Here is a 72,089-nt window from a genome sequence, read left to right on the forward strand (position 1 = left end):
GCGCTCCTACATTGAGGCATTTCATATTTTCTCCCGGCAATACTTTCTATGTAGCTATGCGGTAACTATCCCATGCAAGACCTATTGATTATTATGTGGCATTTTACCAACAAGTGATAATTAATACAGCATCTTTTTTACTGTTTTGAACCACACTCAGAATACGGCGCTAAGACTCGAGGATTCTCATTACATAAGGAATACAGATGGTGGTAAACGAATGCCCCACCATCCCGCCGCTCCACTTGGTAGTATGGCAGCAGTACTGATGGTCTGCTTTAGCACCTCACTAGTCACTGGTGGTAAATACAGAACATGTCATTATTTTCTTTTCCAGGCACCAGAAGGAATTTCAAGGTGTCAGACCGCACAGGTCTGGTTGGTTGAAAAACTCTAGTGCACCACTGAGCACAGCTCCATGTCATTGGTGCAAAGTGGGAGCAAACATGGCATGGACGGTGATGCCAGGCACTGGTTAAGGGTACTGTAATGATCGGAATCTGAGGAAAGCAGCTTTATTTCACCATTCCAAGATCCTTGCTCGTGAGTGAACGCACACCGTTCATAAAGCATTTTACTTTCTGTGAGTGGAGTCGAGCATTTAGGAACACACACATTTCATCAATGACTGCATTTCTTGAAATTGAGAGTTTTGGGAGATGTGGATTACATTGTTGATGGCGTGTAAAAGAATTGGTAAGGGTCATGTTCCGGGAGCCGCGATTCAGTACAAATTGTGGTTAAAGTGGCGGTAAACTTTGTCTACCATTTCTGACTGTGGTATTCTCTTCCATTTGTCAGGCTTAGGAGGGGAGCAGGACCGGCTTTATTTGCCTGCCTGCTTTTCCTGCTCAGTGAGACAAATGTACTGTCAACATGAATTTCATGCTACCAGTAATCCAATAGGTTCCTATGGAATCCACCAGAAATGATCACTTTTGTTTTTGTCATTGCTATCGCTGGCCGATTCCATAGGATTCCATTGTAAATGCCTCCCACGGTTGTCCATTGAGGGGGGCAGCAGCACCTTTCCACAAACGTAGTGGAAAAGTGAAGAGTAAAGGCAATTTCAGCTTTACTGTATTCTTACATTTTCAACAATGTGGTGAAAAAGTTAGAAATGACATGAACTTTTGCACTTAAGTGCATACAGAAGTGCTATCCTGCGTGCAATATCACAATTACATTAAGATGACCCAGTGGATTTCACCGGCCTGGCAATCACGAGAGACAAGATAGATGTGGGCTTACCTGCGAGAGAGAGAAGGGGAATTGGGGCTGGAAGATTCGAGGCCTGGATTGACTTATGTGTGACAATGTGGCCACTACTAGTGCTCACAAAGGGAGTAGTCCAACCCCGAAGGGCACACAACCTAACACGAGAGCACAAGCAGAACTGCGTGCCAGCTTTACTGGGACTCATTAGTGAGGTGGCCGTTGGCTCCCTGGTTACAGCTCCCAAAAGACCCAGTTCTGGACATACCGCCTCCAAATTGGTGAGACTCAAAATGAACCCTAAAAATTGATAGCTAGAGAGCATTCAGACAACTGCTTTGTTTCAATTTAAATATTTTTGAGAAGCAACACAAGTTCATCATAATGTAGCATAGCATTAAAAACAGGGGATACCTCAAACATTACAAGACCATTACATTCATGGCACGTTATGTTATTATAAGTGCATCAAAATGAAAACTGAAATACCAAAAGCAAATCATTACACTAAAGCAGTGGTGTGGCTAACTCTGGAAAAGATCTGGGGCTACGCTAATTTCGGGACTCGAGGCTAGCTAGCCTTTGGGCTGTAGCCCCTGAGTTTCTATCCAGGGCTACAACCAAAAGACCCAGTGCTATAGCCCCCCCAGTGACGCCTCTGCAACAAAGCACAACTAATTAGTTCATGAGGGTCCTACTGGACTGGGCGCACTTGGGTCTTCCTCCCCGCACTTCCGTCTGTACACTTGCATGACCTGAATTTACTTGGCTAGTAAGTTCTGTCTAGTCCCCCTTTTGTCTCCCCTCCCTAGTTTGGTTGTAGCTGAAACACTTCATGCACTTGCACTAGGATAAATGCTAGGACTAGTACGCTAGTTACCTTACTGTTTGATCATTTGGAAACCTCAAGGCTTAAGAATGAGTACTGTATCTCCTTGCGACCTTCCAACTTGAAGCACTTTGAAGCACTTCACTTGTGTATAAGCGCTGTACAAATAAACAATTACAATTACAATCACAGTGTACTATAAAAAAGCATGCATTCATGGCTCAGTAATGGGACAGGATGATCTGATACGAGCTCGAGGAACTTGACAGAATCCACTTTGAATTTGCTTCATCACTTTTTATGAGTGAATGTTTATGAGCTTGACTTGCGGATCTGCGGTCCAAAAATGATACAGAACCATGGCCGGCGGCTATATGTGGCTGCCTTAGATGTCCAAAGGGCATGATGTAGAATGCATTCAATATACCCCACATTAAGTCTTTCTATACTCAGAATCTGCATCCATTGCGATCAATCTCTGCAAAAAAGTGCCCAGGAAATTATGAAGAGTGACAAAGCAGAAGAATGAACAGCTTGATCGATAGAGAAGAGAAAACGCCAAGTGGAACATAGGACGCCTCGTCTAACGGGACCAGAGGATATATAGAAAGAGCACAGATCATACACACTCAGGTAGTAGTGCACCATTAGGTAATGTCTATAGTGATCCCCACAGGGGTGATGTCACAATCCTACCAACCATGGCCTTGACAGAAGATGGACCACCAAAAACCCATATGGTTACAGCATTAGGCCGGAACCAGCCTCAGAGTCCCCACAATGCTGATATATGAACTAAGTCCAGGCAATAAACTCGGGTAATAGCCATATAATTCCATTGTAATTCCATGGACTGCTGAGATTTGGTGGTGGGCGCAAGTCTGAAGAACACAAACTCATTAAAGCCACAGAAATGAGAGGAAAAGGAAATGGAGCACTCAGAATATTTAGTTACTTCTACCTCGCTGGTGAGGTTGGTAACTGATTTGCATCAAACCTCCAAGGGAGTCCCGACAGATTGTATTGTGTACATCACAGATGCAGTCCCACCTTCGTAGGTATGATAATACAGAATGGCCTCAAAGGGTCTACGGAGAGACCCCCATAAAAATACATTTGTCTGAGAATTTGGCAGCCGCACCCCAATGAACCTACAGACTACATGCCATATTGTCTGAAGGTAATGGACACTGCAGTCCCCTGTACACTGTCCAAAGTTGGAAAAACAACTCAATTCTTACTGAGAATTTTAAATACTTAATGCTCTCAAAGTGATAACGTAAATAGCAATAACTGTTTTGGAAAATGAAGTTGTAGACAACAAATTCAAACAAATACATGTGAATAACAAATAAAGGAATCTATAAACTGAGCTCAGTGTGTTTCGGGAATCAACCCCTTCATCAGGAACATTTTCAAACAAAAGGTTTCATATGTTCACAGTTCAATCTATAATGATGAAGATCGTTGAAAAAAAAAGGAATACGCTTCTAAATGTTACAATTGTACAAAGATTTTCCCATAGAACCTCAACCTGTTTGTTTATCTAAATCAAGGAAATTGGCTGTAGCCAAAAAGCTTTTCTCAAAGAATGGTAAGCTAAACTGGTCCAACCCTAGTCATCAACCTATGATACAGCATTGACATGTAAATTCAAAGGAGTGCAGGATAATGCTTTTCCAGAAAGTTGCCTTATAGGTACAAAATGATACCTTACACTATATAATGCAAGTGCAAGAATGTATCCATAAGAAAAGTAAGAGTAGCAAAACCTGCAAGTAAGCATATAATAGCAATAGAAAAACAAGGATTCCATGCAGACGGTCCTTTAATTGCCATTAAGAATTGAGTTGGTTTTCCAACTTTGGGCAGTGTGCAGGGGACGGGAGTGGCCAATAGCTTTGGACACTTTGGGCCTCATTACGAGGTGGGCGGTAAGGGATTACCGGCACCGTTAAGGACACCGTTGCCAGTAATCCCTTACCACCCTATTCCAAGGTCCCTTAGCAGTTCCCTTCCTCAACGCCTGGTTTTACCAGGCGTTATGGAAGGGACCCGTTAAGGGACTTCAGAGCTAATAACGGGCCCGCTAATTGCGGGCCCATTATTAGCTCCATCCACATTCCCATTGAGCCCTATGTGGGCTCAAATGGGAATGGGCAATGGTTCCCGGAATGGGGACTTACCGGGTCCTCCAAGGTCGGAATGACCTGGTAAATTCCTATTCCGGGAACACGGACCCAGAATGCGGTAAGGGGGTAGCCATGGCACTAATAGCGCCACGGCTACCTCCTACCTCGTAATGAGGCCCTTTGTGTTCTTTGCTTACATGTGATAACGTACACCTGGGTAATTCTGACACTGCCAGCATCCATCCACTGAACATGAACCAAACATTGGTGCCATGCCTGAGGAATAAAAGGCCAAAAGGCCCTATAGTAAAGGAAGTTCAAGGTGTTGCGTGGCGGACGTGGAGATGAATGTGGATGTGTATGCCTTGTAATAGATAACACCAGCCAGAGTTATCCAGGATGATTTCCAGATCATGTTCCATGCACATTGTTCTGGGTTAGACTTTGGCTTTCCAATAGATATACAGAAGTCAGATGCCCGGTTACATAAATGGCTTACCCTTGTGCCAATCTCCTGTAGACAGACTGCAAACCTCATCATACCAGGGCAGGGGTAACTGTTAAGGGTTAAAAGGTTAATATAAAGAAGGTATGCACGATGCAGTAATTTTATAATGTCGCACTAGATACGGAACTATATAATGTGGCCATTATACACCACCTGTTTAAGGTAATTTATACTCATATCATACTGGCCTGTCTGCTACCCGATTGGCCCTATGGAACCAGACCATCTCTGACCAAGGAGGGACTGTAGAGCCCCTCATTATCTGCACCTTCATCTAGTTAAATCATAAGAGGATGGGGAATGCTTTGACTTATTCAAAGCTGTCCAGTTTGAGGAAATCTACAAAGGAAAAGGGGGAGAGAATCCCTTTTTCACCTGCAGACATATAGGCACCACCCCGTCCCCGAGCCTTCCTAAACCAATGTTGCACTCGATTCAAAGAGAAATTCTTTTGAAGCGGGGGCACCTCCAACATTCCTCACCATTTTTAATTTCCTAAAACCTATCTTCCTTTTTCAATGTATTTAATAAAAAGAAGGAGACTCTTCAACCAAGCACATTAAACAGATTTTGCGTGCGGCAGAGGGACAATATTCATTTCACACATTTACAGCTAACACCTTGTAAATATGATAAATCATTTTAGACCCTTCCTATCCCTAGAATGACAGTCTTTACACGTCTTGAGAGAGAGAGAGAGAGAGAGAGAAAGAAAGAGAGAGAGAGAGAGAGAGAGAGAGAGAGAGAGAGAGAGACCCCCTTAAGGAGGGGTGTGTCCCTACACGATTTGAACAAGTATGGGTCCCTCCACTCTTGAAGAAACAAGGTCTTAACCAGTCCAATCGCTCCAATTACAGACCCGTTGCAAATACTCCTTTTCTCCTTAAAATGTTGGACAGAATTGCCTATGAACAAGCGCAAGAACATCTAGAGAATAATACCATCCTTAATACATATCAATTTGGCTTTAGGCCAGGCCATAGTACGGAGTCTGCTCTTTTGGAATTAAAATCCAATATGTTGAGTAGGATTAATGATGGGCAGAACATGTTGCTTATGGCGTTAGATTTATCGGCAGTGTTCGATTTGGTGGATCACACGTTGCTGCTACAGAAACTTTGGGAGGTTGCTAATTTTAGTGATCAAGCTTTGGCATGTATTGAATCTTTTTTAGGAAATTGAACAATCAGGGTCTTCAGTAACATAGGAGAAGCTACACCAGTCCCTCTGAAATATGGGGTCACACAGGGGGCCTGTTTATCGCCCATTCTTTATAACATCTTTTCAACCCCACTTTTTACCATTTTGGAAGAAAATCAGATCTGTTTCTCAAATTATGCCGATGGCGCCCAGTGTCTTATCCCCCTCAGAGGGGACTACTCGGAGGATGGGAAAGTGATGAATATGATCTACAACTTGATTCATGTCTGAATGTGCTGGAATGGATTGGCATTGAACTGCAAAACAACAGAACTCACGGTCTCAGGTTATGTCCATAGACTCAAAAGTCTAAGCAAGGACTACCAGAAATTTCTTATTGGAGATTGTCTAATTAAAGCCAAAGATAAAATAAAAAAACTTGTGGGTTTATTTTTGACCAATACCTGTCTATGAAGGCTCAAGTCAGTAGTTTGGTATCATCTTCAGCCTATTATATTAAGTTACTGCACCATATGCGCCCATACCTGTCCCAAAAGAGTTGTGAAACATTGTCGAGAATCAGAATTGGTGCTAAAATCGATTATTGTGAAAGTCTCCCGGCAGGCATCGGGAAGAAAGAACTTTCGAGCCTTCAGATGATACAGAAGGCACAGTCAGGGCCATTCTGGATCTTAATAAGTTTGATCATGTCTCTGATGCCAGGAGAAGTCTATACTGGCTTCCCATTAAGGCAACAATTGAATTTTGCCTTCTTTCAATCACGTCTAAATACTTAGCAGGACAATTGGCTTCTTATGTGGCAGATAGGTTGAGGAGAAAAAAAAATCACCAGGAGCCTGACGTCTAACAACCTCAAGTTATTGGAAATTCCCACCACCAACACAGAGTTTGTCAAGAGCTGTGCATTCTGGGCTGCAGCTCCCAAAAGTTAGAATGCATTGTCCTTGGACCTGAGAAGTTGTGAGTCTCTTGAAATATTTAAGAACAAGCTCAAAACCCACTCATTTGAATGAGAGGTCTCATATCTTGCTCTGCCATTGTAGGGAGAGTAGAGTAGTGTTTGTTTGTCTTTGCCATCTGTGTTTTGAGACCTTTGGAATTGGGCCGTTTGGTTGCACCATGTACAAATGTATTAAAGTAAAGTAAAGAGACATAGAGAGAGAGAAAACGAGAGAGAGAGAAAGGCTGTGAATGGGGCAATGTGAGAAGGTGAATGAGACTTATTTTCAAAAGGCCAATGGTGGCACTTGTACGAAATTGTAGTATGAATTTCAACCATGCAAGAAATTTAGCGGCACCTCAGACTCCTATAGAAGGTGTATGAAATTGTATAAATGTGGCTGGTGTTGCAGCCTAGGTGTGTGGTTTTGGTGTGATTTGGGGATGATGTGAGACACTGATGAGAGCCATACAAACCAAAGAGTAGAGTGAGCGTTGCATTGCATGGTAGTGTAGTGCTGTGTAGGGGCTAATAATTTAACTGACTACTAATTACTAACCAATAACCATTAGCCATTAGTACCCGGGACAGGTTATTTTCAAGGAAACACACACACCGATTGGTGCATTTGCGAGCCTTACCTCACGGTAAGCCCACTCACGTCCCTCGCGCCGGTCTTCGTTATTCGTTTTGTTTTCTTTCAGGCCACCATGGAAAGGGAGAAGGGACCACACATAGTCCCTTATCCCTGTTGCATGGTGGCCATTTTTGTGTTAACTTTTTTTTCCCAATGTACTTGAATGCCCACCATGGAAGGGGATAAGGGACTACGTGAAGTCCCTTCTCCCATTTCATGGCCGCCATTTTCTTTGTTTACTAGGGCCGCAGGCGAAAGTGAAAACGGACTATGTTTTTCTGTCCGCCGTGGCCATTTTTTATACTTTTTGGTTTCCAGCTGCAAAATGGAACGCATCTTGCAGCCGAAAAAAAAAAAAACATTAGTACCCCGGTCTTATGTTTCCGGGTACTAATGGCAATATGCCCCTAAACTGCGGGCCATTACCGCATAGGTAATGCCCCCAGGGTCTTTGTTAAGACTCCCGCTATGCTCGGCCCTGTAACTATGTGCCCCAGGGGCATTACCTTATATGGTAATGGCCTGCATTCTCGGGGCACATTGCCTAATTAATTTTAACAAACAAACATATTAGTAATTAGAATGGGGTTGCTCACACATCCACAGAGCAGGCCGTGGGTGAAAAGGCACTATTTACACAGTGATGTGGGTTTAGAAAGAAAAGAGGAAAATTCAAAAACTGAGGCTGGACTGCAGTCTACGTGGGAGACAGCAGAATGCATTTTGTAAAAACTCAGCTCCAGGAAACAGAGGATGAAACTGTTGTATGTTCATCCGGGCCTGGAGAATCAACGCTGTACAAAGGTGATTATCAAGAAGCAGAAGAGGCTTCTGGACATTTACTAGGCATTGGTTAAAGGGGAGGTATTTGATCGATGGGTGACATCACAGCAGGAGGTACGATGAGGGGAGGTGAAATCACATATTTTCTTTATGAAGGTATAAGCAAAGTGGGACAGAAGGAAAAGACTTTAAGATGAGGAGGAGGAGAAGACAGGGGGGAGGCTTCCGACTTGAGAAAGAAGAAGAACATTGGAGGCATTCAGGCATTGCTGGTGACAGGCTGCGTGTGTGCTGGGATCTGCAGTGTCAGTGCTGAGCTGGGCTGCTGCAGAGAGAGAGTGAGCAGAAGGATGGTGTTGGGTGGGCTTCGCTCAACTACAGTAGCTGGCGGTGGCATAGAGCCGGTGTGCTTCGTAAAAGGGGTTTCACTGTCAGCAATGCAGACAGGACTCCCCTAGGCTCTTGGTATGCATAAGTAACACAATTAGAAAAATATCTAAAGAGAAAGGCCTCATGCTCTTTTCATGAAATAGAACATAGAGATTTTTTTCTGTGCATGGTTAATCACGTTCAGGCTTGCAAAATTATCCAATATATAAAGTTGCACAGTTAATTTCATATTTGCCTGCCAAGTTTTAGTTGTGGGAGGTTTGGTGTTTAAAAAAAGGGGCTTCAGAGTGTCTCTGCATTACTGAGCTGTCTAGATAGAATGTGAAATGCTCAATTTTCTCCTCGGCACAAAAGAGATATCCACATGTGTGTTTTACTAATGTCCATGTTCTTGTATATGAGTGTTTCATGCTGTACTAAAACTTTCTAACTGCATTTTGATAAACTGTACTCGGATTCTGTCCGATTTCTGACAAATTCCGATAAAAGCCAGAGTTCTATTGTAAAAACCGTGTGTAGCCTATCATTGTGTGCTCTGTTTATTTTGTGATGCATAAAGTGTAAATCCTGGTCAATCTGATACCGTCAGTGGGAAAATTAGTGTTCCTGGCACTGCGCTAGGTTTAGGAAGTGTAGCCAAGAGGACCCAAATAAAAGGACATTTCAGCAAGCTCATTCCCCATGTTTTAGATGCATGCTTTTGCAAGTGGGGGAAGTGATCTAGAAATATAACAAACCCTACAGACTGCAGTGAGGACAGCAGGTTGATTTGCCTTGCCAGGCGTACTCGCCCCGACTAACTGACTCCCCTCTAAAATGTCCTCCACCTTACACTACACACACAAATCTCCCAAAGATGACTTCACACATCAACACTAATCAAGCTCTGTCTGAACTAAGATCTTCTCTCTAGCTGTATCAGGCACACCCCACATCAGTGGCTAACAGACCTAAATCCATCTGTTCTGTCAGATCTTGAGCTTCCCCTTCAGATAACATACCCCAGGTGTTTCTGTCAAACCCATAGAAAGCAGATCAACACTCAGGACCAGGTACTTCCAACCTGCACTCATTAACACGACAGGGTTCACATCTGCCTCTCCTGATATTTTTATGTTTTATTTATTTATTTATGTATTTATATATATATAGCACCGACAGCCCGTGGGCATCAGGGCGCATAACAAATTATACATATAACATACAGAACAAATATAAAGCATCAAACGAACAACACAAGTACTTTACAATCATAACAATGACAGAGAATACGAAGTATAACACAATATAGCAACGCCTAGAATATGAGGCTAAGGTGTAATAAGAATGCTACAAAAATATGCTCATTCGTTCAAAGGAGGAAAAAGAAAGATCTCTAAAAGTGAGGGTGAAAAAGCATGAACTTCAAAGATTCAAATGTTTATCAAGTACAGAAAGACTACTACAAGGCCCATATCCCAGGGTAATATAATCTGATGGATAATTTAAGGAGGCAAACAATAGTCAGCAGAGGCGGGCAAAACCTATACATAGAAAAGATCAGTTCAAAACAATGTTCAACCTAGATGATGGGGATACATGTCTCAGATTGGCTATTCTATGCAGGAACAAAGGAAAACTACTGGAGCCACAACCTATGACAACAGAATAGGCCTCATTACGACCCTGGCGGAACAGGTTAACGGGTGCCGCAAAAGGATGCGGACCCGTTAAACCTGTTCCGCCACATTACGAGGTCCCCTCGCGGGACACGGTAAGCACGCCTGGTAAAACCAGGCGTGCTTACCGGATACCGCAAGGGGAAGAGGGAGCAAACAACGGGCCAACTCGTAATCGCCCGTTGTTTGCTCCCTCTCCCATTCCCATTCAGTCCTATGGGGGCTGAAATGGGGAAGGTCCGGGTCCTTGGAGAGAGGAATTACCGGGCCTTCCCAACTCGGAATGGCCCGGTAATTCCTCATTCTGTGAACCCGGACGTGATTTTGGTGGCAGCCATGACGCCAATAGCGGCATGGCTACCGCCGAGGTCGTGATGAGGGCCAATCTGTGTTGTCTGAGCTGCACCAGTTCTCAATCCCAGTTCTCGGGGGTACAATCAAGTCCTGTGATCTGATGCAGTTAGGCGCCACCTTAACGTTAAACCAAGCTTGGATTTTATATTTAGGGGCCTCCCGAGGCTATAACTGGCCAGGTTTCTCCACATTAGTGATACTAATATTGCTGGGGCCCAGAGCAAAGCTCCTGAGATTGGGATCGGAGATAGTCGGCATAGCCGATTTCTTGAGGCGTAGATCCTTGTATAGTGTAGGGGCTGGTAAGGAAACAGACTTAAGGGGGAGTGTAATACCCTCGGTAGGACTTTCGACTTCAGCATTATGGACAGAAACAACTGCTTTCACCTGCAAGGCCATATCCAGCTGGACAAAGTCAGTAAGCTCTGTTTGGCATTCCTGGTCAAACCTGTGACGGCAAGGTGAGGTTTGGGAGAATGTATCCATTTTAGTGGGTTCAGGTTTCAATAACTTTTGCGTTGTGGAGGGGGTAGTACAGGAAGAGTGTGACCGATAGACGTCACCCAGGACCGTAAATCCTCAAAATTCTGGAAAGCTGCTAAATTCTGCAACAACTTGTCCTTATAGGGCAACCAATTGCCATGTGCCTTAAGGGTACCCAGCTCCCCATTAAGGTGGTCTGAAATCTTGGTTCCCGAATGCTGATGTCCCACTAATGACCCTCCTTTTCGTACAGACCCTCGCACAGCAAGGCAGAAAGTGCTCTATGAGACCACATTACATTACCTTACATTACCCTAAGTCAATCCTTACCACCCCTGCCCTTGTTTCTATTACATTGTTTTTAAACCATCTGTGCCATTGCAGAAGGGGACCAACCATATGCTGAAATGTCAGGCGCACCTACTACGGCCGAGGCACGATTTATGTACGACACCGGCACCCCATAATATAAGATAATTCAATTCAACTCAATTATCGGCAATCAAAGAAATGCGCAGCTTTGATCTGTCAGCGCTATGCCTGACTTCGCTGAATGCGCAGAAGCGATCAAGCAGTGGCCACACACTATGGCAAACACACAGTGGGCATGCGCTGACACAAGCCAATGACCCGCGCTTGCCCATACAGCCAAACCAGGACTTGCAATACAGTTCGATAAACTGAGCAGCATACATGCACCGACCCAATTAACCAGCAAAAAGGATGTAATATAAATGCCTCTGGCAGCTTCGTTGACTATTGAGGCCAGATGTAACTGTTGAATAGTAAGAGGGCGCTGCTACATCTGGACCCACCACAATACCGATAACACAACTGCAGAATCACTAAAAGTATGCAGTATGCACTTCGCAGTAAAGGGACCTTAATTCTTATGGCTGCTTAATACCATGGCCAAACAGGATCCCCGCCACTCGCCAACACCGTCTATTAGCTAATATGCCACGGATCCAGCTAAATTGAAATCCACATGCTATATGCAGCCATGGATAACGGATAGAACTCTATCCCTGACCGTAGTCAGGGATAATGCACACCCAAGGGCATGGGCACGGCCACATGGCCATGGTCTGACAATTATGGGAACACCCCCACCCTATCCCACTAATGACACGCACAGGCGTAACTACACACTCTCAATGCTGGTAGTCACCACATCCCTCTGGATAGCGAAGGGGCGCACACACAGCACATTAGACTATGCACACCCCTTGAGGCCATCTCCAATGATCTATTTTGACCTTTTCCTTCCCCTAGCCTTTCTGGCCTCGTAGTCAGACCACAGAGGGCCATCACAAGAGAATACTTACTATAACCTACACAGGACAGAACTGGCCAGGACTTATATGGCCACAAATTGAATCACTAGGTAAGACTGGATCAATTCAACAGTAGAGACCATGTACCTCAGCGCCAAAAACCAGCACACAATACTAACGGACTTCCCTCCCTCCTTTCTCCCATGATTACATGGCTAACTATGTGATTGCAAATGTATACACATGTATGGAGCCATGATTGTGATCCACTGTAATCATTGACATAGATGTGTCACAATTTCAATCACTCATGGTTGTTTTCTATATACACAATGGTAACACATATGTCACTATCTTTCACAAATATTACTTGTTGTCATGCATACCTATAACCGACAGCCTTGATAAAGACCCCAGATGCCGAAACACGTGTGGGCTGACCACACATGGACAACATATCTACTTCATGATTACAAAAAAAACACCAGTGGTTTGCACCCTAACAAGTGTGTGGATATGTATCCTTATCTAAAAAAAGCACACAGATCTGGGACAATACCCTACACTCTTCACAAGAGGAGGCGAGGGCACTGCCTCCAACTGCCCGGGACAGTGCGGCTCAAATAAGTAAATTCATTATATTACAGAGAGAAGCTCTGGGAGTGCTCCACTCTCGTGCCCACCTCTTCTTCCTCATCCCAAGATGGGCCTGACTGATGATGTCCAAAGAGACACGCCTGGTATTGTGTTCCCTTGTAAAAGTTTGGATAGGACTGCCCCTTCTGCAGTGTGATCACGCTATGTGCGTATGTATTGCCCTCAATCTGTAATGGCACAGATGTGCCAAAATAATGGAATAGAATTCTACTAAGAGGACTTTGCTGTAGTTATAATGATAATCATGTGTTATTTATATAGCGCGTACGCCTAAGCGCAGCACATAGAACATATTTACATACATCATCGTCATCTCAACCGAAGTTGGTACACATGGAAGGATGAAAGGCTGTGTTGGCCTTGGCAGGATTCAATCCTGCGACCTGCAGATCACAGATAGATCTCATCGGCGAGTGCTAAACCCGCTGAGATATCTTGACCATTCCATCCATCACTGTGTGGTTTCTTCAGAAAGGCATTGTTGGACCACCTTCACCACATCTAAAACTAGTCCCTTGAACGTGTGGTTTGATTAACTAGTTGTCCCGATATCTGTGCAGTGCTGAAGTTATCCATCTCTCTTAAACTGCACGTACAAAGATGCAGAGCCTCATTAAGAGTTTGGTGGTAATTGGGCAGTAAATCTGCCCAGATACCACCAAACTGAATTACCATTACTGCCACTTGGTCTGGTGGAATTACCACCAGACTACAAGGGACGGTATAAAACCCCATGTTGTTCGAGTCCATAGGACGCTATGAGGATTTGTTTAGCAGAATTACTGCAGCGGTAATTCCGCCGCTGTAATTTTGCCGATTTTGCTGATTTTTTCAGCGGAAAGTTGGAGGACTTACCTACTGCACTTTGCTGGAGGTAAATCCTCAACTCCAGGACCATACCTGTAATTCTATCACCCCCAATTTTTTCCTGCTCCGCCACACTTGTACTAAGGCACTCTGTGACGTTCAAACTACCACACGAATGCTCTCTTGTCAAGTGGCTATAAGGAAAGCAAACCTCCAAGTACTTGAAACCATATGAAACTGGATGGTGCGGCTCTTCTTATAAAGGTAGCCAAAATGCACCTGCCTTTTCAATCCAACTATCAAGAGGAGATACTGGCCGAGGATACACGCATGGGCAATGTGCCTTAGATCTCACAGGAAGTAAACACTAATCAAGTTCTCAGACCATGTGCTTTGTGCTTTATTTGCTTGCATATTCTGAGTGTATTGATCATGCTTAAATGCAATCAAAGCATCTGTGCATTGTGACTACAGTTAGTCCAAGTATATTATTTCTACATACACTTATTTCCATCATATTGTTTGTAGTTTCGTGTTTTGCAAGTTCCGAGCATATTGTTTGCTTGTGCTATGTTAGGTTATCTTTTGTTAAGGCTTTAAGTGGGGTAAGAAATCGAGGGGGGCACTCGTTTGGGGATGTGGCTTGTGGGATGGGCGTGGCCTAAACAGTACCCAAACCATAGTAAGGTACTCAAACAAATATATAAATGCATGCAAGCATTTATATAATTGTATGCGTACCTTACTTATGCGTGTGTACTATGCAAACCATCTTTTATGAAAATATAAATATTTAACATATTTCTATGTTTATAAAACATGCCTTGAAAAGTACGTGCTTACATTTATATATTTGTGTGCCTTGTTATAGTTTGTGTACTTCAAGATGGCTTCAAAACTACACAAACCATAGTACGGTACGCACACAAATATATAACATGTAGAGATTTGTGTGCATACCTTGTGTTTTGCGTACTTTTCAAGCCATCTTTTTTAAACATTTTTTTGTTTATAAAAGATGGATTGAAAAGTGCACAATTCAAGCCATATTTTATAAAGCTTTGCCAACGGACAAATTTATGTTTCAAGCCATCTTTTATAAACATCGAAATGTGTCAAGGAATCCCCAGGTTCGCCAAGGTTTAAAGATGCCTCAGCGACCTGGGGAGGGGGTGGGGAAGCAAAGGGATGGTAACTTCCTCCGGTGACCCCATGTGAGGGGTCACCAGTGAAGTTCCATTGATTGTCAGAAGTGCCAGCCAGACACAGCGTCACTGTGGCTGGCTGGCACTTCTGTCAGCTTGCTTGACTGAGTGGCAGGCGCATCTTCCGTTGCGGGGGCGGCAGCGGCGGGATAATGTGTCCCGCCAATGTTGCGGTGGGACCGGGGTGCCCCGGTAGGGACGCGGCTCAGCCCTTGCTTTTGGAGACAGCCGGGTCCCGGCCAACTTAAAGCACTGACTGTAGTGGTCTAACAGAGACTGCCTGGAGAGTGGCGTATTCTATCCCCAATAGTGCTATCAGCGGTCGGCTAGAGAATTGAAAGTGGCAGCAGAGAAGTGTAAGGGGGAAGGAAAGTTAAATGCACTCTAAAGGTTTGCATCAGTAAGAATGGGAAGGATGGAATTAGTGATAGTTTGCATGGCTGCAGAGCTAGTGCAGAGTGATCAAAGAGTGGTGAAGACTGCTAAAAGGTCAAATGCGTAATACTCCTACGAAATTGCGTATAACTGTTTGCTCTGTTTTTAATACTTTCAGGCAATTACTGTAATGTGCCAGTGATAGCGTGATGAGCTTGAGACGTGCTCATCCACACCCTGGAAGCATGGGGGCTTGTTTGTCACTAAGATATCCTGCAGCCCGGCAGACCCCAGAGTGGTAAACCTGGGGTTACCCACCTGACTGTCAGGCTTGATAGAGTGCAGAGTAGACTGTGTGCAGAGTGAATGAGGTGAGCACTCACGAAGAAACACCAGTTGTGGGTGCTGTTCCGGAGAGTGCCGTACCGGCACGGCCACATACCGCGTGACAGGCAAAGTGGGAGGAAACCGTATAATATTGTAATGTGTTCTCATGTTGCCAACCCAGCTGGTTACATGCTAGATCTGAGTGCACTCTGCTGTCACAGGTGTGAATTCTGCCAGGCCAGACTCAGCCTCTCATCTTTCCGAGGTTGATAAATTGAGAACTGTTGAATAATAAAAGCATCTTGGGTAAGATGACAAGAGATAACTCAGTACTTGCTGTGCACTATATAAATGGATAATATCATTAAGCAAAAGGTCATAAAAATCACAATCCCAAAGTCATTCTTTCCCTGACCTCCAATGGCTGTGAAGCCGAGTCAGCATTTCCAGGTTTTAAACCTGAGACGTCTACCACTGATGACATCACAGGAAGAGATTTCACATGATCTTTGACCTCAGTCGGACCGTTACCAGGATGTGGTGCCTGCTGGTTTGTTGTGATTGGGTTCTTAGTTTCCTGTAGGGGGCGCTCTAACTCTCTTTGGCATATGTGCCCAAGACATGGCATAAAGAATATAGGCTTTCTATTCTCCCAACCTGGGCGTGAAGAGCTCCACGCATCCTTGGAAGGGCTTGGCTGCCATGGTTCAGGGAAAGGCCAGCAATCCAGAGACTGATTCCAGGCATCGCTGCCCAGGGCCCATATCACATCTGGACAGAGGCCCCCAGAACATTTCCGCCATCCATTTTCTTGGCGCACCATTTGGCTAAGTTAACGTTGAGTGGACAGATGTCACAGTGCATTTCATTGTTCCGCCGCCACTCTCGCTTCCCGCCTGCACGGCCAAGCGCTGATTCGCTATATGCCCATTAAACGCTGGCGCAGCATCATCACCGCAGGGGCCAGATTACAGAATTTTGCACCGGTGAAAGTGCAAAGTTTGCATGTTACTAGCACTAGGGCAAAGTTTGCCCTATTTTTTAAAAACATTGGGGCACATTAAAAACCATTGCACCTAGATAAGTGCAGTTTGTCTTATTAAAACCACCAGGGCTAGAATTGCCCTAGTGCAAAAAAGATGCTATTTCACTACATGTTTACACCAGGGCAAAGTTTTCCCTAGTGCTAATACAGAATGGGATTAGCACTAGAGCAAAGTTTTCCTATTTTTAAAAATACTGGGACACATTAAAAAACCATTGCACACCAACAAGTGCAGTTGGCATATAAAAAATACAAGGGCTAAAATTACCCTAGTGCTAAAAAGGTAAATCTTTGATGCATTTTTGCATCAGGACAAAGTTTGCCCTAGTGCTAATACCATTCCGTATTAGCACTAGGGAAAACTTTGCCCTGGTGCAAACATGTTGTGAAAATGCATCTTTTTGCACTAGGGCAATTCTAGCCCTGGGGCCAGATTACAGAAACTTTGCACTGGTGCAAGTGGAAAGTTTGAACGGTATTAGCACTAGGGAAAACTTTGCCCTATTTTTAAAAACACTCGGACACATTAAAAAACCATTGCACCCCGACAAGTGCTGTTTGTCTTATTAAAAGCACCAGGGCTAGAATTGCCCTAGTACAAAAAAGATGATTTTTCACTGATATGATATGTCATTTATAACGTGCCTATACACAAGTGTTTCAAGGCGCGACGACGCAAGGGGGGGAGACAAAGGGCGGACAGACAACGATCCTACTAGGCCAGGTGTCATTCAGATCGTGCAAGTGCATTGGAAGGGGGGGTAGGAGAAGTGCGCAGGGGGAAGGGAGAGGGGAAGTGCAGTACATGCGAAGTGGAATAAATATGACACATAACAGCCAGCTAGTGGCAAGTGCAAGGAAGTGCAGACGCAAGTGCTGGTAGGGGACTGAAGGGATACAGAAAAACGGTCCCCAAGTGCAGGGGTTGCCAGGGAGGCAGTGCAGGTGGGAAATTGAAGGGGCCTGGGCCAGAGATCAAAAAGGGTGGGCAGGTACCCAGTGCAATTTCGGCCAGGAATTCAGCAAGGGAGGGGAGGAGAGAAAGCAGGAGCAAAGAGGAAGGATTTGATGTGTTTCCGGAACTGGAGATGGTTCTCCTCGAGTTTCAGGGATGCAGGAAGGCTGTTCCAGAGAGAGGCCCCTGCTGAAGAGAGTGATCTGCCACCAACTCGTTGCTTGGAGAAGCGACTGACCCTAAGGGAGTTGGAGGCAGATGAACGAAGAGCTCGAGAAGGGAGATATTTAAGCCGAGAGAGTTGAAGGTATTTCGGTCGCAGACCCCAGAAGGCCTTGTGTACAATGCAGAGGGTTTTGAACTTAATCCTCGCAGCCACTGGGAGCCAGTGCAGAGATTTCAGTCCTGGAGAGATACGATCCCTGGGCTTGAGGCCAAGGACAAGTCTCACAGTCCTGTTCTGGATAAGTTGCAGAGGGCGGAGAGTGGGGGCAGGCAGATTTAGATAGAGGCTGTTACAGTAGTCCAGCCTAGAGAGAAGCAGGGCTCTGGAGACGGTGAGCTTCTGGGGGAATGCGAGGAAAGGAAGAATGCCTCTGAGGAGGTGCAGATGGTAGTGTGGCTTCTTAGAGACCTCAGAGATGTGAGGGGAGAAGGAGAGTGCAGAGTCGAAGATGACCCCAAGGTTTTTAGCCTTGCAGGTGGGAGTGGGAGGAGGGTCAAGAGAGGCCGGCCATAGAGCTGCTGCATCTTTGCACCAGTGCAAAGTTTTCCCTAGTGCTAATACAGAATGGGATTACCACTAGGGCAAAGTTTGTCCTATTTTTAAAAACACTGGGACACATTAAAACACCATTGCACCCCAACAAGTGGTGCAGTTGGCATATTAAAAGCACAAGGGCTAAAATTACCCTAGTGCTAAAAAGGTACATTTTTGATGCATTTTTGCATCAGGGCAAAGTTTGCCCTAGTGCTAATACCATTCTGTATTAACACTAGTGAAAACGTTGCCCTGGTGCAAACATGTCGTGGAAATGCATCTTTTTTGCACTAGGGCAATTCTAGACCTGGGGCCTGATTACAGAAACTTTGCACTGGTGCAAGTGCAAAGTTTGAACGGTATTAGCTCTAGGGCAAAGTTTGCCCTATTTTTAAAAACACTGTGACACATTAAAAATCAATTTCACCTCGACAAGTGCAGTTTGTCTTATTAAAAGCACTAAGGCTAACATTGCTGTGGGATGTTTTTACTCATGCATCCAAGCCCTACCATAAAACTGTGCATTACTGGCATTGAAAACGTCATGATGGCCAGAACTCCCCAGAGAGTGCACAGGGAAAACATGAAGAATAGGCTGCCACCCATTTTTGCCTATGTTGTGAGCACAGGAGGGCACTGCCTAAAACCATCACTGGGCTACACACACAGTAGCCTGAAACCATTGGGAATGGCAATGTTGATTGCCAAAAGCAACCCAGAACTGTGGGGAATTAATTTTCTTAATGTCAAAAATGGTGCAATACTGGTGCTCACCACTATCAGAAAGCCAGCGTTTTAAAACCACCAGACTTTTGTGTAAAACTGACCAAATGAACCCAAACCAGGCCAAGGAAAGACTTGCTAAGAGGTGGATACAATGTAAAACTATATTCTGAAATGACTTGAAGGAAGTAATTATTTAATGTATATATAAAAAATAGCTGGGGATGTCAGCAGCTTAAGTGAATTTGGGTTTAAAGCCACTAAAATCGAAATGTTTAGAATAAATGAGTGACCTACTTGTGAGTGTCACATAGGTTGCAATCGTTTAAATGTCATAGTTTTGAACTTAGAATCAGCATTCTAGCTACATGTGCAAACATTGTCAGTTTGATTTTAATGTAGAAAACTGGGAACTAAAGTGACATTTAGCTGAATTCTGCCTGACAACTAGCCCCGACAGGAGTTGAACTGGCTCAACAACTCTTCCCAGGCCTGGCTGCATTCTGCTGCCCCTGCCAAAAGGAGATGACACCTCTCTGATTAGATTAGGGGAGGAGCACCTGGGGACTACAGGAAACTAAACAAAGCCCTGTCCTGGACTCAGGCAAATGTTATATTGGGGGGGTCATAAAATGGCTTCCTCTTGGGAGAAACTGGGAGGGGCAGTGCCTGTGAAAGCAAGCTGAGCTTGGGGGAAGTGGATAAACCAGAAATTCCACCATGTGCTTTGGAAAACCACACCCCTTTGGGGCCAGAGCATGATTTTAAATAGATGGATAATTCGCAGTGCGGACTTGTCAAAATTATATAAATAACCATCATTTTTGTGATTTTTCTGTGCACATTTTAAGAGGTGTTAGGACCCTGTGGTATATTCTTGGGGATAGTAGCGGAAAAAAGGTTGTTACTCCAAATGTATGCATGTTAAAAATCTGACACTTTATCATCTGAAACCCATATCCCTGGTGCCCATTTGTGTAAAATCTGGAAAGGTTTAGAGGTCGTTATCTGGATGAAAAGGGGAGAATTCTGTCATAAGTAGACACAACATCGTACAAAGACAGGGATCGGATGGTTTGGTGCTACAGAAAATATGTTAACTGGACCTATAATATTAGAAAAATGGTACATGGATAAATATGTATTTGGGTCAGAAATAGATTTGTGTGCAATTTGACAAGGGGAGGTTCATCTGACCATAAAACCTACAGCATCACTCTGACACTCCATTTCTTTCCCCCAATCAAGGGAGAGAGGAAAGCTTGGCCAATGATAAGTGAGAGGGGCAGGCTTAGCTAGGCCCAGGCACACACCCATTTTCAAAACACATAAAGGAACATTGAAACCCAGGTAGAGACATTCACTTTCCACTTTCTTGTGGGACGCTTTGCCGGGAGACTTCAGACTTCACATCCAGAGATCCAGACTTCAAATCCATCAATCTCCAGAGACCAGAAATAAACTCCAGAATTTGTAGCAGAGAGGCCTGAATCCACAAGCTGAATCCTCTTCAGCAGGCCTCAAAACCAACCAAACTATTCAACAGCCGGGCGAGCGGTTTGAATTCTTTGCCAAGAACTTTTGCAAGAACCTGTAGCGGTATCCAGAAAGCAGTGCTGTATCCCGAACCAGAGAGAACCAGAGACCAGATCGCTGTGAAGAACTGCTAGCAGAAGTCCAGCCAATCCTGACCCGATCGGTGATGAAGCCGCATTCTTGTCTAAATTATAGTATGAGTACCCAGTCAGGACTGTGCCAAAACCAATCTCTTAGTTTAAAATAATCTAATCCAAACTATTTTAGCCTATTAGAACTGCCTCCTAGAATCGTGTCATTCTGTCATTTTTAAAACTGAAAACTGTCATCTGTCATTCTGAGCTTTAAAATTTCAAATCCGAATAACTACCTTTACTAAATCTGCCGTATCTCCGGAACCGTTTGTGCTAGGAGCGAGCTTTAACTGTCATCTTAAAGCTAAGATTCTAAGCTTTCCAACGAGCCTAGAAACGACTTACTCATTATAGTGCCGCCGTAATTGCGCTCGACGCACTCGACTAAATTTGCCGCAATTTGACATTTTGCTTAATTTCAGCCACGTGTAAAAATATTTGTCCTTGCTTTCCTTGCTGAAATTCGTGTGCAACCTGACGATCATTCATAGAGCATTGCTGAAGTGATCCTGAAAAAATTTAAGTAGCTGTCAGCCACCCTGAACCTCTATAGGGAATTAAAAGCCTTTTTCGCATATTTTTCACTTCTTTGCAAACCACATCAAAGTATCTTGCCTGTGTTTAAACCTCCTACCTGTTTTCCTCTAAGCTTGCTAGGGGGGAACTGAATTATATTTGATTGCATTCCTGAGAACTGTATGCTCTCCTTTTCATCTCCTTACCTTGCATAAAGGGGGGGTGAATTGTCAAAGAAAAGTGATTACATTGTCTTTTGTTGAAGTCATATCAAGTTTATTTTCTGTACTGCATTTTCATTCATCATTGCATTGTCCTTGAAGCCATAAAAGCATTCTCAGCTACTTCATACTCTTTATATCACTTCTAAGCCATCAAAAAGAGTGTACCACTGTAACATTATCCATTGTTGATTACTATCATCCTCACAAGTGTGCTATCAAATATTAATTTACTATAAAAGTGTGATAGATATATAATGTTTAATTTTCAAATAAACCTTTTAAATTTGCAAAACAAACCTACTTCTTGGCTCAGCGGGGTGGGGGGGATTCTGAGAGAGGGGTGTTATATAAGGGTTGTCATCCAGAGTAAATGAACTGGACATAAAAATACATCAATAAGGGCTTCCATCAGCATCCCAGACAAGGCATTGACTTAGCTGTGGTGTTGAATTGAAGTCGCTTACATTGCCATAGTGCATAAAAGATACATTTTTGATGCATTTTTGCATCAGGGAAAGGTTTGCCTTAGTGCTAATACCATTCCGTATTAGCACTACGGAAAACTTTGCCCTGGTGCAAACATGTTGTGAAAATGCATCTTTTTTGCACTATGGAAATTCTAGCCCTGGGGCTTGATTACAGAAACGTTGCACCGGTGTAAGTGCAAAGTTTGCACGTTACTGGCACTAGGGCAAAGTTTACTCTATTTTTTAAAAAAAAATGGGACACATTAAAAATCCATTTCACCTTGACAAGTGCAGTTTGGCATATTAAAAGCACCAAGGCTAACATTGCCATAGTGCATACAAGGTACATTTTCGATGCATTTTTGCACCAGGGAAAAGTTTGCTTTAGTGCTAGTTCCATTCGGTATTAGCACTAGGACAAACTTTGCCATGGTGCAACAATGTAGTGAAAAGGCATCCTTTTTGCACTAGGGCAATTTTTGCCCTGGTGCTTTTAATGTGCCAAAATGGCCTTGTCGAGGTGCAATGGTTTTTACTTTGCCCTAGTGCTAATACCTTGCAACTTTGCACTTGCACCGGTGCAACGTTTCAGTAATCTGGCCCCAGGAGCCTCTTCAGTGGCTGGCTGGAAATGATGGCTAAGCTTTAGAGCTTCCACCGATATTAAAGCGATGACGGCATTATGAGTATGGTGACTGGCATTCTGTAACAATGCCAGGGCTGTGATGGTGCACTGTTGGCAGCCTTGCAGGGAACCAACCCATTGTTTATTGCTTAAAGAGGGACACAGACCACATTAGTTTGTCAAATGAATATCCAAGTACTTTTGAAGATGGCGTTTTTCGTCAAGTGATGCCTCTTTCTGTTTCTCCCAACTGGGATTTTTTATAAAAACATCCCTTGGGCCTTCCTGACAAAAGTACTTCTAAAAAGCGTATTATTTTGATAAGATTCTATGAGAAGCGAAGCACACTATTACGAAGTGATGGTCCCTCACAGAGTGGCACTTAATTGGATGCATATGGGTGCAGTACCACGGACTATAAAGTGATGGCATTGCACACAGAGCGAAACACCAAGAGCTTCTTATTGACGGGACTCGCGGTCCCCAAACATTATCCGACCGTTAATGCTAATACTTTGTATCACAGGTGAACGGTCATGGAGAAGTATTTGAACAAAAGGATCCCATCCATATGGTATCTAAGTACCACTCATACACACTAGACTGCTCTCACTATGGGAAGAACACCCTGTCCCTACCTATATGGTGCCTTCTATCCCCTACGCTGCGGTTGCTGTATCGCCTATCTAACAGAGGATAGGAAAGAGGCTAACCCTATCTAAACTTCTTTAATACCAAGTCCCCAAAACATACAAAGTAAGATAATAAAAAGAGACACCTGTTAGGGCTAATGAGAGCTGGTAATAGGAGACGTAATGTGCATTATATCCGTCTCTGTTCAAATGGCGGTGTGCTGTCCTCACATCAGGATTTCCTTTTGTATTTTAATTACCGTTGTTGGGAGGTAGACACAACCATTATGAGTCCATACAGTGTAATCAGCACTATAACAATGCTTGTACTAAAGAGCACAACTTAAGTCTTCCTTAAGTTAATATGGCTTTCTACAGAATAAAAATGTATTGCAAGTGGATGCATTTGGGTGCAGCAGAACAGACTATAAAGTGATGTCGCTGCACACACTGGCACATAACACGATGGACATGGGTGCAGTTTCAAAGACTACAATGTGATTTTACTGCACAGAGTGGCATATAACTGAATGCATATGGGTGCAGTACCACAGACTATAATGCGGTTGCATGACACAGACTGACACATACATGGATGCATATGGGTGCAGCACCAAAGACTATATAGTGATGGCTTGACACAGACTGGCACATAAATGGATGTGTATGGGTGCAGTATTTTACACTACAAAGTGATGGCCCTTCACAGAGTGGCACATAACTGGACACATGTGTGCAGTATCACAGACTATATGAAGTGATGGCCCTGCATACACTGGAACATAAAACGCCAGATCGGGTTTTAATGACATATTAGTGAAAGAAAGTGGGGAGATGATGAGCAAAAAGCCACTGATAAACAATATGGTATGCCCTTTAAGAGAGTGGGCAAATAAGTAAGGGTTATGGTGTAGGGATTCCCGAAGTATCCTGGAGTTTGAACAAAGCATGGTTTACTCCAATAGATTGTGGGCAAGTAGATGATAGGTATGTTGTAGGGAAGGGTATACTCCAATAGATTGTGGGCAAGTAGATGATAGGTATGTTGTAGGGAAGGGTATACTCCAATAGATTGTGGGCAAGTAGATGATAGGTATGTTGTAGGGAAGGGTATACTCCAATAGAATGTGGTGAAGTAGATGAGAGGTACTTTGTAGGGAAGGGTATACTCCAATAGAGTGTGGACAAGTAGATGAAAGGTACGTTGTAGGGAAGGGAATACTCCAATAGAGTGTGGGCAAGTAGATGAAAGGAACATTGTAGGGAGATTGTACTCCAATAGAGTGTGGGCAAGTAGATGAAAGGAACATTGTAGGGAGATTGTACTCCAATAGAGTGTGGGCAAGTAGATGAGAGGTACTTTGTAGGGAAGGGTATAACCCAATGGAGTTTGGGCAAGTAGATGCTGGGAAGGGTAAACTCTGATAGAGTGTTGGCAATTAGATGAGAGTTATGTTGTAGGGAAGGGTATACCCCCAATGGAGTGTGGGCAAATAGATGCAGGGAAGGGTGGAGTCCAATAGAGTGTGGGCAAGTAGATGCGATGTACGTTGTTGGGAAGGGTATATGCTACAATAGAGTGTGGGCAAGTATATGAGAGGTACGTTGTAGGGAAGGGTATACCCCCACAGAGTGTGGGCAAGTAGATGCAAGGAAGGGTATACTCCAATAGAGTATGGGCAAGTAGATGAGAGGTACGTTGTTGGGAAAGGTATACTCCAATAGAGTGTGGGCAAGTAGATGAGAGGTATGTTGTAGGGAAGGGTATACCCCCAAGGAGTGTGGGCAAATAGATGCAAGGAAGGGTATACTCCAATAGAGTGTGGGCAAGTAGATGAGAGGTATGTTGTTGGGAAGGGTATACTCCAATAGAGTTTGGGCAAGTAGATGAGAGGTACGTTGTTGGGAAGGGTATACTCCAATAGAGTGTGGGAAAGTAGATGAGAGGTACGTTGTAGGGAAGGGATGCACAAATCGTCTCGAAGATTGAACAAAGTATGGTACACCTGGATATAGGATGGGTGATCATTTTGGCATAGGGGATAAACCCAAAACTGTGAGATCAAGCAGTGCTTCATCAAAGGGAATAACGTGAGAATTGGAGTTCACTCAATGCAACAATAAAACACTTGGATATCAAAACCTGCAATTAATTCCTCTATGAATACACAATTAGGGGACGTTAAGGCAAATTATAAAGTAAAAGTAACAGCCCTGTCCACAACCTCAATAAACCTGGGACCAAACCATAAGACACCATTCTCACCCAGGTCCACGGATAACCACCCATCTCATCCCCCACTGAACTGGAGAGGAGACTGCAACCACTGAAAAGCACCACAGACTACAACCAGCGTCGGAATATTCTAAACCCAGGTTGACCCGTGCTACTTCCTCACACAAGACAGGCCCCTCAGTGAAACTCCTCAAATTCTGTAGCCCCTGCAAATAGGGATGTGAACAGACCATCAATCCCTCTCCATATTCTCCTGTCGTCCCCATACTCCCCTGCAAGTCTGATCACCCCGCAGCCATAATGCTATCTCCCACTAAACTCAGCCCAGCGTGGCACTCTAAGCTCATGTCACTTTTCCAGCCCTGCAGCCGCCAATCGCTAAACCAGTGGGACCAAAAAAATTGCTATCTGCAAAAATATGGTGCACCTCCCAAATAAGCCCCAATTCTAGGCCAGCTACCCACATTTATCAACACAACAACCACTTGGAACTCTTTACAGAGTCAACATAAGAGTGAATGAAAGGGGATGCTGTATGCAGCACGGAACAGCCCCAGTACATACTGCTGCACCTTAGAGCTATCCCGGGCCTCAGTCAGGCACACAACAATGAGTCAAGATCCTGCCCCCCTACAAATACTGTCTGACCAGACCTCTATCCAACTTGAGGGAAGTGCCCCAAAGTTGAGTTCAAGGCTCAACTGCATGTGGGGAAACAATCTCCTGCAAGACCTTACAAACCATTCACTGTACCCCTACACCTTCCCCTTAGAAACCACCCACTTCACTCTTCCTCACCGCATGGACTCAACAAGTCTCATGAACAACAAGGTGAGTTGGCAAAAAAGTCTTCACATCTGTCCTGCTGCCTCCCTCTCAACCCCACCTGAAGAGCCCAGTTAGAAACCTAAGCATCAATCCCTTGTGCCTCAATCCAAAGCACCTGAGGTCCTACCCTCTGACCAGAGCAGCCATCAGTATCACTATATCAGTCATGCCATCAACATTACAACCAGATACAAAATACTGTCTGCACACGCCTTCCGAAGATGTGCCCCCTCCTACTGAGTATTAATTCTGAACTACGCCCCATGCTGCACTAGGTACCACTGTGCAAGCCTTGCGCCACCTCATTGACCGACTCCAACAAAGCTTTCATCATTAGGAAGAAACAGGGCCCTTCCCAGCCATTCCATTCTGCTCCAACTCGACCATAACCACATGAAGGACTACACCTTGGCTTCTGTGTTTCCCGAGTCAACGGCTAGAATGGATGAGCCACTTGATCGCACGGCTCCCAGAGAGCAGCACAACCAACGCAACCCATGAACATAAACAAACGATACAAAGTCTAAGTATTGTATGCATGTGCACCCTGTGAGCCCTGAGGCCTGCGGGCATGTTGAAACGTTACAAAAATTAAAATAAATAAATAAGTTTAGATGCAGCTATAAATAGCAGAATAAGAAATTTAACAGCTGTGTAATGCCACTGTTGTGTATGCGTTATGTATTGTTGCTCGGTGCAATGTGCCAATGTAAGCGGAGGAGATGTGTTGTGTCTGGCTTAGCTTGGTAGTGGGAATACAGAAGGAATGTTGTGATGTCATGTGGAGTGTTTGTGTCTGAGTGTCGGAATGCCTGACGGAAGGTCCTATGTTGGGCAGGTAGTCAGCCTGAAGCCTGGGTGATGGGCTGCCAGTGTTTCTGTCCTATTAATGTAACTTACTTAAGGACTATGTAACTGCTTGTGAAGGTGTCCTGAGAAGCTGTAATAAACCTAGCATGTCAACCAAAGAAGGCTGGGAGCTGTTTCTTAAAATTGTCGATGAGTCGGTCTTAAAGAAGAAGAACCAAAGTGCAAGAAAAAGTAGGAAGCTGAAGAAACCTGCTGCGGGGGTTGCAGGAAAGGAAAGGACAAGAAGAAGGACAACACTGCCCCCAGTACAAGTAAGACCCATCACCCAGTGCGCCAAAGAGGGAGGAAAAAGACCCTGTAGACCCCGTAACATGAGGGACCAGCAGCTCATGATCTGGAGGGAGAGCTGAGTCCCGGGGGCTGGAGAGGGAGCTGGGCCAGAAGATGAAAGGAAGCTGTGTCCCAGTAATGAAATGAGAAGTCATGCTGCATAGGATGTAGAAAGTGGGAAGTCGTTGCTTTCAATGTAAAGTGGGAGGTTTGCCCATAAAGGAAGAGCAGAGCTGGCCCACTAGGTGTAATCATATGTCCCAGCAGGTAAAACAAGGGACAAGATAAACCAAGGGAAAGCTCCCCATGATGAGGAAAATGAAAGTAAATGAAGCCAGGGTGAAGGGATGTGTCCTTTGTACTGGTAAAGCGTAAAGCGATCAAGGCGCATAACAAAGAGTCAGTAGATGCCAGAGACAGTGACCGTTGGGTGAGCACAGATCTTCACTACCCTGTGTCTGGCAAGGGAATGGTGACGTCAGTATGGAAGTGAACGGAGTTGGCGAATGAGCCGAATGCTCAGGAGATGCAGGAATCGTTGCTTACAAGGTTTAAACAAGCCAAACTTTCAGGAGTTGCAAGAATCGGGAGGCTTAAAAAATGCAGCTGTATCGCGCCAAGGGTGAGAAATGGTGGGGATTTCCGAGTAAGGAACCCAAAGGCGTGAGGCTGCATGTTCAGGACGCAGCGTAACGTTCATTGAGGAATAGTACGGCACGCAGAAGTTGAGTGTGCGCTGTGTTTTACTGTGGCGGGACGTTCAGGTAGCGGTCTACCCAGCGAAGGGAAAGTATGCGATGCCCCGTTGGAGTACTACTTATGCATTCTGAGCAGCATGGAGAGGGAATAAGTCTATGTATTGTAAATGCAACGCAGACTTGGAGATCTATCATTCTCCCCACCGAAAGAGGAACGGTGCGGGGGCCGAGGTGCTGTTTGGTTATCTAAAAACTGATGGTCAGACCACTGAGATGGTGACGAGTTACCTTCTAAGGATTCAAGGAGAAGGGACTTATGTATCCTTTTATGATATTATCCTTGTGTGTTGCGCCACTGATATTTGGTGTTTCAAGAGTGGATGGTTAGACTCTGAGGATTTGTAGATACATAGGAGGTGACATTGCCGTCTTGTTTTAAGCAAATGCATTCCTGTTTAGCCACTTCAGGTAATGGGGTGGGTGTTTGCTGCATGGATTTCACATGATTATTTGTGAGTGGCGTCGGTCATGTTTGAAGACTAGGATTAACCTTTTGAGGACTTTCAGCATTTAGGCCGCTTTATAGCGACATGGACTTTTAGGATTGGATATGAAAATGTGCTCATGACATTTATTGTATTGTATTAGAGTCTAGAACTAACCTTCTTGAGGATTTCAGCGTTTAGGTCGCTAGGTTGCGACATGGACTATTAGGATTGGATTGGTTTGGAATTCATGAAATATGCTGTTTAAAAAAAATGCATCATTTCAAATGTATAGAGCAATGCAATGTGAACTGTATATTCTCTTATGTGATGCATTGCGTACAGTATAGAAAATCTGTATTGGCTCCAGGGATTTAGTGAGATTGGGGGTAGCGCCTTCAATTGTTTCTTGTATAGGTGTGGATATGATTGTTTGGTGAATGCGGGGGTAGTGCCTCCCATGTGTTTGGTTTTGGGTGAAGCTTCTATGTGATATATAAGTATGGTTTTGCTGATGGTGCGAATGCCAGGTCAGCATGTTTGTGCCTTCCAAATGTGATTTCTGGGGGTAGCGCCTTGAGTAATATTTTGAGTATGTGTGTGGAATGATATACACAGGGGCATTTGGGAGGTAGTGCCACGTTATGTGGAGTTTGGGGGTAGCGCCTCCAGTACAGTATGGGCGTGATTGTAATGAGTCGCGCAGGGTTAAACAGTGTACGTGGGTTTATGGTGGTAGCGCCACCATATATGTCAGGGCATGACTGTAATGAGCTATGCATGGTTATCCCACGTATGGCTGTGTGAGGTGGTAGCGCCACCAAGTGTTGGAGCTTGACTGTGGTCAGTCATCCGAGGTGAATGGTTTGGTATCTGGGTGGTAGCGCCTCCAGTAGGTGTAGGGTTGTGACTGTAGTATATGTCACGCATGGTTAGGGGTTTGTGTGTACAGGGGTAGCCCCCCCCTGGTTTTGGTTGGTTTGGGCGTGCCTGTGGTATTAGGCATTGCATGGTCACGTATTACCCCAACTCTGTGGTTTATTTACCACAAATAATTTATTGTTCTATTCGTTGTGCACGTGCGGCTATGTTTAGCTGTACTGTGTGTCCTTTTATGACTCTTCTCACCCCATCAGGGTCCGGAGTGCGACAGTGACATTAGTTGTTGGTCCTGGTGTGCCTGGCCAGCGCACCGGGTATGAGGCGAGTGTTTGAGTGTCAGAGCACATGTGTGCTTGCCGTCATGATGTGAGTCAGTGTGAATGATTTTGATGTGTATGGAGGTGTGTTGAGTAATGTCTACGTTGTTGTCGGAAGAGGGCAGGTGTGTTGTGTATGCGTTTTGTATTGCTGCTCGGTGCAATGTGCCAATGTAAGGGGAGGAGATGTGTTGTGTTTGGCTTAGCTTGGTAGTGGGAATGCAGAAGGAATGTTGTGATGTCATGTGGAGTGTTTGTGTCTGAGTGTCGCAATGCCTGAGGGAAGGTTCTATGTTGGGCAGGTAGTCACCCTGAAGCCTGGGTGATGGGCTGCCAGTGTTTCTGTCCTATTAATGTAACTTACTTAAGGACTATGTAACTGCTTGTGAAGGTGTCCTGAGAAGCTGTAATAAACCTAGCATGTGAACCTAAGAAGGCTGGGAGCAGTTTCGTAACAGCCACACAACAATAATATATCAATCGAAACATTCAAGTCTCTGTCGTTGAACTCCAAGCCCAAACCAAAACTCGGTACTGCGAGAGGCAAATAGGAAACCATGAGACTCCAGAAATCCAGATGAACAAGACCCATCTCAAACACCAACATCACACACAAGATACACTTCAGAACCAAAATCAAAGGAGGAGGATGACGCCCCAAAATGGGGGCAGGAGCTGCCGAAACAAGATGTTTACCTTCAGCCATCTTGAATCTTGAATATTAGGGCATAACATGTCAAACCAACATTTAATAATTATAAGAGCATTAAATAATAATTACTTAAGCGTCATAGACCAAGGGAGGGTTCATGTTTGGAGGATAACGAATGGCCCACAACCTTTTTGCCTGCGGTCATTCTTATAGTTATCAGTTGGGGGCCATTATTCAAAGCAGTTCCAGGGTCACGAAGGCTGTTAGCACTTGTAATTGTAATTGTGAAAATAAAAAGGAAAGTGTAAGATGTCATGGTTGCTGCTTAAGAACAAATACTCCCAATATGGCCTTTTCATGGCAGCCATTTTGTTTTGTTTATTTTTTTCATTGACCGCCTCTTTTTATTTTCTATTAATATCAATGGCCACCATGTAAAGGGAGAAAGGACCATGTGTGGTCGCTTCAGCCCTGGCAGCCATATTTTTGTTGCTTTTTTTCCCTCAAATGGATAAACAATTTTGATGTTGTTTCTCTGCTTGAGAAAATAAATGCTATTAGTACCCCGGTACGACATACTGGTGTACTAATAGCAATAGAACGATCACAGGGGGCATTAAGGGGCTGGTAATGCCCTGGGGCTTATGTTGATGCCCTCGTTTTGCTCAGGATTGTAACTGACACCCCAGGGCATTACTAGACCAGTGATGCCCCATCCTCGGGTTCTATTGCTTTATTATTATTATTATTATTATTATTATTTTCTTTTTTTTTTTTTATTATTATTATTATATTTTATTTGTTATGCTGTGTTAGTTCACGAGCATGGTGGCCTGAAAGCATGGAAAGAAAAATAAAATTTTAATATGTAAGTGGTTGGATAACTCATTTCAAGCTGTTGACTGTCTAGAGATCTGGGACCATTAAGTAGAATACAGGGGGAGCATGGAATGCAGGCTTCAATGGAAGGTTAGAGCCTGCATTCTTCTTTTTATGATTGGATAACGAGAAGAAAACATGCCAGAACAGATATGCACATTTAAACAGTTATTGTGCATTTTGGTGGCAAACATGTCAGACACCATTTCCACACAGAAGAGAGTGGAAAGGGTTATTGAGATGTCAAAAAGCTGGTTAGCATGTTACTGGAAATGCGGTGACATGACATGGCTGGTTCATTCAATGCTAGTTCATGTTACATGTTGCAGTGTAATCCAATGAGAGCGTGTTTAACTTGATTTCTCCCAATGACAAGTTCCGAAATGTGCAACTGTGTCCATGGGCTTTCATGTGAGGAGTGGCGTGCACAGTGATTTTACTTTCTTGCTGTGCCCCCGGCCTTGGTAAAAGCAGGGCCCTCAAAACTTTCATTCGCCCATTTTCAACCACCCCCAGCAGTAACTCTGCTATGTGATGCAAATTCCCCAATAAAACACGGACTGCTGCATTTTTTTAAAGTCTCTAAACCCCCTAACTCCCCTTAAACAGTGCTCTGATCTGGAGCACAGCCCACACTATGCGTTTCCCCATCTCCCCTAGAGACTTGACAAAACCTCAAGCCCTGCCTACCCTCAATCGAGGCATGGCCTGCTCTGCTTTATTTTTCAGATGACTCCCTATCAGCTATTTCACCTCTCCACATCCCACACCCATTCCACACCCCAACACCACCATGACACCACCCAAATCCTCTAATCCACACCCCCAACAACACCTCCACATCCCTTCCACACTACTGCACTTGCACAACTGCACAACCACTACACACCGCAACCACCCGACTCCACACAGCCACCCCACTATATAATGCCATGCCCCCTCACCATGCCACACATGTACACATTACACCACCACACCCATCAACAGGCCTACACCACATCACGCCATCACTCGATCAGTCCATACCACCATTCCACACCTCTATGCCACCACCATAGCATCAGCCCACTACCACCACCATATGACACCATCATCGCACCCCATACCACTACATTATCCATGTCGCCTCTCCCCGCCATAACACTCACACTACCACATACCACCAGTCCACACTACCACTTCACCACACTTCACCACTGCACACCACATCATACCACCTTTACTTCACCACCACCCCACTCCACATGCCATTCCACCCACCCCCACGTTGGCCCACTGTACCCCAGCCCACACTACCCACCCTGTTCTAAGCACACCTTGCATGTCTCACATTACCACACCCACCCTGCACCCTCCAAATCTTCCCCTACCCTCCCCAACCCAACACCCCCCACTGCTCACTTCTGCTTTCCCAATTTATCAAAGTCCATCACCACATTACCCACCCCACTCTACCCTTACCCTCCTTACCTCGACCCTGCCCACCCCCATACCTTCCCCTCAACCACTCACCCTATGTCACCCCTGTGTATGCCCAACACACTCACCCTAGCTCCCCTCTAACTACCCCACTAGTCCTAGCTCATCCATGGCAACGAAGCTCACCCTGCCTACTGCATCCGACCAGACCTCACCCCTTCTCCCTTCCACCTTAGCTCACCCCTACCCGCACCACCCTGTCTCACCTTTATAATCACCATGCTCGACTTAAAATGTCCAAACATGTCTGCAAGCAAGTGTTTGTAGAAATGTATCACTGGAAATGCACATATTGCAATGACCTTCATACATGGAAGGGAAAATAAGCCTTTTTACAATGTTTTTATGTCTTGTACAAATGATTTTTATTCAAGCATGAATTTGCAGGCATCTTTGGAATTAATGGCAAAGTAGAACCCACGTATCTACTGTATTGTTACCTATGAATGTAAAATGCAGTAAGCAACTGCAAACACCAACAATATTGCATTTGCCAATGCTTGTTTGTTGCAGAACGGTACACTATTCATGTTCTGTCTTTTTGTGTGTTCTCTCATATTTTTGCGCTCCTTGCGTTGGATTATGTGATCAAGCGTTGTTAAGCTAGTTTGTCTTTTTGCACTCCATAAATCCCCAATATCAAATAAAAAAGAGGCGTCCCGGACGTTCAGCCTATGCAGAAGTCCTTCTGACAGAGGAAATCCATCCATCCTTCGCCAGCTCCGCGGCGAGGACCGCTCTAATTCATTTGATAGACTTTAACCTACACAGCCAATGGGGCGATCCATTCTGCGTCTCTGTCCCCTTGTCAGGGAGCAAGGCCGCCTCGCGGAGAAATGCTCCTCTGGGAGGGTGATTACATGTAAAGGGGCAGAGCTCTTGACACAGGTCCAGACAAATGATGGAGCGCAGCATCATTTATAAAGGAGAGGAGGCGTTCTTTTAAAAAGCGATTTCCAGAAGGAAAGTAGGGCGCTGGCTGGAAGTGCTGGTCTGTTGGCCTTTGAGTGAAGGAAAGTGCTGACCCACGTGGAGTGCAGGGAGGACAGAGTAGCAGGACTGATCATCCTTTCTGCATCCGTTACGCCCATGTGGGGAGTCTGAAAAAATAATATTGTAGAATATGTAGCACCCATGCAATGTGCTCCCTTCTGATCAGACGATGCGGCACAAACACCAGTAATGGCAGACTATGCCTTTAGCCCTTCCCAGGACAATTACACACAAGTTCGTAATCATGTTGGAACAGAGTTTATAGGAGTTAGAAGCAGATCTGCATGATACGCTGTAAAAGTAGCCAAATGATTACAAAACAGTCCACATAGTCTTCTCACCCCAGAGCACGGGCCCTTTGGGCGTCTTGCCTCCCCTTTACAACGGGGCCAGGTTTGATGTTTCCTGGGCCAGAACAATGTCCCCTAGTTCCTCCTACTGGTGGTAACCTGAAATTGACACGATTGGAGGTAGAACATGTACTGTCTTCTTCCACACTAAGCATGGGTGGAATAAACTCAAACACATTGCATTTTCAGGGAGAGTGACACAGTCAAACTTCACAGGGTTGAAGAGGGACAGATGAATGTGGACCTCATCACTTTGTGCCCCTCCCTTATCCCGACAATACAGACATGACAGGTGTACATGGTTCCTGGCCACCTCCTCTCCATCGCACTGCAGATGTGATCAACTCTATTCACTCAGAAAACCATTCAGACCCTATCCTGATGATGTCTCAGAGGAGATAAACTTGTAGACACTGGAGCAAGTGTACTGACATAGACCACATTATGCATCCCGGCATGAAGCAATACAGACACTTAGATTAAACCTCTCTAGACTGGAAGAACATGCTTTTGGCCCACTTAGATAGAGGACATATACTTTGCTTTGCTGCAATGCAAGACACACAAGAATAAGACATGGAACTTGCTTAACGCTGAATGCAGTTTATATAGGTAGCCATGAAAATCAAAATGGAAGGAACAGCCATGTTGAAGTAAATGAAAAGCATCGAGAAGGTCTGAGAATGCAGGGAGAGGCCAGACTCACTGATTTAGCAGGGAAAGGCAGACCAGATGGGTCATGCAGCCGGGTCATGCAGCCGCTGTACGTGTTCCAGGCAACAGTATCAAGGGAGAGAGATTTGTATCGACACTCAAGGGTACAGCAAAAGGCAGACATTAGAAACAGTCTTGTTATATTAGACACCTGTATGCATAAATGGTAGAAAATCCTGGTAAATGTGAGCAGGAAAAACGTGCCAGTGGGGTTTCTCATTGGGACCCCTGCTCCCGCTTTCCCTCTCTCACTCATGGCCACCCTTCTCGGGCCCATTTCCTTTGCATTTCTACGAGGCAAAAATCCTTGGTGTCATCTTCGACTCTCTCCTTCTCTCCACGCATCATGATCCTTGCCAGGAAGGCCCACTACCAGCTGCACCTCCTCAGAGGTATTCTTTATTTTCTCACTTTCCCCCAGAGGCTCACTGTCTCCAGAGCCCTGGTTCTTTCTTGGATGGCTACTGAAACATCCTCTTTCTCAATCTGCCTTCCTCTACTCTCCGCCCTCTGCAACTGATCCAGAAAAGGACTGAAAGACTTATCCTTGGCCTCAAGTCCAGTGACCTTATCTCTTTAGCCCTGAAATTTCTCCATTGGCTCCCAGTGGCTGCAAGGATCAAGTTCAAGACTGTATGCATCATCCACAAGACTTTCTGGGGTTGGGACCCTCGCTAAATCCAACTCTCTCTTCCAAAATACCTTCCCTCTTGAGGCCTTTGCTCAGCTACCTCAGACGCTTCCCCAGGCAGAGAGTGGGGGTTAGATCTCTCTCCTCTGCAGGTGCCTCCCTCTGGAATGGCCACCATGCCCCTCCCAAACTTGAGCCAGACCACCTGAAGTTCCGAAAGCAGCTCAAGACATTCTTTTCACCTCTGCTTTCTCTCTCTCCCTCCCCTGCTGACCTTCCTGTCTGCTGCACCGACTGGTTGCTTTGTACCCTCAGAGTCTTACCGGGTAGCAGGCTCCTCGTTGATCAGTCTCCCCTGCACTGTCTATGGGCCTACCGGGCATTTAGGGGCTGTAACCATAACCTCTACAGTCCCCCCACTCCTTGCACTTCCCCCTCCATCTCCCTGGTACTTCCCCTCTCACTTCCCCCAGCACTTTACATTATCACACTTGCACAATCTGAATGACACAAGGCCTAGTAAGATCATTTGTCTTATCCTCCTCTGTCTTCCCTCCCTTGTCTTGTTGCACTGAGAAACACTTGTACAGTTCCGTATAAATGACATATCTTATCACATGGCATCACAGAGTACAAGTATGAGTCCAGCAATCTGACAAAGACGGGTGGGGAAGAAATTGTTGTGTTTTGCATTCTTGTTTTTGTTATTGATGAGAGAATCCCTGTTTCTAGGTGCTAGCTTAGTTTACATATGAAAAGAGAATCCCTGTATGAATGTGTTCGGTTAGTTTATGGACGAAATGGGATTCCCTGTTCTCTAGGCTTTAGCTTAGTTTAAGGATGAAAAGTGGATCCCTGTTTCCTGGTATTAGCTTAGGTTACAGAAGGTGGCACCTTGTTGAATATCACAGAAAAAATAAAAAGAATACAAAAACAAAGTTGAATAGGTTATCCTATGCTGTGGTGTAGAAGGAGGGCCACACCCCTGACTGGGCACTTTAATTGATGATCCCCTGTGAATAAAAGCAGAATATTGTCCGTTGGGTATTTTTGTTGGGGTATTGTTCGTTGTTGTGTTGGTCTAAGAGTGCACTCATATGTCTGCCATATTGGCTGTAGTTTGTCGGCCCACGGTGGGGGCTCAGATGTTGGTGGAGAAAAAAGGGGAAGAGGTTTTGTCTGTGGTGCTTTAAGGTGATGGTTGAAGAGGGAAGGCTCGGCTAACTCAAGGAACTGAGGCTGTTCAAAACAAAAAGGTTGTAGTGCCACTGGGTACGGCTCTGGTAGAACTCAGAAGTTTGGAAGGCACTTTAATGACGGAAGTTAGTGTGGGTGACGTGCTGTTTGCTCCATTGTTGAAGGTGGTGAAGCCGGCGTGGCTGGCGGAAAAGATCAGTCATTGTTGTGTTTTTGAAGAGTTGATTTATGGTTGATAAGAACTGGGAACATACGATTGGCATTGTTTGAAACACACAAAATCCCTGTTTGAGGTCAAGTAAGTATCAGCAGTCAGAAAGTGATGTGCCATCATGAGGGATGCTCCCCTCAAACATGTGTGCAAGTCCCTTCAATGATATCAGGACAAGATATGCAAGTATAGCGCGGAATGTACTCGCGATAGAGAGGGCAAAATGGTGAAGGCATGGCCCCGGGAACAAAGTCTTTCAAAATCTGTGCTGCAACACATGACCACATATTTGCATGCCAAGTACAAAGGTAAGAAATTGAGCAAAAGCCTAGTGATATTGGATTTATGGAAGATGTTTGAGGACAGGTAGGTGGACCCACCCAAGGGACAAGGCATGCTCAGCCAGTATGATGTGGGGGGCTAAGCACCCACAGCTCCACCTCCTCCTCCTCAGAGAACTCACCCACCGAAAGGAGGGCTGGGATTTTACCCCTTTAAAGAATTAAAAGCAGCAGCAGGTTACACCAATCCTGTGTATGCGCCTCCTGCGTACAGTAGGGAAGGCACACTTAGCGGAGATAACCTAATGAATAAGAAATTAGGGGCCATGACTGACAAGCGTAAAGAGCACAGCACACTACAAACAAAGTTGAAGGGGGTGAGGAGGCAACCCAGCGACGAAAAGGGGATGGCGGGACAGAGGAGCCCGGAGACCCAGAGGGGAAGGCCCAGAGGGGGAGGCCAAGAAGCAAAGGGGAAAACAGGAAGACGAATAAAAGAGAATAGAAGAGAGGGATAGTGAATGGTCAAAAATAATGGAGGAGGTGATGAAAGTAGAGAAGGAGAGAGAGGAAAAGGAATGGAGGAGAAAGCTAAAGGAAGCAGACAAAATGTGTGAGGACGAATAACAAATTCAATATATTCAAGAGATCCAAAATTGCTGGCATCTTGAGACTCGTGAACTGTCGGACAAAACCGTCAGTTTGTTTTATCATATACTCAGTCAGGGACTACCAGAGCAAGTACAGAAGCAGTTGAAGATATTTGTGGGGATGGAGGCAAACCGTAGTCGTAAATTCAGTTGACTATAGTGCAGTGTTGTAGGTTGATGCAAGAGAATGTGAGAAAGAAACACAAGGAATGGAAAAAGGAAGAAGCAAAGTTAGTCTTGAAAAAGTTATAAAAATATTCAATGGAAGGGGCAATTTTGACAAGCGAAGAGGGAGTGGTTACACATAATGTGCAGTATCAGCAGCAAATGACAGGGGAAGGTTTTGCAGGGAGAGAGGATGAAATGATGTGATATGATACGGCATTTATAAGTGTTTCAAGGTGTGACGAGGCAAGGGAGGGGGAACTGAGGGAAGACAAACAGCGATCCTACTAGGCCAGGTGTCATTCAGATTGCGCAAGTGCATGGGATGGGGAAGGGGATGAGGGAAAGTGCAAGGGAGAGGGGGGAGAGTGCAGCACATGGGATAATAGGGATGCTAATCATTGGCCATATGGAAGAGGAGCAGGACACTACAAACAGCAAGGAGGAAAAGGGTTCAGCAGGGACTTCCCCAGCACTCAGAACCACCACCTCAATGTTGGTCATGGAGAAAGATGGGACACATAACCTGAGTATATAGGGGAAATTGAGGAATGCAACAGAATTTGCAAGATCCTGGGGGGAGGGGCCTGACACATCCACCAGCATACACCACGAAACAGCCTATTATTCCCAAGATCACACACAGACCTATTTTCCACAAATGGCACTAGCACAGCATGCACTGTCACAATCACAGCAACCTATGATGCAGCCAACCTAAGTACCTGTGTACACGCACCAACCACAGACAACAAAAATTTCACTGGCACTGCAGAACACTGTAGCCACAAGAAATGTTGACACCACAGTACAGACTTCCACGCCAAGGTTTCGGAATGTAGCTGTAGTGGGAGGGAATTCCTTTACAATGACAGGGTTGAGTTTATATCCACAATAGGACTGTCCACAGACTGACTTAGGGCCTCATTACGACCCTGGTGCTAATGGGTTAACAGCACCGTAAAAGGCTGCGGCGCCGTTAACCCATTAGCGCCTGATTACGAGGTCCCTTTGTGGGACCTGACCTTAACAGCTGGTCTACACCAGCCATTAAAGTAGGGACCCGCAAAGGGACCTTCGTGCTAAGTACGGTACCGCAATTTGCGGTACCGTACTTAGCGCCTTCCCCATTCCCATAGAGCCCTATGGGGCGAAAATGGGAATGGGGAAGGGTCATGGTTCAATGGGGAATTACCGCCCGCCAACCTTGGAATGGGGTGGTAATTCCCCAGTGAACCATGGCTGACCCGATACAATACCGACAGCAACCATGTTGCTAATAGCGCCATGGTTTAGCACCGGTGTTGTAATGAGGGCCTTAATGTGTTCAATCCTCTCTGTTACACCTGACCCAAATGAAGAACCACATATGGAGGTAACCATAAGTGACAAGACTTTGTCCTTTCTTGTAGACACGGTAGCCACTAGGTCCTGTGTTAGGGAGGGGAGATGCCCCATGTCAGGCATTTCCATGAATGCTCAAGGTTTTTCTGGGGCCCAGGATTGGTTCTGTTCACAGACAGGTTGCCAATCTTGGTGGGTGAGCATGACTTTACAGCGCCACTGTTTTACTCCCGCCAGTCACCAGTTAACATAAATGGAAGGGACATTATTAGAAAATTCAACATGGCTATCTCGTTAACTGATTAAGGGATAGTGTGCTCTACTCCAGGGATTCACTATATTAATGCACATAAATGTATTCAAGCATTTTGCAGCCAGACCGTACAGATGGGCGTGCCTCTATATCCCGATGTATTTCAGTATGGGGTCGAAATATTGCTATCATGGCTTCCAGGGATAGAGGGTAAATTACTCACATTAAAATCTGTGATTCTGTTCCGGCCAAAAATTCCCTTCGATGAGAAGGAAGAACAGTTATACAGATTAGAACAGAGAGTTATAGTAAGGGAAGAGAGAGTAGTGATCCATGGGACTGATGACACAGGGAGAGCTTGGAGAGCAGCAATTGCAGTAAGAGAAGGACACACATTGACTGACTTCATAGACAAAGAACGGTTTCAGGATAACTATTCAGATATTGAGACAGTGTTCTTCATGAGCATTACTTACTGGATGAGTATCACATATAGGTAAGGCCCACAGAGGATGGCCCTGATGAAAAAAGACACCATTATTTTATGAGGATGTTCTGGCTCAGGTACCAAGCATATTATGGACCAACAGCCCATGTGACGTTGGCTTGTTAATAATAATTTCACATTTATATAGCACTACGAACCCTCAGGTATCTGAGTGCTGCTTATTATTACCCATGATGTGTGGTGCTCATTTATCGACCTCGGAAGGATGAAAGGCTGAGTTTGGCCGTGCCGGGATTCGGACCTGCATTATCAGGCTCTGCACAGATGTCAAAGCGAGCACTCTACTCGTTGTGCCACTAGACCGGTTAGGGCTGATAGGATCAGTCAAAACAAAACTAAAGCCAGGGGTGCTTCTACCAAGGGCAACACAATATTGCATATTTAAGGAGGCAAATGAATTTTTAGACAATCTCTGCACTTGTGCAACAGGGAATCTTAGTACCATCAGAGTATCAATGTAACACAGCAGTGTAACCCAGTGAAGAAGGCGATCAGAGGATTGTGGATTTTTGTACAGAATGTGTGACCTCTGAACAATATTGCCACAGAAGAGATTCCCTTAGTTTCATATCCAGTGACAATATTATGTAAAATTCCACCAGAGGCCACACATTTGATGGTAATAGACTTGAAGAACACATTTTTCTTGATTCCCATTCATGAGGAATCACAAGACCTGACATTGTTTCTATATAGAAATAAAAAGTGGAAGCATACAAGACTGCCACAAGGGTACAGTAAGTCTCTGTCCATATTCAATAGGGTCATCTAAATCGACCTGAGGAATGTACATTAAGAAAGAATAGTGATTCAATACGTGTACACTATTTTTGCGTCTAGCAGGACAGAAAAGCAGTGTCGAAAAAGACTCAATACAGTTGATAACAGTATTGGCAGAGAAGGGATACAAGGTGCCAAAGCAAAATTACAATACTGCCTGGAAGAGTTTCTATACATTGGACAGTTGATCTCACAAGATGACAAGAAGGTAACACCTGAAAGGGCAGATGTGATTATGAAAACACCACAGCCGAAGACTATGAGGGAGATGCAGCAATTCTTAGGTCTTTGCAATTATTACAGAGCCTGGGTGTTCGATTAAAGAGCATATACTAGATCCCTTTTAAATGGACTCAAAGAGAGTCAGAGGGGGGTGGGGAACTAGTATGGATAGGAAAAATTACTGAAGCATTTGATTAATTGAAAAAGGCAATTTGCACAGCCCCAGTTTTGGAATTCCTGACTACAATGCAAATTTGACTTATTCTCACACTCGAATGGAGTAGTGATGACAGCGGTATTCACACAGAAAACTACTTTGGGGATTAAACTGATAGCCTACAACAGGGGACATCTGGATCCAGTAATAAGAGGTCATTACCCTTGCGAACAAGCTTTGACTGCAGCTGCCTTTGCAATAGAGATGTTGGCAAGTATCACTGTGGCTATAGTACCACACTTTACCTGGAGAATGCCATTTTTGCCACTCTTGGGGAACCAAAAAGCACACTGACTACACAGAGAGCATCTGGTTAAGAGGTGATACTCTCAAACACAGCAATTAAAGTGGTGAAGTGTAGAGTTGTAAATCCGTTGACATTCATAGAAGCGCCACTAGAAGAGGGAGGCTATGTACACAACTACACTAAATACACAGAATACTATGATGACATTCCAAGGATCAATGCCATCGGAGGAGAGTAGGCAATCTTTATTGATGGGTTCTCAATTATTAACCAGACATCGGGGAACACCACTCTGGGACAGAAATGGTAAAACTGTGGCAGAATGGGACATTTGATGTGGTGGCAAGCACAAGGTTACCCACACACTGCTCAGTGCAAGTAGCAGAATTGGTATCACTCATAATAGTGTTAGCAACACACAAGAATGAGGAGATAACAGTGTACTCATGCTCCGCATATGTGATGGAAATAGTACATGCAGGAAGAGGAGGGGACTCCGACTTGCTGACGGCACACCAGTGTAGCATGCACCACTAATGGACAGACTCATAGATGCACTACAACTCCCTTTGACCGTTGCTGTGGTGAAGTGCCAAGACCACATGACCACATGAGGGGGGAGGACATGGTTTCCCATGGTAATGAAGATGCAGGCACAGAAGCAAAAAAGGCAGTGTATTCCCCAGAAATAAATGAGTTTGATACTCCTCCCAATAGACACACACAAGTGCATACAATAGTAATGCAAGAATGGTCTAACCCATTGCTCATTATGCAAATAATGGAATTACAGGGATGAACGCCAGTAGAAGAAAAGTAATTGTGGGTAAGGAGAGGATGTTCAGTATCCCCCACAGATGTGATGTGGTGACAAGGGACTACCGGAAGGCCGGCCATGCCCTTTGCACTGTTATAGACAGTTTTAACACAGCTGTGTTACCCGACACACATAAGTAAGGGGAGTCTTGCAGCACAAATAGCAGAAGACTGGTTCTGTCCCAATTTGGCAGAGCATGTTGCTGCTTTCATGTATAATTGCATTGTTTGTCAATGATTCACAGCAGGACACAAAGGAGCCATACCCAGGCCTAAAGTGCCTTCTCAACATCTCCATATAGACTTTGTGGACATGGTTCAAAATTGCAATGGCTACAGTTATATGCTAATGGTTGTATGCTCAATTGCTAGATGGATCAAAGATGGTTGATGCACCCACCATTGTGCAGCGAGATTGCCCGTTAGAAAGGTGCTCCTGCAATGGTTGGGTGTGTGAAGTCCTTCGGTCTGATATTGGACCGCAATTGGTAAACAAAGTGTTCCAGCACATCACAATCCTACTGGGAATAAAGTATAAGTTGTCCTGCGCTTATCACCCACTGTGGAACTGGATCTGTGAATGCTTCCACCGCCTGCTCAAAGAAAATAATTGCAAAAGTGAAAACGACTTTGAAAAATTGATGGCTTCATTGCCTAGCCATAGCCCTGTTCGCATTGCCCAATCAGCCTGACTCTGACCCCCATTTAACTCCTCATGAGGTGGTGACAGGATGATGCATGCAATTCCCACTTGCTCCCCTCTCTAGAGTGCTGACGGATGTCCAGAATGCTGCCACAGTTTTGAGCAATGAGATGTATGAGTATCTTGCTTCGATGATGGCTAGTGCTTTTTTTTATCTCTCAACAGCTGAAAACGAGGCTGGGGAGGTGCAGAAGAATGATGAAAAGGACACATCAGTAAATCCACAAGAACTGCTCAAAGCACCACCCCTTTACCCAGGAGATCTGGTCTTGCTACGGAACTTTAACGGAAACTGGAAAAAGTCCTGATTTGATGGCCCCTTTACTGTAGAGCAAGCCACTGAACATTTTGAATGTACAGGGCTCAGATGTGATGATGCCAGAAAAAACTCTTTGTTTATGCTTTCCTCATTTACGTTGCACACAGCTATCCGGTACTCAAAAGAACTAAAGTGCCCAACATTGCCTTGCTCAGTAACCCTAAAGTTCAATTCATTTTTTAGAGACTTTTTGCAAATATATTAGTGCAGTTTTTCAACAGGAGAGGTTCATTTGCTATAATAATGATAATCCCAAAGGTTGTGAATTTTGATAAGCAACAGTTCTAAGCTCATGATCGACACCAAAGGCGTGCATTATGATGTCTCTACCTGTTTACCCTCTCTGTACTACCGAGAGCTGCTTTGTACTACACACACACTCAAGCATATGCCAATATAACACCTGTTCCCTTAGCAACCACAGCTGTAACTGAGCTGGTCACCAGAGCGACCCAAGAAGTAAAAAGGCTTAAACGAAGTGCTAAAACCAATTTTGAACATGTCAATGCGTATATGGCAAATTTGGCTCATGTCTCGAACAAAAAGTAGTACCAGCACATGCCCAAGGGTGGGAAAGAGACCGCAAGAGAGAGCTGTTGTGTATCTTCTCTCATTCTCTATGCCATGAGTGCATCCAAGACATTTATAGCGACAGAGATTCCAGCAGCCAGAGCACAATGCCTTATGCACTCAGCGCTCTGCACCACAAAAGGCCAGTTTCAAGGAAAATGGGCCACACTGCATTCAATGTCACAAAAGACGTTTCCATACGAGAACAGCTATATAAAAACTCAAGCAATGATAGTAGACTATTGGAGCTCGGATAAAATTATACAATTCACATTGGATGGCACAAATCGAGGAGAGTCTAGTATAGTGACGCAGACATAGTTGCAATGCCTGAAGACAGGGAAAAAGGAAGTAGGGGGAATGCAAGGATACTGGAATCAACCTCAACTGTTGGTGTATGGACAAGTGTTCACAGGTCAGTCAGTCAGTCATAATTCCTTTATTCGACATAGAGTCTGCAGGTACATACAAAAGACAAGAACACTCATGCGAAATCTAAGCTCATCAAATATTGGTACTCTGGCTATTAGTAATTATAGCATGCACATGTATAGTCAATTCAGTGCCCTTTTCCTCTGTATCCAAGTTCCGTGGGGATAACGAGCCATGCCAAATACTGCAGGTAGATAGGAGGTCTGCAGCAAGAAGAGCATAGCAGATCATAACGTACAAAGTCCAGCATCCTGTAATATAGGCCTCAAGTAAAACCGACTCAACCGAATTGTAGAGGGGCAAGTTAGGAAAAAATGAGACACAGTTTCATGTGAGGAACCACACATTGGACATAACTCTGATTCATATCCCCTCCACGGGTATGTGAAAACTGCTACTGGAAGAATACCCAGCCTGACACAGGCATAAAGCGATTTTTCATAGGCGGGATACATTACATCCAAATATATTTTAAACCCCCACAGCGTTTCATGGGCAAATTACTCAGCGGTTAATTTCAATTTGGAAGCATCTTTCATGAGCTGTTCTAGTGCCCATGACCTGGATAATGCATTTACCGTACCTACATTTGCCAGCAAAATAACATGTGGCTCAGTTAGTATATCAACGACGTGGAGTTCAAGAAGCATTTCCTTAGCGTAGGCCAGCCCTTTCAGGCTCCACCCTCACCCAGGGGTAAAAGATGTAAAATTGCATCCCTGCACTTACCAAGACCTGTTGGGGTCCATATTCTGTGCCCAAAAGAAGACCGGCTTTCACATAGCTTCCACAGTAACTGGAGCAAATGCCATATTCTTGATGGACCAGCACTGTGTGGGCACTCAAGGGGAGTAACACTAATTTCTTCAAAAATATCTTCTCTCCTATGACTAATTTCCCAGCGTTCACATATCCCCGGTCAGGACTATTAACTTGTTCCCCGGCCCACACACGCCATGTCTTAAACAGTGCAATCATGTTTTGCAGGTGATGCTGGATACACGCAGGTGCCATTTCTAAAGACCCCCATGAGAAGCCCTGCTACACCATAGGAGATGGCCACAATGAGGTGGTTAGTAGAATAAGATCATGTATCAAACTGACATTTGGGGCCTCATTACGGCCCTTGCGCTCCTGGAATGAAGTGGGCTGGTACGGGACCGGCCCTCTTCATTCCGGGAGCGTGTATTACGAGGTTCCCTTCGCGGTAAAACCAGACGTCTTTTCCGGGTCCCGCGAGGGGAAGAGGGAGCTAATAGCTCCAGGGCTACCTCCAAAACTCGTAATGAGGCCCTTGTTCTTCTTAAATGCCAGTTTCAGGTTCCTACATCACACAGGCGGTGCACTGATGTACAGCCCCAAAAAAGTAGGGAACATCGTAGTGGTCTGTGCCATGCTGCACAATATGTGCATATGCAGGAATGTTGAAATGCCACAGATGAGGACAAACACCCCACTAGCTCTGATGAGGACGAGGCTGGAGGAGGGACAGGGCACCACAGGCCACACGTGGGGAAGTAAGGGAAGGTCGGATGGACCGCCAGGAGCTCATGGACATTATTTTTTATTTTTTACACTAGAGACATGGCATTCATTCATGCAATGAATGCATATGTACAAATTGCATTTAATGAAAACTGTCAAACTAATTAAGATTCAAATGTGTTTATTACTGGCAACAAGGTAACGCCATCCCCAACATCAACTCCCAAACCCCAATCCCATACACAAAACCAACTCCCACCGCATCCCTAACACCAACTCCCACCCCAACCCACCCTAACACCACTCCCAAACCCCACCCCCATCCACAACAAGTACTACTCCCATTAGCGCTTGCGCTTATCCCCCTTGTCTGCAGGACTAGCAGAATTTGAGGCATGCCATTGTGAGCACCTGAGCGAGGTGCTCACCAATGACCCCTCAGTAGCAGGGACGGACTGGGACAAGAAATAGGCCATAGGCCCGGTCACCCAAAAAAAGGTGGCCCACCCCTTGCCTCAAAAACGTGGCCCACCCCACCCCTCGCCTCACGACCCTTAACCTCTGATGACATCACTAGAAGTGATGTCATTTGACCCTACCCCAAAGTGACATCCCGAGAAGCAATGAAACATGACCTTTCACCCCTTGACAAAACAGGAAGTGGCATCAAATAGCATTGTTCCTAAGTACACTAAATTACTGTGAATCCAAGCAGACGTCCAAGGCCAAATGATAATATGTTATTGTATAGCACTTACGCTTAAGCTCTTTTTTTTTTATAGAACAAATATCCATACAATATCACCCAACCTGTGCTGGTACTCATTTATCGACTTAAGAAGGATGAAAGGCTTTTTGAAAAAGAAAAAAATAATTTGAAAACAATAAATATTTCTTTTTCCAATTTTCTTTCTTTCAATCCTGCCCAGGCTTGGCCAGAAACCAGCCCCCCACTCCCCAGGGACGATTTTATCCCCGCCACAGGCCAAAAGGCAGAGGGGCCAATCCGACCCTGCCTAGTAGGGGTAGCAGACTGTGAGCTCCCCTGCACGCTCCCCTGTAGATGGTCCATGCTGAGATGTATGGCTTTGGCTATGGTCTCATGTAATGAGAACAGTTGTTCAGCCAGCTCCCGCACCCTGTGGCTTGTGAGGCACAGGCTTGCATTGCATGTCACTGTGCTCCTGCAGAGATGGTTGATTGACCTTGATAACCGTCTCGAGGCCTCCTGCAGTCATGCATGGCCTCAGCATGGCCCAAGTGTTCCTGTGGAATGGCACACATTTCTGCCTGCCTCTGTTCAATCTGGTTCAGAAGGTCCTAGATGGTCTGGAGTGTGGGGGACAGGCATTGGCCATAGTGATTAACCTTGGTCATGGTCCTTCCTCATGCTGGCCATGACAGCAAACATTCATAGCCTGCTCATCATAGGAGTCTTCCGCATAGTCCTCAGGAGTAAAATGGTGGGCGGGAAAATGCAGGTTGCTGGATGCAGGGGAGGCACCTTCAGACGGCTCGACAGCCATGCCTGCAGAGGCCTGCTCTGATTGCAGGCTGTCGTTTACACTCTGACCGACTTGTGCCTCTGCAGTCAAACCCGATGTAGTTGTGTCCTGGCTTGTTTCTGCTGGCACAGATTGCACACTTCTGTGGTGACCCGGTGGGCGTGTGTGTCTGGAAAACCGGCTTATCTGTTGGTGGCCCCATGGCCTGGTGCCTCTTCTTGGGTTGCACACTCCCACTCCCTGAACTGCCTTAGCCTGGCTGCTTGATGGCAGTGGTTGGTGCTGGTGTCTTGGAGGGGCTAGCCCCCTCAGCCCTTTCCTGTCTGGCTTGCGTTTCTATTGGAGCAAATTGGCGCTGAGGTCCTTAGCAAATCAACATTCACTGTCAATTGTATTATGTTGTCACTGTGTGTTGGGCCTCCTGGGGAGGGGCTAGCATCATGTGTCGGCCACTGTGTAAATGGCATACATTGCATCTGGATGGCCAAGTGTGGGTTGGCTAGCTTAATTTGGTGGTGCTTTCCTGGGATGTGTTGGGCTACAGGCAGTCCTGTCCAGTGGTGCGTCAGGACTGCTGGTGGCAGGTATCGACAAGCGTGCCTGCAGTGGGCTGCTCTGATTGACGTGTGCATTACAACTAGTAGAACTTTACAATACCACTCTCAATAAGGTACTAGACGCAGTAGCCCCATCAGAAGAGAAAAAAGCCAACAAAATACTTAATGCAAACTCGTGGTTCACACAGGAACTCCTTGATGCACGAACCACTAAACGAGCAGCACTAACAGCATGGCAATTCAACCCCTCCATTACCACAAAAGACACCCACCTTACAATCGCCAAAGACTATAAAAAGGAAATCTCCAGAGCCAAAGCTGCCACATATAACTCTAGAATTGAGAACGCCAACTCCCAAGCCAATTAACTATTCACCATCTATGATGAGCTAACCATCCCCCTCTCTACACAACACCCTCCAGAAGACATATGCTTGCATACAGGCCTGGATGGCAGCCAACGGCCTATGTCTAAACGGGGAAAAAGCAGAAATCCTACTGGTAGGCCCCAAAGAGTCCCTAAAAAAAACGAGATGTTAAATACAGCTCCTTCAGTATTGAGAACACTGTTATCACAGCATCCCCTGCAGTAAAAACACTAGTGGTATACCTTGACTCCACCCTTTCAATGGAAAGGCAAGTTAGCGCCATCTCCTCATCGGCTGCCTCACTACTAAAATCATAAATGCAGTGAAATCTCACCTATCGCCAAATAACTGCCTCGAAATTGCCAAAGCCACCATTGGTGCAATGTTAGACTATTGCAACATTCTACTTATAGGCACCTCCGCAAATAACTTCAACAGACTTCAAACTGCGCAAAACAACGCCCTCAGAGCTGCCCTCAGTATCCCAAAGAGAGATCACATCTCCCAGGCGAGAAAAGATGCCCACTGGCTCCCCATCAAAGAACGCATAATATTCAAGGCCCTCACAATCACACACAGGTGCCTCTCTAAGAGTGCCCCAGCCTACCTAACAGAAAGAATACACCAGGCTTCAGCCCACAGACCAAAACGCGACCAATACTCTCACCTACTCTCAGTCACAGCTTTTAACAGAGCCAAAGCTGGTGGCACTAGATTCGAAGTTCTAGTCTCAAAAGCCTGGAACACCCTCTCGCACAGTTTAAGAAACGAACAATCTCTCACAGTCGTCAGAAAAATGCTAAAGACTGAACATTTCAACTAGAACAGTGAAAATATTGTCTCAAACTCTGTTCGGAACACCCTTTGACAATGCTCATTGCTTCTGTGTACCTGTTTTTGTACTACTGCTTTCTATTGTTTGCCCTAAAACCTGCTAAGTGAACATTCTGTAACAGTGCAACAATGCCTCCAGGCCGCTGGGTGCTTTATAAATCCAAATAAATAAATAAAATTGTAGTCTAGAGGCCAGTGGCTGTGATACAACTATCCACAGTTGTACATCCATGGGCAGGGACAAGTTGCATGGTTGAATGGTGGATAAGTTGGCTGTGAATGGATGTCATATCATTGTGGCCTATGCCTCACATGGATGGTGACTGCTTGGCAGGGTTCATGTTGCTTGTTTACATGGCAGCGTGGGTGTTTGTGGATGCCTGCAGGGTTGTGCATTTATTGGTGCATATGTGGCACTCACAAGATTCAGCTTGGCTGCTGGCTCCTAACTCTGTCATGCCACACCCTCAATTCTGACCATGTGCAGGATCCCACTGACCATATCCTCCCATTGTGTCAGTTGCAAGGGTTCTATTGACCCACCTCCAGTGGCAGCCGTCTCCTGTCGGTCGATGGAGATGATGCTCCTGACCATGGCCTTGAGGTCATTCCGCCTTGTCCCGGATTTACAGACATATATTGTTTTTGTGCTGTTGGCTGGTCTTACTGTACGCTGCCCCATACAGCTCCTCAGAGTGGGCAACCATTTTTTCTTCCAACACTGTGAGCTCCTGCTCCATGTATTTGGGCTTCCCCTGCCTCATTTCGGCCACCCTGCCTTTGCCCTTTCCTGAGGACAGGTTTGTCCTTTGATGGGTGTCTGGATGGCACTTCTATCTCAAGATATTCAATGGATTGTGATTTTAAAAATGGATGCCATGGTACTTCCTCATATAGCAATGTGAATTTGCTGTGTTGATATTTCCGAATGGACCGCCAAGGCGGTAACAGTGATTCCAGCATTTTTTGGTGTAATTTAATCATACCACGGGTTGTTCAGCGGTAGCTCCGATGGGCGGTATTACCATTACTGCCATTGGTGTGTGTGCACACCTGTCTTATTGTATTTCAATGGATATTCTACTGCTACACACATCAGTAATGCCGGAGTTACTGCCGGAAATACCGCCGTACTTTTAATGAGGCCCAAAGAACTTGCCCCTGCTGTAGGCCCACTGCTTACAACATCTGTCCTTCTTGCATCCACCCTTTCACACAGGAAATTAATGGGCAGAACGGATGATGGGATGCAAAGCACATGCACTCCTGACATTTCCAGTTGAAGTGGTACAGAACGAGAACGACAAGTGCCTCAAGGAATGGGAGGCGAGTGCTAGACTGCTCACATGGGTCAAAAACAAAGCAGGTCTTTTGCCAATAATACCACTCGAGAATGTTTACCTGTGTTTTACATAATGATGGAGTAACAGAGGATGCAAACGAACATCGAAGAGGCCTGGTATGAAGGTTGGTACAGCAGTACAAATGGACCTCCATCAGAACAGTTGTTCCATTGTATTTCAAGTAACTTGCCACCAAACTGGGTAGGGATATGTTCTGTAGTGCAGCTGAATGCACCCACATTGGCAGTGACTCAGAACGACATAAAAGTACACAGATTCCCCAAAATAGATGAACACCAGAGGAAGAGCAGATCTGTGGAGCTGACGAGAGTGAAGAGAGGAAACTATATTTCAACCAAGATGGAAGAAGCACTTGATGCAATAACATAAGAGCATAGACTGTTAAGCAGGACTGAGATGTTCTCTGCCTCCGTTGTACCAGGGGCCCAGGCCAATGTGAATGCCAAATGGCTCCAGATTACCAGATGGGAGCTGTTGCAGACAATCAACCCAATCGTGAAAGGATTCAAAGCTATAAAGAAAGAACTCAGAGACGTCAGACTCATGATCCAATACTTCTTGGATCTTCTCATAGCTATGGAGGGCGGCATGTGTACAAAGATCGGGGTGTCCTGCTGAACATTTGCACCTGCTTACAATGAAGATAATGGGGTCCTTGCAGAGGCGATAATGCAGGCAGACCTGCATGCCAAGATGGAAGAAATCACAAACTCAGCAAGGGAAGATAATGACTGGCTGGTGTATATCTTTTCCTGGATTCTGTCTTAGATGGCCAACAGACTCAATAGCTAATAGCAGCCCTAGTGTTAGTACTATTCACATTCTGTGTTATCAGAGTAGCTATAGCATAGAACAAGAAGACTACCAAAAGGATGAAGGAGATGAAATTATTGTTAGATGTGGAAAAATGAATGCAGACAAACAGACACAAACTCTTGGAGTGCTGCAGTCACACCTGAAGCAAGATTCCCTTTTCCAGGCACAACATTATTTTATCCTCCAGACCCTGAAACAACGTGGGATGATGTTTATGGTGCAAACCAGATGGAGCGTGCTGCTACATGACCTGGAGTGTAGGAAACCATGTGAAGTACCATGGTGGACTGAGAGGGGTGACGAAGGTTTGGACTCCAAAGCAATATGGCAACAGGGAGGACCTTCACAGAAGTGTGGTCGATATCTCAACCACAGGGGTGATTGAAGAGGGACAGATTCCGTTCCTCCCTCATCCCGACGATACAGAAATGACAGGTGTACATCGTGCCTGGTCCCCTCCTCTCCATCACCATCTATTCACTTAGACAACCATTCAGATCCTATCCTGTTGATGCCATAGAGGAGACAAACTTTCAGGTGATGGACCAAGTGGTCTGACTGTGACCACACAGAGTAGAGGGCTGATGACATCACGACTAAGACCAAGACCTTGATGCGTTGGAAATGAAGCACATATGCAACCCTGCACAAAGCTACACAGACACTTAGATTAAACTTCTCTTAGACAAAAAGAACATGCTTTTGACCCACATAGCTAGAGGACATATACTTTTGTTATGCCACAATGCAAGATGCACAAGAATAAGACTTGAAGCTTGCTTAACGCTGAATGAAGCTAACATAGGTAGCCATGAAAATCAAAATGGAAGATGCAGCCACGTTGAAGTGAATGGAAAGCATTAGGAAGGTCCGAGAATGCAGTGAGATTCCTGACTCACTGATTTAGCAAGGAAATGAAGACCAGATCGGTCGTGCAGCCGGTGTACGTGTTCCAGACAAGGTTATCAAGGCAGAGAGTTTCACATTGACACTCAAGGATACTGATACAATCAGACATTCAAAACTGTCTTGTTAGATTAGACATCTGCATGAATACATGCTAGAATATTCTTGTATATGCGAAGCAGGAAATCTGAGCCAGTGGTCTCTACACACGTGATCTAAGACGGGGGACAAATCCTGTACCTTCGAGCCAGACAGAAACCTCCGGTCTCATCCAGCTCAGGACAGACAATACCAAATAATACTAGGATGAAAGCTACATGTACTAAGCACAAGGCCTAGAGTATCAGAGATGGTAACCATATTGTTACGGACAGCGCAGTTGGGGCTGCTCTCATCACCTTGAATTGTTGCTCATGGGCTGGAAACTTCCAATGTACCAAGGCTGAGAAGACCATCAATGACCAATCCACACCCACCTTCCGCACCAGTTCACACTTTGTTGAACTGTCCAATTATAATGCACTAACCTGACATGCCTTTACCTGCAATATTTAGGAGGTGGCCACCAGATTAAGCACAGTGAATCAGAGCACTAACCCCATATGTATACTATATGTAGTTTAACCCACTAACCAACCCCAGCCTACCTTAGGTTTTTGAACAATAATGCATCACTTATGATGACACAGCCCGTTAAAAGATGTTGACAAGTTTGTAACGAGTGGTGAGTATTGGAAATCCTGTGATATCCATTTTCTGTCCCTTTTTACCAGATCTCTTAATAAACTGTTGGTTTTGTCACATTTTGGGACTTTTCTGTTACATTATATTTGTAATTGGGTGCTTATCCTTGCCCCTCCACCTCAGAGTATTCTATAGCAGGTGAAGAGAAACAATTGATGGTTGGATTGTGAAGAGGTAGGAGTGCCTCAGACTTGTGAGAGAAGGGAGTTGTAGGAGAGTTAGGTTAGAGTAGACTTAAATCAATAATTCTGCTCAGTTAGAGGATGATAATCAGGTTGAACATTTCTGGTGGTTCAGGGGAATCTGATTTGTTTGTAGATGAATGTGTTAAATGTGGGTGGAAGGGCAGAAAAACCCACATGCATTCTTTAGAGGCCAAAGCACTGAGACCGCCATGTGCATTCACTATGTCGAGGACAGGCTGCTGGACAGAGAAACCCACATGTACTAATTAGGCATAGGGGAAGGACAAAACACAGAGAAAACCATGTGCATGCAATAGGTTGAGAGGAAGCCCAACGCACTGAACACCGTATGTGCATTTATAGGCGTCAAAGGTCAAAGCACTGAGAACCCCATGTGCATTTACTAGGTGTAGGCGAAAGCAAAGGCACTGAGAGACCCATATTCATTCACAATATGGAAAAGGCTGTAGGACAGAGAATCCCGCATGTAATCATTAGGCATAGGAGAAGGCCAAAGCACTGGGAAGAACATGTGCATAGGTGTAGAGGAAGCCCAACACACTTAAACTCACATGTGCATTTACTAGGTGTAGAAAGCCAAATCACTGAGAACAACATGTTTGTTTACTAGGTGTAGGAGAAAGCCAAAGCACTGAGGTCCCTGTTTGTGTTTACGAGGTGTAAGAGAAAGCCAAAGCACTGAGAACCCATGTGCACTTATTAGGTGAAGGAGAAACCCAAAGTACACATAACCCCACATGAATTCACTTGGCTTAGGAGAAGGCCAGCACGCTAAGAAAGTCAAATGTATTCTCTAGGCAGGGATGAGGCCAAAGAACTAAGAATCACTAGTGCATTTACTATACACAAGAGGAGGATGTAAGACAGAGAACCCCATGTGTATTTACTAGGCATAGCAGAAGGCCAAAGCACTGAGAAGCCCATGTGCATTTTCAAGGCACTGGAGAAGGCTGTAGGACAGAGAACCCCATGTGTAATTACTAGGCATAGGAGAAGGCTAAATCACTGAGAACCCTACACACATTTACCATGCATAGCAGAAGGCCAAAGCACTGAGAACCCCATGCACATTTACTAGGCACTAGAGAATGTGAAAACATAAAAATAATATGAGGCTGGGAAGCCCAGAAAGAAACACACCAACACAGGTTACAAAGAACATACAAGTGCTTTATTTAAAAGCTACAACAGTTACCAAAGTCAATTGACAAACGGATAGCTATTCGGCTCTCAGAGTAACATAACGAACTTCAACGAGAGTTCAATGCGTTAGTGAGAGAGACCGTACATTGGAATACTTGGGTCTTTTATACTCTGTATCCAGCCCTTGGCCAACCCTCTCGCGGGTTAACCATTCTAGGAGTCGGGCCTATGGGTTCCTTGCCAGGTCAATCCTATAATATATGCATTTTGATTAGTTTCGCTGATATAGTTGTACATTTACACATAGGTCAACAGTAGGACAAGGTCTCAGTTCGCGACCCCGACAAGTGGCCTGCAGGCATATTAATTATTCGTGTGTATGGAGGTCACAACGGCCAGAATCTTACTCAGAATGTCATTCGGCCTCCATTTTGATGTTCAGGGTGACTTCCATATAACAAGAGAACCTAAAATGGCGGCTTAATCCAAGATGGCGACTTACATTACTTTCTCTAAGGTCAAGACCTTGCCGTGGAGTTTGTTCGCATATGATGTTTAGACAACTTGGCGTAGGCCAATACACATACAATTGTTGCGATAGGAGGCATAACATTGTTTCAATTCCGACAAACCCTCCTTTTGGCCTATGCAAGTGCTAATATCATTTCTAATATCTTTGTAAATAACTCCATGCATTGTCGTCCATACATCCTGAATCATTATCTGTAATGTCTATAGCCATTAGGTCGTTCATCAGAACTTCTATTAACACAAACACTTTAGATACTGTATCTGGGGCATACATTTTGTGCCCTAATGTGCTCACTGCTTGAGCACAACATCCCCTTAGCATTGCACATACACTAGGTAGACATTGGACACAGCAACAAAGGAATAGCAGGATTCCCAAAATAACCAGGATAACAGAAAGCACCTTCCAACCCCAGGATCGTAGAGAATCCCAGAACCAGGCGCTAATATTCCAATCTCCCACAGGAACATGCACTTCAGAACTAAGGATGTGCAAGTTCTGTATTGCTTTGAAAATTGTCGGTGAGGAATCTGGTACGAAAACACAACAAGCGGACCCCACTAATTTGCATACTCCACCACGTTCTGCCAGAATGAAATCTAATGCCATCCGATTTTGGAGTGCTACCAATCTTATTGCTTTTTGTTCTAGTGTCATATTGTAGAGTATATCCGTGGTCCGGTTGATAGTTCTCTCCAGTACCCTTGCTAGTCCCCTAATATTTTCAGAATTTGCTATCTGTCCCCAAAATGGCACAACTGATTTTGCTATATCTTCCAATACTTGCCCAGGGGTATCTCCGTTCTCGTCCCGCCGTGGGCGAGCCTTAGAAATTTCCAAAGTACTAGCTATGAATACCCCAGGTAACAGGATTCCTAAATAGCAGGTTCCATGCCAATCCTTGGGCAACCAGGGAAATGCTGAACTACCACAAACAAAATAGACAGACCCCCCTACATAGAGAGGCCTGTTCTCTCTGGTCAAATTTACAATGTTCACACAACCTTCAAAGTCTCCCATTGCCTGAGTGCCATTTCTTTGTACACAGAAGGGGACTGAATCGGGGCTATGAAGGAAGGAAGGAGGCACGGCGTCCTTATTGCCTATCGGAGCCATTTTAAAGGAAATTAGAGTTTGAAAAGGAAGAGATAGTTTATCAGACGGCCTAATAGAAGCAACATTAGGTCTACTTCTATTTGCAAGAAGCGAGCATCCCAGGGGAGTCAATTCACGTTTCTCAAAATCATTTAAATTAGTTCCATCAAAGTTACCTGAGATGCTATCATTCCAACGGCCAAAGAATAGTGCTCTAAGAGAGGCATAGCAAGCAGTCGTTAAAGGTAGAGGGTGAATATACCATCCTAGCCCCTTGTTCCCATGTTGCGGTAAATGGGTACAAATCCAGCAATTACTCTTATTAAAAATGGCATGCGTCAAATTCATTATTATCATTAAAGTGTTATTATGGTACTTTCGTCTATGCTGGGAGTCTCTAGGTGACAGAGTGTGAAGTTGTACAGAGGGAGTCAAAACAGTAGGTACAATTTCAATTGGCAGTAGAGGTTTTAGAGGGTAAATTTCTTCGACGTACCAAAGTCCCACAGCAGTAACTATACAAATTCTAATTATTATTAACACAACACAGCAATACGTTTTCAGGGCCCAGGCACATTGTTCGTTGTCTGAGTTGGTCACCCCCTTATTTACAAGTCCAATGCGAACAGCAGCGGTGGAGGTGGCAGGCATCGTAGTTTCTCAATCGACGATCCCAATGTTCGTTGCTGGCGACACTACGGTCGCGCGACTTCTTAGTCCTTCCCCAACCCTAGCCAGCAGAATCCCTTTTTCAACAAAAACTTCCTTTTACAAGAGAAAAAACTCTCAATGACTTTTTCTTTCCAGATGCACAGGCAAAACCCGTGCCGTAGTTCTATTTTCTTCGTCGAAGGTCGTACCTGGTGGTACCCAATGCTGTTTGATCCGGAAATAAGGTAACGTCACTTCCTGAGGGAAGCAACGTATCGGAGGCGACGGAAGTCGCAGAACTTGAAACAGTGTTTTCCGGAAGTGACTTTTTCAAAGAGTGCGGAGACGAAATGGACTGTTCCCCAAGCTCCACGGGCTCAGAGAAATTCTCAGACGCACTCACAGCGCTGTTTGCTACTCCAGGATCAAAGATTGTAGCATCAGCGAAAGGTTCTGCTTCTTCTGTAACGTGTGGCGTCGGGTGAGGAAGTTTCTTGACATGCGTCGTGTGGATCCAATGCTTCTTTCCAGCCACCCGCACTGCTGTTTGGGTGACCAACAGTACCTGGTGGGGTCCCCGCCAGCGAGGCGCGAGACAGGAAGACCTTTCGTAGGCCTTCACTAGGACCCAACTTCCAGGCTGAATATCGTGTCCTGGGCCTGTAAACCGTACAGGTAAAGCTGATTGGACCTGATGATAAATGAGATACAGATTTTTAGTCAACTGGTTACAGTAGTCTACAAGCAATACATTTTCTACCTCCCTCAAGGTTTTGGGCTTCGGAAGACCCCAAATGTTAGCAGGTCTCCCCATCACTACCTCAAATGGAGAAAGCCCAGTCTTAGTTTGAGGTGTGGTACGCATGGCTAACAAAACAATAGGTAAGGCATCTGGCCATTTCAATTTGGTGCCGGCACATGTTTTTGCAAGCTTATTCTTTAAGATACCGTTATGTCTCTCTACAAACCCAGCACTTTGAGGGTGTCTAGCCGAGTGAAATCGCTTTTCAATGTGTAACACTGTGCATATCTGCAAAATTACTGCTGCAACAAAATGGGGACCTTTGTCCGACCAAATTACCCTTGGAAGCCCAAATCGTGGAAAGAATTCTTTTACCATAGTCTTTGCAGTGGTCATGGCAGTAGCATCCTTAACGGGGAAAGCCTCGACCCATTTACTAAAAGCACAAATAATCACAAGAACATATTTTAGATTGTTACACCGTTCCATCTCAATAAAATCAAAGTGGATGACCTCGAAGGGAACAGAAGGTGGCCCAGAGCTACCCCTTGGAGTTACTGTCTCCTTCCCCACATTATGCTGTAAACAAATCATACAATTCTGAACATGTCGCTGTGCAGTCTTCAAAATTTTATCATTCACCCAGACTTGTTCTAGCATTTTCGTGATCTGTTGAGCACACACATGCGTAGGACCGTGTGCCATCGTAACCATTGCCAGCACATATGAATCAGGGAGCAACCATTTTCCTTCAGATGTATCTACCCAACACTCATCGTCATCCAGTTTCCCCATCTCTTCGGCCCACTTTTTAGATTCTTCTATTGTGGCATCAGTTTGGATATCTGGTACAGACCAGATACCCTCATCTATTACATAGGCATCTTTTGTTTCCCTTAGAGCATACATGTCTGCGCTAAGGTCTGTGGCCGTTTGCCTGGCTATCTGGTCAGCAAAAGCGTTCCCTTTACCAACATCATCTATGACCTTACGATGTGCTGCACATTTCATGATCGCTAACTGCCTAGGGAGTGAGAGTGCCGAGAGCAATTGCACTATCAGGGGACCATGCTGAATCTTGGTCCCATGTGAGGTTAGGAACCCTCTTTCCGACCAGAGCCTCCCAAAGTTGTGAGCCACCCCAAAGGCGTACTGGCTATCAGTATATATGTTTACTGTATGCCCTTCGGAGAGTTCACAAGCTCGGGTCAACGCTATAATCTCTGCGGCCTGCACGGAGTTATGCGGAATTCTCTTAGTTTCAACAATCGTACTCAATGTAGTAACTGCATAGGCTGCTGTAGATGTACCCTCTGGGAGTTTGAAGCAGGAGCCATCACAAAACAGCTCCCCTTCTGCATTGCCCAAAGGAATGTCTATAAGGTCTATCCTGCCCTTCGTTTCCTGTTCAGTAGTATACAGGCAGTCATGTAATTCTTTGTCACCGCAAACAGTATTTTGTGGGAAAGGTAGACGTTCAGCCGGATTAAGAACACAACACCTCTTAATTTGGATGTGAGGGGCAAACAGAATTAATTCATACCGTGTCAGCCGGGCAGAGGTGAGGTGTTGCGTTTGAGTTTTATTCAATAGGACATCTACAGAGTGAGGTACAATCAAAATGTAACGCCGGTCAAGTGGCACAGCGAGTAGAGCGCCCGCTTTGACACCCGTGCAGAGCCTGTTAACGCAGGTTCGAATCCCGGCGGGGCCAAACTCAGCCTTTCATCCTTCCGAGGTCGATAAATGAGCACCACACACCGTGGGTAATAATAAGCAGCGCTCAGATACCTGAGGGTTTGTAGCGCTATATAAATGCCTAATTATTATTATTATTATTATTATTATTATTATTATTATTATTATTATTATTATTAATCATGGCCTAGGACCATTCCCTCACTCTGTTTTACAGACGCAGCAGCAGCAGCGACAGCTCGCAAACATCTTGGCAAAGCGCATGCGACAGGATCAAGGGCGGAGGAGTAGTAGCCGCAAGGCCTATTCTTCCCTCCGTATTCCTGTGTTAACACAGCCAAAGCACATCCATCACATTCATGCACAAACAACACAAAGGCCTTGTCATAATTTGGAGTACCCAGAACCGGTGCAGAGCATAACGCAGTTTTGAGAAGCTCAAAGGATCGTTGATGTTCCAATTTCCATGGCAGCGGCGAAGAAATGCCCTTCTTCGTCAAAGCCAACACCGGTTTTATCACTAGTGAAAAGTTTGGGATCCACAACCTACAGTAAGAAGCCATACCTATTAAGGCTCTGACTTCTTTCTGTGTATGTGGAACAGACATGCCAGAAATGTGTTTTATTCTTTCAGGTGTAAATCTTCTCCCCTCCTTTGACAGGAGATAGCCTAAATAGGCGACCTCCTGACAACAATATTGAAATTTTTTGAGCGAAGCTTTATGACCATTTTTAGCTAGATGAACAAGCAACAGTACAGTGCCTTCTTTACAAGCACTTTCAGAATCTGCGGCCAAAAGCAAGTCATCGACATACTGGAGCAGTGTACAAGTAGGTGGCAATTCAAGGGTATCAAGCTGCTCCTTCAAAGCTCTATGATAAATGCTTGGACTTTCAGTATACCCTTGAGGTGCACGAGTAAATGTGAATGAACGTCCCCCCAAGGTGAACCCGAACAAATATCTACTCTCCTTGTGTATAGGAATACTAAAGAAAGCATTCTTTAGATCCACAACACTAAAGTGCGTAGCTGTAGCAGGGATCATTCTTAGTATCGTTGTTACATCAGGCACAATTGGAAATTGTGGGGCGACAACTTTGTTAATAGCACGAAGATCAATTATGAAACGGTATGGGATTGCATTGTCGCCTTTCTTGTATACAGGCAAAATCGGGCTGTTACATATACTACCTGCAATCTCTTCAATCACCCCTCGATGCACAAAATCGGACACAATGCACTTCAAAGCACGCTCGCCCTCAACTGTTATTTTATATTGCGGAATGCGTGGTAGTTTAACTCCATGCTTCAAAACTATTTTAACGGGCTCAATCTGTAGCACCCCGACATCATTGTCGTCAACCACCCATAAACATTGTGGAACAACACTAAACTCAGGAGGCAATTTTCGAGTCAAAAACTGAGAATTGGGAAGTTGCTGTGGTGAAACCGTCAGTCGTACTCCATCAGAGGAACAATGAATTACTGCATTTAGTTTCTTCAACAAATTTAACCCCAGCAAATTCTCTCCACAGTTCGAAGTCAGGAGGAAGGGACAATGGTCCGTGAAGGGACCCGAAGAAACAGACACCGGCGAAGAAACCGGGCAAGCAATTGGTATACCGGAAAACCCTACATAAACATTTCTTTGCCCTGACAGTGGAATGTTTGGAACTCGGGAATGATCAATGGAGCACTTATGTGCTCCAGTGTCTATCAAAAACTGATGTTTCCTATTCCCCACTAACAATTCAACGTAGGGACCTTTCTGATTAACGGGAATAGGTGAAGGTTCCAAACCCTGCTTCGGGCAGTCCTAACAAAATAAAATGTCATCGGAAGGAAGCTCTTCAGAAAGGTAGGCAGCAGAAGGGTGATCAAATATGTTTCTCGTGTCCTCACTCGAAGTATGATTTTCCCGTGAAAAAGGTTGCTGAGGATCTTGCGAGAATTGACCTCTATCAGGGCCCCCCACTCCAGGGCGACCCCTAGGTCGTGTACCCATACTCCCATACCCATTGTTTGACCTTTGTCGAAGGACGGGGCACTGTGCTCGCCAATGACCTTCCTGGCGGCAATAGGCACATTGATTAACATTCACAGGACCCAAAGGAGCGTTTCCTTTTGGGACATACTGGCCTCTGATCTGTGAAGTACCTCCTCTGGGATTTCTAACAATTTGTTGTAACAATACTTTAGTCTTCAAATCTCCTTTCCTCTTCTCTATTTTCTCTTTTTCATTATTAACACGGTTCTCATAATACTGAGCCATGTGCAAAACTTCAGATTGGGATTTCGCCTGCCAAGCGCTCTCAGAGGACATAATCTGTGACTGGATGTCGGGCAACAATCCACGTACAAATTTGTCCACAAACAACCTTTTCCCAGACTCTGTGCCCAAGTCCTGTCCACTGAAGTCAGAGAATACCTGTTCGAATTTATTAAAGAATTCGGTGGCACCTTCAGTTTTTCCTTGAACACAGGCCGTAAGCTTGTCCCAAATAATTCATTTCTCAGGAATTATGGTTTTCAATTTTGCGACAATTCTATCAGGCAAAGTAAGTATTACCTGAGGTGGTTTCTCACCAGCTGGTCTTTCCCCATCAAACCTAGTCATGTTAGCCCACGTATCTCCCAACCCTGGCACATCGTCTATTGTCCGAACCTGCTTCCATAATTCTACGGGCAGGAGTACAGGGAATAGCAAGTCAATATCACTTAAGGTGAGCACAGAGGACTGCAAAACGGACTCTATCTCTTTGTAAAACCCTGTCGGGTTTTTCCTGATATCGGGAATTGATTGTCTAATAGTGTTCACTTCCTGTCGTGAAAACAGGACGTGAACAAATTGTGATACATAATGTGCAGGGATATCCACAGCGGGTGCACCAGTCCCAGCGTTAGCGGGAATCTCAACCTTTGGGACAAATGTCGGAGGAACCTCTCTCATAGGCAACTGAGATATAGGTAACTCCGACCGCTTACCAAGCAACAGAGCCAGGTCGAGCGCTAAGGCAGTCGAAGAAGTGTCAGGCAAAAAAGCCCTTTTACAAATTCCCAATAACTCTATAGGACAACTAACCTTCTTCCTTACACATTCTTCCTGCAGGTACTGTACCATTACCTGAATCACCTTCCTCTGCATTTCTACTGTATACTGACTATACGTGTCATATACTTCATCTAGCGGTATCAATGAATCCGAGATTCATCGAATCGCATCTTTGGTACAAATTCGTACTTCCTCAGGTGCCGATCTACGACAGGGAAGGAACCGTTTCTGCACATACATACTGTCGTCTTCATCATCCTCATCCCGCAATTTCTCAAAGTCCCTCCGATACTCAAACAATCTCTCAACATGACCATGTACTTTCTCCTCTGTATCCCTCGAAAGTGCTAGAGTATTTAGATCCCTCACCCCTTGTGGGAGATCCGAATAATGTAATCTACCCCACATTACACATAAGTGAGTCCCCAAACCTTCGATAAAAACATTTTTCTCGGGAAAATTGTCCATATTTGATAATGTGGAAAAAACGTTAACTTGATCACCTTTCTCCATACAGTGCTTAGCCCATGCAAATAATTCCTGTTTCTTGTCTGCAGAAACAGTATTTCGAGTGACAATCTTTGACCCCGCACCCCGATCAACGTTAGTCAATACAGAACCACTCGGGAGCGGAGATATGGGTAAATTCAATGAGGGTGCAACTATCGGCGCAAGAGGAAGGGGTGGCTGGATAGGTGGAGGAACAACAACTAGAGGAATAGGAACAATAGGTTGTACAGGGGGAACAGGAATAACAGCAGGAACAACAGCATGAATGGGCAGAGCACCCGGGAGAGGATCATACGGAGGTGGCTTCAGAGGCACCAGGCCTGCGTTCGTTTAACAATTTTTCAATAAATTCTTCAGAAGCATGGAAATCTTTAGAGGGATACATTTTCTGGATACCGAGTGAGAAAGCCCTTTCCATATTTTTAACTGACTCCGAATGTTTTTCCTTATCATATAACAACGCCTTTTCAGCATTTGTTTTATGACGGCGTGCATGTTTATCCCTACTTTTAAGCTGCTGCAACGCTTCTTTTTTCCAATTCTGCAAAACATCAAATGCTGCAGGTCTGGCCTTCTTTTTTAGCAAGACCGATTCTAGGTATTCAATACGGGGGATCTCGAAACTACCATTGATTGGCCACTGAAATTCGGAGGCATGTCTGGTTTGTCTGTGCCAAATATCATTAAATACTATACTTCTAATGCCATGCTTACAGTACATAGTACATGCCGGCGACCCCTCCTGTGGTGCGGGGCGGCTAAATTCCAAAGATTGTCGATCGCTGCGGAACAGAGCCCTAAAGCAGCTAGACAATTTCCCAGGCATTTCACAAAAAATTGGTGTTACCTGGTCAGTAATTGTGTCTGCAGATACAATACGCCAAATTCAAATTGTCAGGGTTAAATTAAGAGCCGGATCACAACGGCACCTGACCAAACCTAAGGAGGACCGTACGGTTTACAAAAGAACTTACCTAACGAATTTTACCTTGTGTTTGGTGGTTTCGACAAATCTGCCCGCCTCGAAAAAATGGACCCTCGTCAAGATGCTGTGTCAGACCACACGACTATAGTCCAAGGTTCGGATCGTGCAGCGCTGCCGAGGTGTCGCGTCTCGTTCGGTCGGGCCCGCAGTATCACACCGTCCGATCCCGGTTCGATAGTCTGTGTCAACCTTCAATGATCCGGCATCAATCTTGAGGGTCCCTATTCGGGCGCCAACTGTGAAAACACAAAAATAATATGAGGCCAGGAAGCCCAGAAAGAAACACACCAACACAGGTTACAAAGAACATACAAGTGCTTTATTTAAAAGATACAACAGTTACCAAAGTCAATTGACAAACGGATAGCTATTCGGCTCTCAGAGTAACATAACGAACTTCAATGAGAGTTCAATGCGTTAGTGAGAGAGACCGTACATTGGAATACTTGGGTCTTTTATACTCTTTATCCAGCCCTGGCCAACCCTCTCGCGGATTAACCATTCTAGGAGTCGGGCCTATGGGTTCCTTGCCAGGTCAATCCTATAATATATGCATTTTGGATAGTTTCGCTGATATAGTTGTACATTTACACATAGGTCAACAGTAGGACAAGGTATCAGTTCGTGACCCCGACAAGTGGCCTGCAGGCATATTAATTATTCGTGTGTACGGAGGTCACAACGGCCAGAATCTTACTCAGAATGTCATTCGGCCTCCATTTTGATGTTCAGGGTGACTTCCATATAACAAGAGAACCTAAAATGGCGGCTTAATCCAAGATGGAGACTTACATTACTTTCTCTAAGGTCAAGACCTTGCCGTGGAGTTTGTTCGCATATGATGTTTAGACAACTTGGCGTAGGCCAATACACATACAATTGTTGCGATAGGAGGCATAACATTGTTTCAATTCTGACAAGAAGGCTGTAGGACAGCGATCCCCATGTGTATTTACTAGGCATAGGAGCAGGGTGAATCACTGAGAACCCTGCATACATTTACCATGCATAGCAGAAGGCCAAAGCACTGAGAACCCCATGCACATTTACTAGGCACTAGAGAAGGCTGTAGGACAGCGAACCCCATGTGTATTTACTACGCATAGGAGCAGGCTAAATCACTGAGAACCCTGCATACATTTACCATGCATAGCAGAAGGCCAAAGCACTGAGAAACCCATGCACATTTACTAGGCACTGGAGAAGGATGTAGGATAGAGAACCCCATGTGTATTTACTAGGCATAGGAGACAACCAAATCCCTGTGAACCCTACATGCATTCACTAGGCAGAGGAGGAAGTCATAACACACAGAACCACAAATGCATTTACTAGGCACAGCAAAAGGGCAAGGAACCGTGATACTCATGTGCATTTACTAGGTGTACAGGAAGGCCAAAGAACTGACAACACCACATAAAATTCACCAGAGTAGAAATTCATAGCATTGTGACGTCTGCATGCATTTACAAGACATAGAAGATGGCCAGAGCCCTGAGAACGCCATGTGAATTTACTAGGTCTAGGAGAAGCCCAAAGCACTGAGGACCCCAAGTGTATTTATTGAAGGGAAGTGGTGAATTATGTTTACATGTCTGAATCTATTGCAGTACCCATACATGGTGGCATTGGGGTGATGGTCGGATGAGGAGTGTATCTGTTGGTTTTATTTCACCTGCAACAGCAGCAGCAGTTTGCATTGGAGAAGCTCAGATAGAACATGGATCTTTGTCTCAGCCACATCTGTCAATCGGATTGACACAAATCTATACCTCTTCATAAAACAGGGATGACTGTCTGAAACGAAATTGGTTAATAGAGAAATAATGTATTTGTGCATTCGGTGCCTTTGCAAAAGCATCAGGCTTAACAGGATGGAGCGCAGGGTTAAGAGGCCTTTGCAGTGCCACCAGCTGAAGCAGAAAAGGGAGAAGATGTAATATCAACTTGGCAGCAACAAGCACATTTTATGGATGAAGAATAAGAGTTGATTCCTGAACATGACCCACCTCCTACTTCCTTGGAAACAGCTGTTGAGGAATAATATGCCAAAAAGTATGCTCCCTCCCTTGGATAAGATTGAGATCAGAAACCTCCTCTTTGACAACACCACTGATAGCGTTAGAGACCAGACAGAAGGAGAGGGTGCAGGCATGAGGAGCCCATGCAATTGTCAAGGGCAAGCATTGTACCCAGGCATCAAGGTTCAGACACTCCACGTGCCTAGCAGTGTACAGTCTTTTCCAAAAACAGTCCAGAATAACACATGCTGGTGGAAGTTCCACTTTGCAGCCATTCACATCAACAGCACCAATCCCTCAGTTAGCAGCATGCACACATTATCCACTGCAAAGTACACCAAGCAAACCCCAAGACTTGGGAGAGCTAAGGACCCCTCTCAGCCCTAAAACAATATGAGAGATTAGTAAGTTACATTGAAAAAGCAACCAGCACTTCATTCCACCAGTCATAAATTAAAGAAAATTGTCTTGGGAGGGAAACAAGGTATCAATGTGGCCTCTTCTTCTCTGTGGTGCCTCATGCAAATGAAACATAATCCTCATGCTTGACAAAAGTAGACAAGGCAGCCTCTCACCCCGCACCCCTCAACTGCAGACAATGGGCACATGTGGTCCACCACCCTGCACCAGTACAACATAGAATCTTGGTGATTTACAGATTCAGCACTGTCAGAATGCCATCTTTGCCATCAGAACCCACAGTAGACAGATAAGTTATTCGCCCCCTCAATGGGTCAGCCCACAATTGCTGAGGCTTTTGAATGTGTCACAAAATATCACAAAAGACATGGAAAGGTATTACTATTCAAAGATAACCTTGCTGACTTGTTGGCAATGGGTTTATCGACCTATTCATTTGTTGAAAAACGTGGATTTAGGTGGCTAATTGTCTTCATTGATCATCATTGAGAAATTCGGAATGGCACTACTTCCTCGAACTTCAGTACCACAACCTCACAACAATGGTGGGAATGTCACTGAACCACTGTGAGGGGAGGAAGGTCCACCTAAAAATGCACACACAGCACAGGAAAACTACTATTATGTGGATGAGACCATAATGAAGATGTCCCCAGAGTGGGGCCAGTCCATGTGCTTAGGCATGGGTAAGGCACCCAGGAAAGGTGTTGGACATCATTATGGATTAATGGCATACATCCTGAAAAGGACAATGTGAAGCATCAGAAAATGACACCTAATTTCCATATTTATGCAGTGAGGTACCAACTCCCAAATGTAAAACCTCCAACGCCAAGAATTCAAATCCAAAAATCTGTGACACAAACCCAGCTGTTTCTGATTGTTTTGCGTTTGCTTGACCACATGGGGAGAGCCTTAGACTTACCGCTTCCGGCCCCTGGCAAAATGAGTGATTGGACTCAGATAGGCATATAATCACACTTAGACCATTAGGTATGGTAAAATATGTAAATGGCTCGTTATAGGCCCTTTATTCGCACCTTATATATATGAATACACCAAAAATAAAATAGACATATAGTCAGTTACATAGGAACATAGAAAAAGAGTTAATCACTGTTCGCAATGCAGCAGAAGACACCTTCACCTTAGCCCGTGCAACACTGCTTAGTCCCAGAAACGGTAGGCAAAGAGATCACGTGCAATAACGGGGTCTGGAGCGGAGCGTTCTCCCTCTCAGCGGAACTGCATCACCCGGGGGTCCAGATTCTAACTGCATTCAGTGATGAAAAACCTCTTCTCTTTATGGGGGCATGACCCCACCCTTTTCAGTTATGACTGCCCTCGGCCGAAGAGCAGATCACAAGTGGAAGGAGGCAAAGAGCAGAAAACAACTGCCAGAAGTGGAAAAACCCAGCTTCCCTTTCCTAGCGTTCTCCCAGAACCCCTTATCACTGCACCTGCAGTGCGCTCCGACTCCCTCTCAGTCTCATCCTTCAACAGACAATACAATAACTATTCCCCACAGTAGTCCAGTCAGCAACAATATTCATGTGACCTTGCTTTGCCTTCACTGGTGGGATGCGTGTTTATTCTGCTGAGCCCATGAAAAGACATAGGCCCTCATTACGACCCTGGCGGAAATCGAAAAACGATGGCGGAAATGCAATACCGCCATCGAATAGCGCTCGGTGCGATTATGACCCGTCACCGTAAAGTACGATGCCATTAGCGACACCGTAGTGAACGCCAACGCTAACTGCACCAAGTACGCGCGCGCGCGCCATGCCAAACCGTAATTACCACCATGGCGCAATGGTACGCGAATTCTGACCCTAGCGGACATGTACCTAACGCCATCAAGCATGGCGGAAAGTACCATTCCGCCATGGTGAGAAGTACGGCATCGCGAATCAACCGTAAACGGCCCTACTGAGTGCCTGTACACCACTCCCTGGCCACATTGCACAACTCCTCGTAGGTGCAATGAAGTCACACAATGCAACCAATGAAATGTACAAGTCACCCATGCATGCCAACGAACAAATGAATCTAGGGGCTCCAAGTGCCTTGTGAGTGGCCATCCATATTTGCCATGGCACCATTCCCGCACTGATGCAGCACAGGCATGTGAAGGTTCAAGTACAGCAACATGAGCAGAAAAATGAGACAAACAAAAACAGGCCCCCCCATCGACTGACACCAGTGTAAGGCAACATTCAAAGCAGTATCCTGAGGGAGACTGCACCAGCCCTGTACTCCTGCCAGTAAACAAACCAACCATCAGCATAAGCATGTACCACACAAGTTGGCAGAGTGACTGAGCAGCCAGGCTCATCTCAAGAGGGGCCAATGGGAGCTGCAGGGCACAGATGGCACGAATACAGAAGCCATTCCAATGGACATGACCTCAGTCTCCCTCCAAGAAACGCACGCAAACACAGGCACCTGTGACCAGCCATATTCTGATAATCACATCATTCCACCAATCCACCTGGCTGACCGGCATCTGTTACACAAAAGCTAATCCCCCGCCCCTGAGCATGACATCATTAAAACAGTCATAATGGTAGCCCCTATCCCTGACCACACTGGGCTTCGTAGGCAAACGCGGCCAGTACAGTACCACGCAACTATACTCATAAGCCGGAACCCAATGCAGATCTTCTCACAATACATCGCACCACAAATAGGAATATGCTACATTACTTGCAAAGAAGAACGCTACACGGTTAATATCAGAATAGAAATTTAATGCACCACAAAATCACCAAGCCCATACAGCCATTAGGTCATGAACCCCAAAATATATTTCATTATTGTGGGCTGCATCCGCAATAAATGACCAGCTTCTTCTTGTGTGACGCCCTGTTCCTTCATGGTACACAGGGGCTACATTCACGTTCAAAAAGGCAACATGGAAGCGCCTAGAACCGCAGGGCCGTCCCATTAGGTAGGCACTAGTCCAGCTGAAAGGTCGAAATGTTGCTCCTAGCCACTAGTACTGCGTAAGGGCATGTGGCCCATTGGCGATCGTCCCATAAGATCGTAATGGTGCTCCACTGATTAACTCGAAGCAGCAGGTGTCGGGAGTAAAAGCCATCTGCAGGAGTGGCATACAGATGGCAGCGGCAAAAGGGGAGGAGATACCTGTCACCCAAATGAAATGAAAAAGAATAGTATGGCCATCAGAACTTGATTTGTATTACTCACTTCAATGATCACACTAAATCTACAGCCATATGCATGCTAGCCCACTCCAAAGGATTATTCCCACCCAAAAATCACTTGCGAATCATAACTATAAAAATCGAGGTGAAAACACTATTACAAACGAGTGTTTGTGTGCATGCGTCTGTCAAAACAGAATCCATTCGATGGGATTAGTAACGTGCATAGACACAAGTGTTTGAAGGCGCGTCGAGACAGGGAGGGTTCAACAAGGGCAGATAGACGATGGTCCCACTATGGCAGCTCTGCATCACATAGCGCAGGGGAGGTGGATAGATTCCAAAAAGGCCTGTACATGGCAAACTCTCCATCAAATCATCTGTCCATGCATCCATACATCATTCCCTCATCCCGGTATGAAAACGCCTGATTATGTACTCACATAACATGTGAAATTTCCATTGAGTCTGTGCGTAATGCAGTCTGCAAAATCCACTGTGCTCCAGGCCGGAATTCCAGTGTTGTGAAGTAACATGTATTTGGGAACGTCCTGCCTTATCGTCCACTACGCTATTGCGCATCCCATACTATTCATATCAATCATTGCATTCTTGCCATGGCCCCTGTCCCAAGGACATTAAACAATAGAACGTTATATTTGCAGTCAGACCTGTGGGCGTCTCCTCGCCGCTAGCTGAAGACCGAAAGCGCCGTCCTTCGAATTCCTCATTTGCAACATCACGTCGAAAAGGCATCTGTGACCGCTTGAAATCACAAATCCATCCATGTAGTGCGGCAATGTGTGAAAATGCAAAGTGGCTTCACTCACAAATGGGACGCCCCGCCCGTCGGTGAACCGCGGTACCGTGCTGCATGAGGGTCCACAGTTAATCGAGTACTACATTCCACTGACCCTTCACAAGTTTGTTCGCGACTGCAAAGATAGTATGTGAAACAATGGGACCATAGCAGAATGAACATATGAACCAATATTTCACTGCCATCGGGATCAAATACATGATTGTAATAGCAAGATGCCATGCGTCGAATTGCAGCGTTGTGTGCGGGACGTGCTCGCCCAAAGGGGATTGCAGCTTGCACAGGTGGAATGAATCACCACAGGTGGAGGCAATACAGCTTGAAAACACATAAATTGCACACCCAACCCCCTCCCACAACCACACCCACTCCAAAATGCTACCGGCAGGACTAGCGATGTTGGCCCTGGGGGACCTGATAGCACTGCAAGTACTCCAACTTCAAGAAGAAGACGAACACCAACTACTACAACAACCGGCCGCACAGAGGAGACGCAGGAGGAGGAGGAGGGCAAGGCAGGGCCAGCAAGGCCCGCCAGCACAGCCACTACCACCACGCAGGCAGCCCGCAATCACACGCCTCCGAGCACATCCGTTCAACCTCACGGATGAGCAGATCCACACCCTCTACCGTTTGGACCGGGACACCATAAACGCCATTGTGGACATGACACAGGCTGACCTTGTCAGCATGATAGATAGCCCAACCGCCATCCCACCCCTACTGAAGGTGGTGTCTGTACTCCACTTCCTGGCCACAGGCACCTACCAGCACACAGTCGGACAGTTGCATGGCATTTCACAGCCAGTGTTCTCACGGACACTATTGCAAGTGCTCGATGCCCTCCTGAAGCACGCAGACAACTACATCTCTCTACCACGCTCGGAGCAGGAAATTACGAACACAAAAGTGGGATTCCATGCACTTGGCGGCATACCGGGTTGCATTGGTGCCATCGACTGCACCCATGTGGAATTGGTCGTCCCACATGCCATGGAGGCCCAGTACCGCAACCGAAAACAATTTCATTCTCTTAATGTACAAATGGTGTCTGACCCCAACAGGATCATTACACATTGTTGTGCACGCTTTCCTGGATCAACCCATGATTCTATGGTCTTGAGGAACTCTACAATACCATGCTACATGGAGCGACACGCAGGGAACAGATCCTGGCTACTCGGTGAGTCTCATTTCATGCATGATAATGTGGGGTATGTGATGCGGCAATGACCTGGCAGGAAGGGGGGGGGGCGCACGTAGCAATGTCATTCCACAAACATCCTTTATTGTCCACATACAGGTGATGCCGGGTATCCACTGAAGAGATGGCTCCTTACACCACTCCGGAACCCACAGAACCAGCATGAGGAGGACTACAAACATGCCCACTCACGTACCCGTGTAGTCATAGAACAGGCATTCGGCCTACTGAAGACTCGTTTCCGCTGCCTCAGCAGGTCTGGCGGGGCACTCCTGTACCGCCATGAGAAGGTTGCAAAGATGGTCATGGCATGTGTCATGCTACACAACATGTGCGTACGTAGAAATGTGCCCATGCCCCCTGACGCAGAACTGCAAGCACCTGAAGATGGTCATGATGAGGGTGGGGATGTGGCAGCACCTCAAGGAGTCTGCGAGGCACAGGAGGGCCATGACATTCATCAGATTCTCATTGATTCATGCTTCTAGCACTCACGCCTGGTGGCTGATACATGGACACGGGACTTGTGGCACTGTGTGTGTCTGGAACATGCACAATATGGACTGTACGCCTATAAAGGCCTCGTACACAAAGATCAATGTCCACACATCTCATTGGATGATCGTGCATTGTTTATAGCATATGTGAAATTATGTTACACACCCCATTGACCAGCCACCCAAGTGAGCCCAACACACCCCCTCCA

Source organism: Ambystoma mexicanum, chromosome 2q (genome assembly GCF_040938575.1).
Source record: "Ambystoma mexicanum isolate Mex_15411 chromosome 2q, UKY_AmexF1_1, whole genome shotgun sequence".
In the NCBI taxonomy this organism is placed as follows: Eukaryota; Metazoa; Chordata; class Amphibia; order Caudata; family Ambystomatidae; genus Ambystoma; species Ambystoma mexicanum.